Genomic DNA, 72,089 nt, shown 5'->3' with positions numbered 1-72,089 from the left:
ACATTTTAGATTAAATGCAAATTTTGGTTTAAATGCGATTTTGGATTAAATTGAAATTTTACATTAAATGTAAATTTCAGATTAAATACAATATGCTAGCATTTTTTTTATCTTGGTTTATTTAATTATTACTGTTTTTTTTATTTTTGCTTTTCTGAGAGAAATCATTTTCTATAAAATATAATACTTAACATATAGTATAACTTTCACTGCTATGTAATTAATTATAATTTTTACTTTGGCGCTGGAAACATCGTCCTTAGATATGATAATAATAGTCAGTAGTGTCTGTGGATCATTTAAGATGTTTGTGGATTCCACATAATTTTTGTATCAAATTACAATGCCAGAGAATAATTTAATTAACATTTATTATTTTGAAACATATAATTATCCGATATACAAAGGACCAACCATGTTCAGATACCAAAGATAAGGGTTGAATTCACATCTGGATTACAATAATCCAGGAAAATCATTATCTACTTAATGCAATTTAACAATTATGGTTATTTTCTGCTATTAATTATAATTATAAGTCAGAATTATATTATTATATTATTTATTATATAAGAAATCATAAAGAAAGAATCAGTTTTAAGTCAAAATCATAAAAGTGTGGAAAATCATATTTGAATGTAAAAATTCAATTTCAAAAGAATGCAACATTGATAAATTATACAGAAATTATTCGAAGTTTGAGAAGAAATGAAACATTTATAATTTTTATTCAAAACTATCAGATGTCATTATATTGTAGCGTACGGATAATCAATAGATTATTTTTATCATCCAAATGCTTAAAATGCTTTCCTTAAAAAAATCCTTGATCCTGAATTAAATGCCTGTTTTTATCATGAAAAAGGAACAAAAGTGCACTCAGATAGCCAATCATTAAAATATAATTATTTCCACACCATAACAGATCTTTCATATGTTCTTAAATCTTTATATATTTATTGTTGATTTAAGATTATGAGTATGAGACTATTTTCAATAAATCTAATGTATATAAGCTTATTATAATGAGCTATAAATTATTTTCACAAAATACTGGATGAACATGTGATATAATTCCTGCCTACAAAATATTTACTTTTTAGAATATTGCAAAATTTTTACCACTGTATTGTCGTGTTCTTAATTTTTTAATACGACTTATAGAGTACCTACAGCATAAATAGTGGCTTTATAAACAATTATTACGAATATGTTGTCCCATGCGTATTTTATTCCATGAATTCAAATCAGTCATTACTATTCAATGTCAATTTTGGAGTTACATAAAGGAAGAGTATTTGCAATACCGGTTGAAAACATTAATATATTTTATTCAAAACTTTATAAACGATATTACAATATATCAAAGAACAATATGCCAAATACAAACAATTATTTGAAATAGTATTTTATAATCAAGGAAGGATATTGTGACAATCTTGAATTTATTAACATTTGTTACAGCATTTTAGAAACTTTGTAAAGTTTTAAAAAATTATTTTGTTTTATTTGTGCTAAAACATATATTACTTACGCTTTCTAATTTTAATACATTTTTGTAAAACATTTCAACAATAGATAATTATTTTTCTATAATAGTGCTTTTTAATGATTCGGTTTATTTATTATCTGATATTCTTATTCACTCATTTTTAAAAGAATACTAACGTTAACAAACCTTTGCCAACCTAATGCTGATTAAAGAGCAATAGTAAATTAATCTAAAGTAGGAAACCATCAATTAAAGCAATAAAAAAATATCAAAAATACTAGAAAAGTATGTTTGCGAGGCATTTATTTTTTTCTTAACAAAATGATGTGTCTAAATAACGCAAATAACAATACAACAATCATAAAAAAAAGTTCATCTACAAGTTCAGTTTATTTAATTAACGCTTACATTTAATTAAAAAAAATGAAATTCCGTGTTCAAATGGTGACATGATAAACATGGAAATATTTAAATTATGAGATTCATTTTGTATTTTGAAGGAAAAAATAGATTTGACGTTGAAAACGTGATGTCACCATGCGACAATGAATGACGGCGTCTGCAGAATTTTATTTCCATATTTTCTGTAAAAATCATTTAAAATTCAGAGTAATTAATTCTGTGCAGTTACATTTTTATGATCTGCCAGAATATTATTATTATTATTATTATTTTAGTATTATAAGGCATTTGCAATTGTACTTATCATTCCAAAACTTCGAATAAACACCACAATAACATAATCCTTAATTCTTCATTAATACATTCCGAGAAATTGCCTAGTATTATAAAGTATTGTATTGTTTTTACCATTAAATATTAAATTGCTTTTACCATTACAAACATAACAATAATTTAATTCTTCAGAACATTAAATGATAATTCGTTTATTCTTTATTTTAAATTTATTTTTATTTTAAATATATAATCATTTATTTTTATTTTAAATATATAATCATTTATTTTTATTTTAAATATATTCGTTTATTTTATTATTATGCCACATGTGTCATTTTTTTCCCTTTATAAATGAAAATGATTCATTATAGTTTCATATACTTCAGATGTGAAAATAGATTTCAAATCTTAAGTTAATAATTTACTATAAATTAAATTAATATTTAAATATATTATAAGCTTCACATCTTAAGTTAAGAATCACTAGGAAGTAACCTTTAAAAGTAATCAATTCATCAATAGAAGATTCTTTTAGAGTCATTCTGACTAACTCTAAGGAAAAAGCAACAGAAAAAAAATTTAATTATAGATTTTAAGTGGAAAAATATATGAATATGAATTTATATATATATGAATTTTGCCCGAAAGAGCAACATTATGCCTAGACATTTACAAAAGATTGTACTTTATTAATATTAGTTTTGTTTTTTACTTTCATTCTTAAATTTCTGAAAAAATATAAAAATAATGTTTTTTTTTACTAAGAAAAAGGTTTAATGAATAACAGTTATCCATTTATATGTAAATTTCCATTTTTTACATTAAAAAATAACCATAGATATTTCTTTAAAGTCAAAACTTCGAAAATCATTTATAATTCATCAGGGAAAACAAGCAGCAAGTTTCAATTAACAAATTTAGCTACTGAATGAATTATTACTCTGTATAAAACAGAAAATTTTGAATATTATCTAGCGATAAAATGTTTCCAAATATCTTCTTAATATTTTTAATCCGCTCTGTAGCAATCTTATGGACTAGAAATAATTCTTTTTATAGTTTCCTCGATATATTTTCTCTCTCGACTCGTTATTTGATGGTAGCATTTTAAATATTTCGTATACGTATTAGATTTATAATTACTATTAGTTATATAATAAATCAAAACAGTATCATATGAATAACCAAAGATAGATACATTTAAAATTAACTAAAACAAAGACATTTTTTTAAAAATCATTTACTGCAAAACAAATAAAAATCAGTAAATATTAAATAAGAAGAACTAAACTTTCATTTTGAAAAACAAATTTTAGAATGAGAAAAATAAATTCATATGCATATCAGCTTGACAGTTTTCAATTTTAGAGATGTTTTAGCAGGGAAGCTGATTTTTCATTTCGTTATGATATTTCAACAAACAAAAATTTAATTTTTCACTAAGGACTTTGTCTTTCGGTCAGATTTAAAAGTAGCTAATATTAATAAAATAAAATGATCTGGAAAGAACTTTGATTTAGTTTGATACATTTCATTCTTTGCTGTAATAAAAATGATGAAATTATTTTTTTATATAATGTAGAATCAGCATCAAAATATTATTTTAGGGTTATGGAATATTATTTATTATAATGGCGTAATTCATAATATTACGTGTATAAAATGAATTTTCAGTAACAGTAATATTATGAAACTGAAATAGTACTCATAATAATAATTTTGCTATTTTGCTGCTGAATGAGAAATAGCACTCTTAGTAAGGATTTGAAATTTTTCAAGACAACCGTTGTTAATTTTTGTTGCTATTTAAAAATTTTTAATCATCCATGTTGATAAATTATATTACTGATAAAAATTATTTTTCAATGCATTGTATGAATTTAGAAATGCAGAATATTTTATATTCCATTATAAATAGTCCTGAAATGTATAACTATTTTATTTCTGAAGAAATGAATGTAAATTAATAGTATTACTTTAAGATTAAGAGATTAAAATTTTGTTTGTTCATAATTTCAAAACAAATAGAAATAGAAAAACAAAATTTCCATTTTTCGGGATAAATTTTGATAAAAATTTTGAAAATTGTTCAATAAAATAGATGCTAAATCAAAAAAGTTGAAGTTAATTTCCATTTAAAATGACCTATACGAAATTTGTATTACTGAATACTTCAATAATTATACTTAATTTTGCTAGTTCATTTTCATTATTGGATTTTATATTATTTCGTTATGAAAGTATTCCTGAATAAATGTCTGTTGTTGGTTTTCCTTGTATGTACAACATGTTGCTAAAATCCTGCGCAAGAAAAGGCAATACAATCTGTTAAGTTTAATGAAATGTTTTGTTTCTTATGATATCGTTAAATATTTCAGTATAATATGTGTTTAATAGCTCTAAAATTTGAAATATAAATTTTATCTTTTATAGGCCAGCATAATTATCGTATTTGGAAATATTTATTGAAATTTAGGCCCCGATTTTTTTTTTTTATTCTAGAAATGATTATCTTACGAAATCTATTATTTATGCATAATTAATTGCTTTTATCCAAAACTATAAAATTTCTTTTAATATGGAAATTACGTGACCGTAAGAAATAAATACCTTTAGTTATTTTGAACAAGACAATTTTTGTAAATTATTATTATCGAATTATAAATTATAAAACTTTAAAGCAATTTCATTTTTATTCACGTGATCACTAGATATTTTAAAATTTGATGATATCCAAAAAAAATAATTTTATTCTTCGATTCCGTTTCAAATATAATAATAATAATTTATGACAACCATTTTCTTTTACTAGACACAGTTTTAATTAAAATTATATAAGGAAATGAATGTGTTTTCTCGTTCATTTTATCAAAATCCTTTTATTCAAAACACTACGCCAGGATTAAACATATCACGTCAACTGGCTTTATGTTAACCTCATGAATTGACAAATTTCAATCCTAATTTTCGCAGAGAGTTCGAGAAAGAGATATAAGTTAAAAGTATTTCAAGCATAGACATTTATTTTTTTAGTTTTAACTCTTTCATATTTATAAAATTCAATAAATTTATCGATTCAGGAAACTGTATTTCATCCCTTAGAATGAAAAAAAAAAACTATAGTGACTTGGTGCCTCTTAAATAAAAAAATTAAAGCGAGCATGACTGGCTATATAAATATCATTGAAAAGATAATAGAAGCTTATCTTTTAATATAAACATTTCATGGTCCTTTCAATTTCTTAAAAAAAGGCAAAGAAGTCTTCCCTTCAATTCAGACCATTCTTCCGTTCGAAACTTCAAAGTTTGAAATGAAAACGGACTTTTCCACCTTCTAGTCACATTTTCATTTTATTTTATGTTATTTAAACTTTAGGAAATTTATTCAAAGAAGACATAGTAAGAAAGAAACTGTATTTTGAATCCGCGATCAAAACAAAGCACTTCGACGGAAGAAAGTCGCGAAGAAGCCAAAAAGGTTGGCGGCAAATGAAGAGGAATTCCCTCTGACAAAAACAGAATGTGAAACCGTTTATTTTCTTTTTATCGGGTGGTTTCTTTTAGAAGAAAGAAATTGAATCCCTTGAAATTGAAATCATTTCCATTGGAATTTAAAAATAGTTGAAACTGGAATACCATTATTTTCAATGAATTCCACACATAGAGTCCTTAAATTTATTTGCTCTGTATTCTCAGTTCTCGGATAGCTGGCTATCTGCTACTTAATTTGAAAGCCAGGTGTGATAAATGGTTAAATTTGAAGTGAATGCAGGCTTTCAGAAAACCAATTGAGCTATTTCTCCATTAATTATTTTTATAGATAGATAGTGTCTTCAATGCATTTGGACTAGATTTTAGACGTAATCTGAAAGGAGATTTAGCTAAGCATAAAAAAGAAAATAAATTGGACCAAAATGTGAAATTCAAAAACAAATAATATGCAAAAAAGAATCGTTAAATTCTTGTAGAATTAATTGCTTATTTATTTTCTTAATTATGATTGTAGATATCCTTTTTTTATTTTCATTATTTATTTGTTTATTTTTGTCAGTAAGACATTCTAAATCAAATGTTTAATTGTCAGAGTTATTGCTAGAACATCAAACTTTTAATTTTACAACATTATTCAAGATATGACACAGTCGGTAGAAAACTTTCATTTGGTTCCATTGGTAAAGGTTTATTTACAAATATTAATTGTTCTCTAATACTTCAAATCATATTTTGGAAAATAACGAATATGTTACATTAAACTTTTATTAGTGATTTATTCTTTTATTTGCAAAGTAATGCTTTGTAAACTTTTGTGGACATCTAATCATTTATTTCCTTAATTTTATCGTTTCTGCAGTAAAAATATTTCAAAATTGTCAAAACTTTTATTGCGTAATAATATCTGATATAATTGAATATTGGAAAGTTTTAATTGTTCTTTTTCAAAATTAAAATCACTGTCAGAGATGAAAATACAGTTAAAATATTTTAATCATCTCTCAGAGACGACAAAAATGAAATTATCAGTTATTTAATGCTTCAAAACCAAGTATTATATTTTCCGAAAAAACACTTCATTTCGGTTATTCTTTAGAGATAAAATGGCTCTCTAAGTTTAAATCTAAATCACATTCACATTTCCTTTGAATTACCTCTAAGGATTTGATACGTAGTCAATGGGTTCCGGATTAACTCAATTTTCTGCAAAACTTCCAAATTCAACGATCTGTATTAATTCTGCGATCGTTTTAATATAAATTACATGGTCCAACAACTAATTAAATGTTTTAATTACCGGCTTGTAACAAAACATATGAATGGTTCTTCCTTTTATGTCTTCAATAGTTGTCCTGTTTAAATTTTTAATTCATATAAGTCTACCCACTTCTATTTATATGAGTTAGAAATTTTATTTAGAAGTTGATCAGAAATATGATGCGTTTTCTCTAATTTTAATAAATTAAAAATATTTTCAAATTCGTTTTACAGTAATAATTCTTATTTTGTAGTGAAACTCAACTCGTTTTCATTTTCACCGAAATATTTTCTTATTTTTTCGTCTTCTATTGATAGTAAAAGTATTAAGATTTGGCTTCTCTAATTGAATAACTGTCCTTATGAAAGAAAGATTACTAACTTTTTACATGTTTTATAATAATTGGAAATTTGATTTCAATTTCAAATCTAAGCAACGATAAAAATTTATACTTATTACATTTTTTAAACTATTGATTTTTTTTTTTTGTAATTTAATTGGATTTATATTGTTTTTCTAGATGACACTTACTAGTTATGATCTGACTTTTTAATAAATTTCTTGAATTGATGATGTTTTGTGGTATTTGCAATATTTTAATTTCAAGATAGGCGATAATAATAAATTTCGATAAATTACATTGTTAACACGTTTGCTATTTCTATAATATAATTGAAAATATAAACATATGTTATCGGCTTGTAAAATTACGTTTTTGCTTTTGTATTTTACAGCACTAAATTTTTAATTATTTAATAATTAAATAAAGAATCTTTGAGACATTGAAAAAAATATATATATACATTATTCCATTAAAAACACTAATGATGAATTATTGCATTTATTTTCTTTATATATTTTCTGATAATATTTTGAATCTACTATTGGGTTAGATAAAGATCAATTATTACCAGTTTCATACCAAATCTTAAATCTCTAAAATAAAAGAGTGATAAAAATAAATATTTTTAAAGCAGAATTTAATATCAAAAGATGAAATATAACTGTAAACTGAAATGAAAGCTTTGAGTTTTCTCTCCAACATGTTCCTGCATACTCTCAAATAAAATGTTAATCCTCCTCTCCGTTTCTTTAAAATATGGATATGATTCAAGGCTGCAAAAAGCCATGTATCTTTATTTATTGGAACCCCCTATGGGAATTTGAACTTTTTCTTCAGTTTATGGCAAGTAGAAAACGAAATTGATTATGAATTATTGATGCTTTATTCGATTGACTGTTACCAAGTTTTTGCATTTTTAACTTGTCGCGTTTTCATATATGACAAAATGCAAAAAATAGATTGCCAACCCTTCAACAGATTTTATTTAAAATAAGATAAGAACATACAATTTAGATGCTTAAAATTTACACCAGGTTTGATTTATTTGATCCACATTTTTAAATTATCACATTTTAATGCATACGAAATTATATTTGGAGAAACTACACTTTCATGATCAGTATCTTAATCTTTATGCCACCAGGTTAAGTAGCCAAATTTCTCATTAAAACAATTCTTCAGGCAAAAATGGGAAAAAAATCACTTCAAAGCAATGATATCTTTCTTTATACGAATTTTCAGCCACAATCAATCTAATTAAGTCGGTATGTCTTATTCCAATTTTCCATGAAAAGAGACCAATGAAGAGTGCATACAGCATTCTTAAGCATGGCTTTCGACAGCTGAAAAGAAATAGGAAATACTAGATTTGAAAAGACTTAATTATCTTATTTGGCTCTCCAGTTTTCAACAAAAGACTTCAACACCAACAACTGGGCAAATTTGAAATCTCTTTCTCAGAAGAAAAAATGAAATACTGGACATAGAAAAGGATCTTTAAGAGATATCCTGCTCTCGGGAGCGTTTCTATCTAATGGACTCTTCTAGTCCTAAGGGAGACACTTCTGTGCTCAAAGAGTGTTCTGATTTCATTTATCAATGTTTTGAAATAAAGCACTAAAGGAATAGAAAATCCTGTTGTACCATAGGTTTCCGATTTCCTGAGGGAATTGCCAGAGTGGTGTATTTAGTTGGATTGATTTAATTGCTTTTGGTTTGATTGAATGCTTAGGAAAAGAAAATATTCGGAATGGTATATAGGAAGAAAATACACATGGTTATTTTTAAATGAAAATAATTTAGTTGGTTGCTATGTAAAAAAGAAAAATTGACCATTGTATTTCGTGTTACAAATTCATATTTTATATCATATTCTTTTACAAATTACCAATAAGGATTCTAAATCACTTACCAGTCGTAACTGTAAGTAAATTACTATCAGTAACATTACCAGATAGCCTATTTAATTTAAAACTATCAATTAAAATTCGCATTTTTACTCAATTAAAGTGTCTAAAAAAGTAAAAAAATGAAACCTTACCTACTATTGAAAATTTTGATTTCAAGAATTCTGTTTTGTTTTATTTAAAATCCAAAAGCAATAATGAGAAAAAAAACCTTTATGTGAAAGAAAGATAAATTACTGAATATTATTAAATATGCAAAATAGTAAATAATGAAGTTTCTTATTAATTTTTATGCTTTTATAACATTTAATTACCGTTTCTCCTTGTTTTAACCATCATCCTATTGTCAACCGTTTCCCCTTGTTTTAATCAGAATTCTTGTAAATTCTACTCCGTATTCAAAGCAAAAAGAACATTTAGGAGGTCCTTATAGCATTGTGAGTTTATGCTGTCTTTTGGAAATGAAAATTATTAGTTCCGTTAAAGTTTGAACAAAGCAATATGATTTGTAAATCACTCTAAGTTTCCAGAATGTGTATAATTGTCTTCAGAAACACCTTAACTCATTAAAGTTAAAGAAATGTGTACATCATATCGGCACTTCATAAGTTAAACTATAGGAAAGCAAACTGCTTTATATCTATATATATTAAGATCTTTTGAAGCAGGAAAACGAATTGTTCCCATAGTTTATATTGTGCTCCATCGGTTCGTACAATGTTTATAAAACAACTCCGATTAAAATGAACCAAAATTACTAACAAAAGTATAATTATGTTCAAGATCATCTTCAATGATGTCATATAACGATATTCAAATATAAACTTCTTATTGAGTTTTTTTAAGGACCTCTACTGCTTTCTTCTTCATCATATTAATATTGTTATGGAAATAGTCAGATGAATTCAGGGAAAAGAAATTCAACAAGCTGTGTAAAGAATAATAAAGCTTAATTTTAAGACAAATACAAAGCATAAGTATAGCAAAAGCACAGTTGAGGCATACATAAAAGGCAACACTTGCAGAAATCAACAAATAGCAAATACACAATATCGCTGAGAGTGCAATTAGAGAGCTCACTCCGCACTCCAAAGAGAAGATTATTTCTTCGCGTTATCCTTTATAGTTTCATAACATATAAAATGTTCCAGGAGTGTCTTCGGATGTGGTACTAAAGATATCTCCATAATTGTAGAATTCTCTAAAAATTTTGTATTGGATTCTCTTTGTCGTCGAAAACATCAAATAATTACGAAGGTCAAGGAGCAATTTGGAATCCGCAATTTTGCTTAAGTATAAAAATATTTATAAATCTATCTTCTTATGAAATTATTGCGTAAAGAACAATATTACAAATTTGTAGCTATATATTAATGAGAAGTCTACATTTATAATGAAATGTTTCAGCGGTTTAGTCGACAAAACATTTGTTGTTGCAAGACTAATTCTAATCGTTTTCATTTTCCACTCTCATGCTCTTCGCTTCGAATTCATGATTGATCTATGATTTAATTATTCGTGTACGTGTCAATCATCTCAGTAATATATATATATATATATATATATATATATATATATATATATATATATATATATATATATATACACACATATATATATATATATATATATATATATATATATATATATATATATATATATATATATACACATATATATATATATATATTGTTTGAGTTTAGCAAATTTTTAGTTTATTTTCTTATTTTCATGTTACCCACATATTAGTGACGCTGCGACGCTCACTGTCGCTTCTGCCAAGCTCTCTCAATTTCGAATCCACATCTTGAAAGAAAAGTAAGGCAGAAATTGCCACTTTCATTAGCAAATGAGAAGGAAATTAATTGGTATGATCCCAAATATAATTAGTTAACTACGTTTATTTGACATTCACTAAGGACGACACATTACAGACAAGAAAAATATAATTTAATACAAGAACAACATCATCGAAAGCCTAAAATCAATCCTCTCCTCTTCCCTTCAGTTCGCTTGATGTTTCTCATTTACCTCAGCGCCCTCACACGTATTTTGTTATTTTACATTTTTAAAAAACTATGCTTTAAAAGATGCTTCCCAACGGGCCAGAATTTACAAATCTCACGAATATTAGAAATCTCATGAAATTACAAATCACTACAAATCTCACTTAGTACGCTCAATGCAATGGGGCGTGACTGTGAATACAAGGTTTCCGTCGAATACATGTACATGATGTGGTTGTTTGAAACATATTATTGAATTAAACTCTCAAAATTTAAGTGAGCGTAATTTGACATTTCATGTGCTCACTGAAAATAATGTTAGCTCCTCAGATCTTGGAGAGAAATTTGTAATTTTGTCATTGTTGATTATTTTTATTAATGCGTCAACAATAAAAGTAATTTTATGCAATTAAAAAATTGCATTCACGACAGCTTTATCAAAAATTTGCACATATTTTTGAATGAGAGAAGAATGATACCCAGTAAAATTATTTTTTGATCGTCTGATGAGGGTGAACTCACTTTTAAATTATAAGATGTAAGAGATGTAATTGATCTCAAATATATTATATTATTCCGAAAACTATGAATTTAACAACAATAGAATATTTATTATATCAGCAAGGTGAAGAAATATTATATTATTTTATAATGACTTTTGCCACATGATATTTCGTAACTGCTTCCGTGTCAAAAAAAAATCGTAGTCCATAAAAACCATAATTATTCTGCAAAAAATTTAACCAAATAATTAAAAATATTCTAAATAATCGATCTGAAATTATTTATTAAATGATTGCACATAGAAAGACTAATTTCTGTCGACCAAAACACAAATTAAAGAAAATAGCACCATTGCGTAAAAGGCTGAACAAGACAGCCATTATAATCTAATTACATCTGTGCGTATTGTAAGATAAATAATCGATCCTCTTGAACAAGGACAAGTGGAGTTTTAAAGTCGAATTCTAACTCGAGAAACATAATTACGCCTTTCGTGTGAATAAGTAGATGAGGTAAATAATGAAGTAAGCGGAGGCGAGATTAATTTTCTTCTGGAATGTAAATGGGAGGCTCTTGTAAAATGGTCCCCGACGAAATCAAATGCATAAATCAAAAGTCTCGAATATTCAGAAACGAACTCATTTACAAGAGAGAAGAATAGTTAATAACTCACATTACATGGAACTTGAAAGATTTCAATTAAGTATAATGGATTATGATCAGTATGGTAAGTTTTATAAGGGAAAAATACTTTTTCGAGTTTTACGCAATCCCTCATTCTGAAAAGAGTTAATTAAAATATTTATAATTGAAATATTTTCTGTAATATTTAAGTTAGAATTTCAATATTGCATCGACAATTGGAAATAAATGGCACCAAGGAAGTATGTACTAAATTAAATAACTTTGATAAAATTATTAAAAGGATATGTTGTGTAGCAATATAATTTGTATGTAAAAAATGAAAGCAAATAAACAACTTTTGTTTTCTCAGCAACGATATATAACATAAAGAAAGCATTGCAATCTTCTAAAAATTCTAAATAGGAATTGTGAAAATTGTCTACATTCTGACAATCTTAATCTGAAAAAAAATATTTTTTGGGAATTATTTCTGAAGCGTCTTCTTTTGAACTCCACACCGTTTTAAGTAGCACATATTGAAACTGGGGATGCACCAGCTTTCAATCAAATTTTGAATGAAATCCATTCATAGGAAATCTGTTTGTCTGGTCTTCGTTATAAGGAGGAAAACGATAATATAAAACGAAAAACTCTCGATAGATAAACTCAAATAAACAAATTTATTATCTAAAAAATAAGTCCTATCAAAATGGAACTAAATCAGTCAAGAGGATGATCATTTATCAGTTCGTACTTAATGTACCGACGTAAAAATTATAATTAGATTATGCAACGATTTGGATAAATGAGATTTAGTACATAATTTTAGTATCTAAAATGAAAATGCGTGACCAATTTTGAATTAAATCAAGCAAATGTTGCAGTTTGTTTATCAAGACTTTTATAATGCTAAAAGCGAAAATGAAATTTGATATTTTGCCTTTTAAATAAAATTGTAGTTCTCTTAGAAATCTTGATTTCAATCATTCGACGAAAAGCATTTACTAGGTTTTCAAATATTAATAATTACTTCTGAAACTTAATTTAAATTCTTTAAACATATTACGATACAATCTGCACTGATTCATAGATGCATCCAATATTGCTGAATATAATTTAGCAATACTGGAGAATCAAAATAATCTTTACGTTTAGCAAATAAAGAATAAGGGATTAAATATTATAATTTTCCAATAATTAATTTTTCCATATTTTTCCATTAGATAACTATGCAATGACTGCAATGGTTTTATTATACTTTATGCCATACTTTCACAAAAATATTAAATCGCGGTCATAAATAAAATAAAATGCTTTATGCATAAATGAAAGAAAATGCTTTAATATTTTTTAAGTATGGGAATAAAAAAAACAAAAAAAAATATGTATTTGTGAAAGTTAATCATTATTAATTTTAGATAATAAACTAAGTAATTTCTGAAATACTGCGAATTTAACTTTGTCTTAATACAACGAATGTGTAAGTAAAAATAAAGAAGTCAGTTAAATGTAATCAATATTTTGGCCTATTTTTCGGCAACGCATTCCTTTAATTCAACAAACATAAGATAAAGATTTTCTTTAAAGCAGAAAATTTTGAACAATAATTCTTTGATATAAATTAGTTAATGTTCAAAAAATAAATTTATTTCATTTCAATTTAATTCAACTTCTGTACTACCAAAAAATATAATATTGCAACACTTTTTATTCCTGATATTATGAAAACCTTCTGCAATTCATTAATTTCTAGAAAATAACGAAAATATGACTTTTGTTTAATATTTTTCCATATTATTCAAAATTATGATAATTGTATAAAATCGCAAACAATGTAAGAGTATTACAGGAATGTCTGTGCTACTTTTGTTACTAAACAATAAAGTTCTAATGTTCATTATCCATATATTAATAACATTAATATTAAGGAATATTTAATTTAAAATTTAACTCAGTTTAATTGAACTCTTGTATTATCCAAAAGATTCAGAAAATATAATATTACAATATTTTTTTTATCCCTGATATTATGAAAACCCTTTGAAATTCATTAATTTCTAGAAAATAAAGAAATCATTGCTCAATATTGTTCCATATTGTTCAACATTCTAACTATCACATAAGATCATAAAAACATCGTAACAATATTGCATAAACATCTGTGCTACTTTTGTAATGGACTAGAAAGTTTTGATGGCCATTATTCATATATGCATGAATTTACGTCTAATAATATTTACATTCATGTTGCATTATCATGTATGATAAAGTGAGATAGACCATATGTTGTATAGATTCTAATGAAGGTACAATGATGTTTTATTTAATAATCTAAAACATCTTTTGTAAACGAAGTCTATTGTAACTACCTAAACTTTTTGTAACTATTGCAAGAGAGGAATACATTAATTTATTTTCGAACTTATATAAAGTTATCTGAACACTTTAAGGGGAATATTTATTAATACGTATGCTAATCTAAACAATTACTAAATCTAATAAATTTGTAACAGGATAGATCATACAAACTATTTAAAATATTCTTATGAAACTATTATCAGCGGAAAGAGAGACAGCAAAGAAATAAATCGAATTCCATGATTTCAAAATGTGTTCGATAAAAAAAAACTTTTGAAAATTAAATTTTTATTTAAATTTACTTAAAAAATATATATAAATAAAAAATATATTTCCTAATATTTTAACATTTAATTATTATGAATATTATAGAATCTTTAAAATTATGATTATTATAGAATCCATTTTTTCTAAAATCCATTATTAATCGGTGTTATTTGTAGTAGGTGTAGGAATAACTGTAACAAATTCTGGGAAAAGGTTATATTTTTAAATTATTTGCGATTCCATGATTGTAATTATTTATTTTTATAGCTTAATTATACATTCATTATAGGCAGTAAAAACACATTCAACATTTTTTTTTTTTTTCATTTTAGAACTAGAAATATTATTATTATTATTTTTTTCAAATCCACTCGACTGTTTTAAATAACTCCGGATATGAGGCAAGTTGTAACAGATATGGAGTATTTATGAAATAAAAATGTTTCAAATATTTTTTTTTCCCTTTACCATTATTTAATTAATTAAAGTTCATAAGACATTTTCTAATTATTATAAATTAGCTTAATAATAATAATAAATTGTATGAAGTAATTTACAGTAAGATAAATAAAAAAAAATCCTTAAATAATAGCCGTTTTATCGTTAGTTTATATTAAATGTGTAGTTAGGGCAAACAAATGATAGACCACTTCCTATCAGACACATTTTCTACTATATTTTTTTTAATAAGCACTAATTCCACTTTTCTTCGGCAGAATTAGGCTTCTGTTTGTCTTTTTGCAATATCTTGATTAGGGACTGTTGTGTTCATGATTTCCAATCCGATTTCCACTGAAACTCCACCACGCAAGCGTATTTGATGTACGGTAAATCTGTCCGAACTTATCCCCTCCCTTTCTTGATATGGCACCGAAAGGAAGAAGGACGTGCCGAATCAAGTGTTATCCTCGTCATCTGTTTGTTGCTCAAAATTACGTGGTCTTTCCCGAAATAACTCTAATATTACTTTGTAAAGATATAATGATATGATATGATATAATATATTATGATATAATGTATCATCAGCATTGATGTACGCATCTGCAAAGGTGGTGGGAGATGATTTTTCATTTTCTATATCTGTTGATTCAAAATTCACTTGTACAGCATTTTCTGCTTTGCTTTCTAACTTGGGTTTTCCCCTAAAATCTTTCCTTTTTCTCTTCTTGCTTTCATTTCTTATTGATTATGCTGCCATTTGCTTTTTTCATTTTCCTCCATGTTTGCATTCTAGGAAATTTTATACACTTTTATTATTTTTTATTATTTAGTAAGTAAGACCCTTTCAGATATGAATCCTGAGTCAAAGATCTTCCCCTTCTTCTCCTTAATGACACATGATAATATTTATACCTGAAAATCTCAGCACATGAATCAAACCCAAGTGAAGATTAATCTCGTAAATCGTAATACGTTACAATCTGCCTTGAGATTCTAATTACAACTTGTTTCATTGCATAGTTTAGTAAATATTTGCTAAATTATAAAAAAAATATTGTTATTAAAATAATTTAAATCAGTTTGTTGAAGCTTAATACAAAAAGAAAATAAATAAGTAAAAATATTTTTTCAAAAATACTTATTTTAAATAAAAATTTACGAAATAATTTTTCTCCATTTACTAGGTAAAACTGAGTATATTTTTACAATCCGATTCAACTGTCCTGAGTTCATAGGACTCATTATAAGAATCATGTTTAGCTAAAATACTGATTAAAAATTTTAAGACTTCGAAAATGCTTACACATTTCAACTTCCGTCTGTTACAACCAGCACTTCTTTCCTCTACTTTAATAAATGTCTATTAAATTTATAGATTAATTGATAAACTAATCGGAATACTAGTTCGGATATTATTAAAATCTAGTAGTCTTCGACGACCAGCTATGTCGCAGGAGGTATCGGTTATATTTCATTTTAATTAGATTGCTTAGGCGTAAATTTAATTCCATGATTGTCAGGCATTAAATCAGTGGTATTTTAATTGGTCTTACATATGATCTGTCTATTATATGCAGGAACTTTTTCAAATTACGAGCAAAATTTTTACTCTTCTATTTTCATATTATTATTAAAAGAGTAAAAGCCTGATTCATCTATCTTCTAAATTTAACAATACTGCCGCTTCAATAAATACATTAATATTAAATTGAATCATTTCATAGTTTTCAACAATGGGAGAAAATCGTGCGACCAAATATTTAGTGTTGTTGTTTATGCTATAGACAAGCTCGCTGACGAAGTCAACGACTTTAAGCCAAGGGAGCGTCTTTTGTTTTTAGTAGCGCCAACTAGGGCCAAGAGTACGTCTTAGCTACTCACGCATCACATTCGCTTGCACAACCCCTTTTTACAGGGGGGGGGGGGCACATTCACACGTCTCACAGATAGAACAAATGAAGAACAACCACGCCCGAACCGGGACTCGAACCCAAGACGGCCAGATCATTGGGAAGACACTCTACCCCTCTGCCAGCAAGCCGGCAAAAATTTAGTGAAACAATGAAATAGATTTGAATTCATTCAACTGGTTCGCAGGAGATATTGGTTATATTTAATTGCAATTAGATTGTTTTGGCGCAATTTCCCTCCATGATTGCCAGGAAACAATACAAATATTGTTTTCATATTTATTTGAAAATATGTTTAAAATTTAATTAAATCTATTCTAAGGAATTTTACAACTAAGAATGAAACTAAATTGGCATTCCCGGGAAAATATATTTTGGATTATAAAACGATATAAAATCATTTCTGTGCGCGAACGTATATTTTCGGAAGTTATCGCAATAAAACCAAAAATATAACTTAATTATTAATCAATTAAGCTTTTAGTTAAATCCCAATAAAAAATTCCACCGAAGTGCACATTTTCATCCCCTAAAGCATATCTGGGCAAAATTTGGTAGCTCTAAGTCAAACTCTCAACAAAGACAAACATGCATACGTGCTTTTATCTTTATTATATATATTCGTTTATTATAAGTAGAGACATATTATCATCGAAAATTCGCATGTGGTTCGCAAAAAAAAAACAGTTATATAATTCCATCTTTACAAGCATGTAAAATTTTGAGTCGAAGTTTTTACAAGATGTTTAAGATTAAACAACCTGCCATAAAGATTGAATAATATTCAAAATAATATATTAAATGATGCTTTTGTATTAATCTTTTGTTATTAAAATGTAATCGCTTAATTCAAGGTTTTTTCAGTTAAAATTACTGATTTTTTAATTATTTAGAAAATAATTAAAAAGAAAACGTCTGCTTTGAATAATTCCTTCGATTTGTCCCTTTAATATCCGTTTATAAAATCTAATTTAATGGAAAATTCCCTGACATTTGAACTTCTTTCAGACATATTTATTGAAAGAAAAATAAATAAATGTAGTCTAGACAATATTTTCTTCAAACAATGTTCAGACAATTAGAGAAAAACTGATAAACAGGCAAATGGATATAAGACTATATATAATCATAAATTCATTTATTGTTGAATACTTTATTCGAAGCATCAAATACAATACTTCAGATTATAAAAAAAATTTTTTTTTTAACTTCTAATCGATAAATTTCCACTTAATTACTCTAATATTTCCAGCATAATTACTTGAGTATAAGAGTCTATTTTAATTAACTTTCTTTATAAGACATGAAACACGAATACATATATTTTTACTAAGTGATAAAAGGGAAAGACTCGTGATTAATGAAGATTGGAAGTAGTGATTAATGTAGAATGGAAGCCTAAGAAACAAGTATAATTCCAATTTTAGTAGAAAAAATTCTAAACCTTTATTTTATATTAGCGATATTATTGGTCCGGTGGTGTTCGAGTCCAAGAAGTTCAATATCGGATAACTACGATTTCTTTCAAAAAATATTTTTTTTCCCTTTACCATTATTTAATTAATTAAAGTTCATAAGACATTTTCTAATTATTATAAATTAGCTTAATAATAATAATAAATTGTATGAAGTAATTTACAGTAAGATAAATAAAAAAAAATCCTTAAATAATAGCCGTTTTATCGTTAGTTTATATTAAATGTGTAGTTAGGGCAAACAAATGATAGACCACTTCCTATCAGACACATTTTCTACTATATTTTTTTTAATAAGCACTAATTCCACTTTTCTTCGGCAGAATTAGGCTTCTGTTTGTCTTTTTGCAATATCTTGATTAGGGACTGTTGTGTTCATGATTTCCAATCCGATTTCCACTGAAACTCCACCACGCAAGCGTATTTGATGTACGGTAAATCTGTCCGAACTTATCCCCTCCCTTTCTTGATATGGCACCGAAAGGAAGAAGGACGTGCCGAATCAAGTGTTATCCTCGTCATCTGTTTGTTGCTCAAAATTACGTGGTCTTTCCCGAAATAACTCTAATATTACTTTGTAAAGATATAATGATATGATATGATATAATATATTATGATATAATGTATCATCAGCATTGATGTACGCATCTGCAAAGGTGGTGGGAGATGATTTTTCATTTTCTATATCTGTTGATTCAAAATTCACTTGTACAGCATTTTCTGCTTTGCTTTCTAACTTGGGTTTTCCCCTAAAATCTTTCCTTTTTCTCTTCTTGCTTTCATTTCTTATTGATTATGCTGCCATTTGCTTTTTTCATTTTCCTCCATGTTTGCATTCTAGGAAATTTTATACACTTTTATTATTTTTTATTATTTAGTAAGTAAGACCCTTTCAGATATGAATCCTGAGTCAAAGATCTTCCCCTTCTTCTCCTTAATGACACATGATAATATTTATACCTGAAAATCTCAGCACATGAATCAAACCCAAGTGAAGATTAATCTCGTAAATCGTAATACGTTACAATCTGCCTTGAGATTCTAATTACAACTTGTTTCATTGCATAGTTTAGTAAATATTTGCTAAATTATAAAAAAAATATTGTTATTAAAATAATTTAAATCAGTTTGTTGAAGCTTAATACAAAAAGAAAATAAATAAGTAAAAATATTTTTTCAAAAATACTTATTTTAAATAAAAATTTACGAAATAATTTTTCTCCATTTACTAGGTAAAACTGAGTATATTTTTACAATCCGATTCAACTGTCCTGAGTTCATAGGACTCATTATAAGAATCATGTTTAGCTAAAATACTGATTAAAAATTTTAAGACTTCGAAAATGCTTACACATTTCAACTTCCGTCTGTTACAACCAGCACTTCTTTCCTCTACTTTAATAAATGTCTATTAAATTTATAGATTAATTGATAAACTAATCGGAATACTAGTTCGGATATTATTAAAATCTAGTAGTCTTCGACGACCAGCTATGTCGCAGGAGGTATCGGTTATATTTCATTTTAATTAGATTGCTTAGGCGTAAATTTAATTCCATGATTGTCAGGCATTAAATCAGTGGTATTTTAATTGGTCTTACATATGATCTGTCTATTATATGCAGGAACTTTTTCAAATTACGAGCAAAATTTTTACTCTTCTATTTTCATATTATTATTAAAAGAGTAAAAGCCTGATTCATCTATCTTCTAAATTTAACAATACTGCCGCTTCAATAAATACATTAATATTAAATTGAATCATTTCATAGTTTTCAACAATGGGAGAAAATCGTGCGACCAAATATTTAGTGTTGTTGTTTATGCTATAGACAAGCTCGCTGACGAAGTCAACGACTTTAAGCCAAGGGAGCGTCTTTTGTTTTTAGTAGCGCCAACTAGGGCCAAGAGTACGTCTTAGCTACTCACGCATCACATTCGCTTGCACAACCCCTTTTTACAGGGGGGGGGGCACATTCACACGTCTCACAGATAGAACAAATGAAGAACAACCACGCCCGAACCGGGACTCGAACCCAAGACGGCCAGATCATTGGGAAGACACTCTACCCCTCTGCCAGCAAGCCGGCAAAAATTTAGTGAAACAATGAAATAGATTTGAATTCATTCAACTGGTTCGCAGGAGATATTGGTTATATTTAATTGCAATTAGATTGTTTTGGCGCAATTTCCCTCCATGATTGCCAGGAAACAATACAAATATTGTTTTCATATTTATTTGAAAATATGTTTAAAATTTAATTAAATCTATTCTAAGGAATTTTACAACTAAGAATGAAACTAAATTGGCATTCCCGGGAAAATATATTTTGGATTATAAAACGATATAAAATCATTTCTGTGCGCGAACGTATATTTTCGGAAGTTATCGCAATAAAACCAAAAATATAACTTAATTATTAATCAATTAAGCTTTTAGTTAAATCCCAATAAAAAATTCCACCGAAGTGCACATTTTCATCCCCTAAAGCATATCTGGGCAAAATTTGGTAGCTCTAAGTCAAACTCTCAACAAAGACAAACATGCATACATGCTTTTATCTTTATTATATATATTCGTTTATTATAAGTAGAGACATATTATCATCGAAAATTCGCATGTGGTTCGCAAAAAAAAAACAGTTATATAATTCCATCTTTACAAGCATGTAAAATTTTGAGTCGAAGTTTTTACAAGATGTTTAAGATTAAACAACCTGCCATAAAGATTGAATAATATTCAAAATAATATATTAAATGATGCTTTTGTATTAATCTTTTGTTATTAAAATGTAATCGCTTAATTCAAGGTTTTTTCAGTTAAAATTACTGATTTTTTAATTATTTAGAAAATAATTAAAAAGAAAACGTCTGCTTTGAATAATTCCTTCGATTTGTCCCTTTAATATCCGTTTATAAAATCTAATTTAATGGAAAATTCCCTGACATTTGAACTTCTTTCAGACATATTTATCGAAAGAAAAATAAATAAATGTAGTCTAGACAATATTTTCTTCAAACAATGTTCAGACAATTAGAGAAAAACTGATAAACAGGCAAATGGATATAAGACTATATATAATCATAAATTCATTTATTGTTGAATACTTTATTCGAAGCATCGAATATAATACTTCAGATTATAAAAAATCTTTTTTTTTGCTTCTAATCGATAAATTTCCACTTAATTACTCTAATATTTTCAGCATAATTACTTGAGTATAAGAGTCTATTTTAATTAACTTTCTTTATAAGGCATGAAACACGAATACATATATTTTTACTAAGTGATAAGAGGGCACGACTCGTGATTAATGAAGATTGGAAGCCTAAGAAACAAGTATAATTCCAATTTTAGTAGAAAAAATTCTAAACCTTTATTTTATATTAGCGATATTATTGGTCCGGTGGTGTTCGAGTCCAAGAAGTTCAATATCGGATAACTACGATTTCTTTCATAAAAAAAAAAGAATCATGCAAGTAAAAAAATGCAGCTGATTAGTATTTAAAGAATAGTACTTGCAGAAATTCATAACACAAACAGTCAGAAAACAATGATAGCACTTGCAGAAATTCATAACACAACACAAGCAGTCAAAAAACAATAATAGTAACAATATCAATGAAGCTAGAGTTCTCGCATCATAATCAATACACCAAAAAGAGAATGCAATTTTAATATCGCGTCTGCTTTTATAATCTTCATGAAAGGAAATAATTTTTTCTTTTGATAGATCTTCGGACTCAATTCCTGAAAGAGATATCATGACATGACTTGTATTTACAGAGAGTACATTTTTGTCGCCAAATTCACTAAATTCCTTGCCAAATGGTCGACAAATTTCCGCTAATGTCGAGTAAACTTTAACCTGCCATTGATTTAGCATGCATTAAGAATATATGTAAATGTTTCTTGTTTACTATGTGACTCTCAGTTCAGGGAAACCATATTTGAGGTTAGTAACAATCACTTAAGAAACTTAAACTAAAAGAAACTATACGTTTCAGTCCAAATACAATTAAAACAGTGTAATGATTATAAAAATGTCTCTTTAATAGATTATAAATATTAATTATAATGATAAAAATCAAAAATATTTGATAATCTTCATTCTTTTCATCTTGGACGTTTTTGTATATATTATTATAATTAGAACGCTATACGTTAATGCGATTAATGTTCCCTAATTAAAATTGCTGATTTTCAAATTATTTGAATGGTTTTATTGAAGTAATAATATAAAAACCGAAAAAATAATCAGTTTATTTGGAACTACTTACATACAAATCTAAATTCAGCTATTTTGTATCTAAATGTAAAATGTTACATATATCTCTTTCCATCTCATGTAGTAGATTAAAACCAGCGATTCTCAACCTGTGAGGCGCGCCCCCCTAGGGAGGCATGAGCAAACTAGAAGGGGGGCGCGAGATTATCGAAGAAAAAGTATTTTAAAAAAATTGATTAACTGACTGAAAGGAAAGCACACATAAACATAGAAAGCAAAATACATTTCGGCATATTTAAGAAATTATTAAAGTAAAACAACTTACTAAATCAAAACTTACTTAATGAAAACATACTAAATTAAAAACAAATTTAATAATTATTAGTGACTTTCTTGGGCCCGTCTTGCAGAGCAAAGTTTTTCGAAGGAAGGCTTAATATTAGAAATAGCCACTCTCAATTCTGTTTCTGTATTTTGTCTTCAAAGACGCCACAGCAGAAAATCCAGTTTCACAAAGGTAGGATGTTGAATGGTAATAGAATGTGAAATGTCCTTGTTTTTAGTGCAGAAAAATCATCCTTACTCCTGCCCAAAATTTAAATAGTGATTTATTACTAAATTGTCTTTTAGTTTCGCCTCTTGTCGTGAAGTCTATGAAGTTTTCTTCCTCCTCAGTTGAGAGTCCTTCGGGTCTTATGAAATGGATCCCTAATCCACTCGTAACTTGCTATCAGTTTGTCATCAGCATGAAAATACTTTTTTAAAATTCTTTGCCAGCATGGCTAATTGATTTTCAATGGGTACAAAAACAACTTTTACATGTTCTTCTTCAGCCTTATAAGTTTTAGTACAATCATTCCCATTTGCAAACATTATTAGGTTTTTTGCTTTAAATTTCAGTTCCACAATTCCAATTTTCTACAAAAAGCATTAACTTTATAACTCGTATCCAACATATGTGTATTTGCTTCTTGGAGTTGAAGATTCAAGTTATTTAATTTCTCGAATATGTCGACCAAGTACCTATATTTCATCAGAAATAAACCATCGCAAAAAATGTGTGCACCGAGGCGATTTTTGTTTTACAACTGCTTGTATACCTTGGAATCTTCCGGACATTTAACGAGTACCATCGGTGCATATTCCGACGCAATTTTTCCCTTCTATGTTTGCCTCGTTCATAAAATCATTTAAAATAGCAAATAATGCGAGTTCGGATGTTTTGAGTTCTATTGGCTTGCAGAAAAGTAGTTCTACTACTGACATATCACAAATTCGAACATAGGCAATTAAATGAGCATTTTTATTACTATCTGTTGCTTCGTCAAGCTGTATGGAAAACAATTTGTCACGCAACTTCGAGAAAAGCTGACATTGTACATGTTCAGCTATATCGCCAATTCGACAAACAACAGTATCATTTGAAAGAGGTATGGACTACAATTATTTTGAAAAATTATCTCCAAATATAGTTTCTACAATCTCAATTGCTGCTGGCAAAATAAGCTCTACACCAATGGTGTGAAGCTTTTTACATCTGGCTATTTTATATGAACTTTGTAAGATGCAATTAAAGCTTTTTTATTCACAGGCAAAGTTTCTTTAAAAAATGATTTTTGCTTTCTATATGATTTTAATTTTAATTCGAAGAATTCTCTGGGTTTGTTGCGTTTAAGTTTATTAGGTCTTAGGCCAACTGTGCTGTCTTAGGCCAACATTTTTAAGCAAATGATACTCAGGGCCTTTCTTCTTCATTTACTTCAGTACTGGTAAACACAAAATTTAAGTATTCTTGAGAATATTTCCTTGATTTTATTTTCGGAATCACACTCGTCTGCGGACTTGTTGATGCTTGACTATCGTCTAATGCTTACTTACTTCCGCTTAAAAATGTATTCATGAGTCTGCATAAATCTGCTGCTGTGAATATTTAATATGGTGAATTGCAATTAACACGAAACCATATATAACATACACATTCACGATAGATTCGATAGCGATAGAAGGATCGACTCGAATGAGACTGGCTGGAATTGAAAATTGCATTATCGTACATTTTCCTTCTTCCTAAGAGAAAACATTTGCTCCGCGCATGCTCGAGACGGCATCGGTCGTGTGGATTCCCTTCCACAAACATTACTTATTTTTTTTTTCTCTTTTGTTTAGTCATTTAGTAAATTTTATTTCTTTAATTATTCGAAAAAAATGTATTCCTAGCTCACCCCGCCTAGGTTAACTTTCAAAAACGAATTTTTCTACTTTCATATTTTTTTAACGTTATCTCCCTGTTTGACGTTCATTTCAAATATAATATTTAAATTTTATCCGCTTTCCTTCGCTTAATCTGTTAACCGCCCGCTTGTCCAAATTGCAAGATGTGGTTTCTCGCCAACGTTGGCGGCTCACTTTTACTCTTGTTTTAGCAGTTAGTTAAAAATAATTTAAAAACAGAATCCAAAATACTCAATTTATATTATTGTTGTATACATTTTATTGTAAGCGAGGAGCGCGATGAAAATTATGATTGAAAATTGGGCCACGAATACTGAAAGGTTGAGAAACGCTGGATTAAAACAATTCTTTAAACAACCCAGGAATCGTAATAAAACCAAATTCAGTACGAACTATTGCTAAAAACACTGCCGTCAACTTTGAAAACTGTAAACATGTTTTGCAATTATTAATTTATGTTTTTTTTTCGAATAATTATGATGGCCATACTTTATTAAGAGAAAAACAGCTATCTAATTCTGTAAAATAACGCGTAATAATATATTTAAAATTCTCACATTTATTAAAGCTCTACGACAAAAATAATATCTTTATTTTGTATAGAAGCTTCCGACATCTAGATAAAAGAACATTTACAATAAAAAGAAATATTAAAATAACGATAGAGGATGATAATATAAAAGAAGCAATCTGACTTTTTCACTTGAACTTTATCAGAAATATCTGTTCTCCTATATTCTGTTTATTAAGTTTTTTCTCACATGGTTAGAGGTGAAATGGCATGCTTGATTGTTGATCATGAAATTTAGGAAAAAATGCATCATTTCGGTACTCATACGATAACACTGAAGGATGAATACTGGACCAGCATTATTGCAGGAATCATGAGACTAGGATTGGAGCATGAGACTGGGAAAAAACGCATCATGTACCAAATTACAAGTTTACAGGAGATAAAAAAAATCAATTTCAGGCTTAGGCAATTCTTTCTCCCTTTTTCCGGTTTCAAGTTACAGGAGACCCTGAAACCGGAAAAAGGGAGAAAGTGAACCTCTGTGAACCTCTTCCAATTTAGAAACATGATCATTTGTAGCAATGTGTTGCATGACTTCAATCTACGAGATATCAATTACAAAATTCGGATACTCGCGAAGGAGAATATTCCGCTAACTATCAAGATTTCAATCATTTATTTAAAGGAAGTCATAAATTCCACTGGAAGCACGAATGCATGACACGAATCACTTTGCTGCAATTAATCAAATAAATAATTATTTTTCAAGTTTCATTTTTTTTTGAAGTAACAAATTTTAACAAGTCAGAGGCTCTTCTCTGGCAGCAATAATTGCAACTTCTTCCTATGCCACCAACTGGCTCATAAAAATCATTAAAATTTTTTCAAATATAATTGTATCAAAGAATCAATACACCGTATAACAGAAATCTTGTCTTTGCTACTGATTTATCATTTGACTCTAATAACCCTTGTATTCACCATTTGAGTTTAACTTACATGCATTGAGTAGCTCTGGCTTTATATTTTACTGTTACGTATGTCATTGGCAATATACTCCAAGCACGTTTAAATAGTTTTTCAGCTTTGAAATTTTGGAATTATTGATTTGGAAAATTGGAAATTACTGAGTTTTGATATGAGAAAATTTTTAATAAATACTGAGTTTTCTATTTTTAGATAAATATTACGTTATCCTTGTTGTTCATGCAGAGTAAAGTGTTTCTACATTCACTATTTTTAGTGAATACATAAAACAAATATCCAAGAAAAAGAAAATATGTATATATGATTGAAATAAGGTGACTAAATTTAACTAGTAAATCCAAAACAAGAAAGATATAGCAATTAACTGAATATTATTTATATCTTCAGGATACTGACATTTCATAATGACATTTTTTTTTCTTTTAGACATTTCATTTTCCAGCTTTTCCATATTATTCCTTTAATATCTTTCATCTTGGGAATTGCAATTTTCAATTGGATTGCTATATAGCATTCAACACTGCTGGTGGATATTCTATTTATTTTTAGGTCTGGGGAGTCGACATTTCTTTGAAATGTATGAATACTAGAAGAACTCGAGACGTCTGAAAAGGCCTGATTTTAATATTTTCCGTCATCTGGCTTTTGTCAAGATTGTTAGTTTTAGAAACCATCTAATAGATAATCTTTTCAATTCCTTTTGACAACTGTACCGTCAACATGTCTTTCAGATCATGAATTGCTGAAGGATTCATACAAAATTAAAATAAACACATAAATGCGACATAATTAATTGAAAATGGTTTCCTCATTCTGCATGTTTTTGTTCAATTGGATATTTATTATGCTATTTATTTAAATATACAGGGTTATTAAAAAGAACTATCCCTATATATGAGACCATAATTATCAAACCATTCACAGGAACAGAACAAAAATTTAGATTCAAGGTATTTTGAGGTCTGATCTCATGAATCACATGAAAAACAACGGTTAAGCTCCAATAGTTATGGTTACAGTGAAAAAATTTCCAACTTTTTAGATAACAGCATCGACTATTTTTTATTGGAATATGCTTTCTATAGCAAATAACAACATAAATAACGTTGCACCGTCACCTTTGGCACGAAATTTACCTGCTTTAGACAGACTAAGAAAAGAAGAGAAAATAACCAATAGCAGCAGAGAAAAAAAAACAGAGAAAAAGCCTTTTATTGTTTTCCCAAATGTTCTATTTGATTAACTTCAATCCTGATGACACTTTACATGTGGCAGATGGTGTCTAGAACCAACGCACGTGCCATAACGAAAGGAATATGTTGAACTTAAAATCACCGTTAGGTATACCATAGTTATTTTGTCTTTCCTTCTAGAGCTGGTAATTTTAGTGTTACTGATATTTACTTACTGTAACCGTTACTGTAACCGTAATTGGGAAAGCTTAACTATTTTGTTTCATATGATTCTTGAGAGCATTCCTCAAAATAATTTAAACAAAAACTTTATTCCGTTCTTATGAACGATATGATAGCTACGTTCTCATATATCTGGATAGCTTTTTTTTATAATCATCTTATATATACTAAATAATATATGTAATGCAATTTCAGCACTGTGTAAATCTACAATTTTATTGTGTTGTTATGAATGAAATAGGTTTTTCTTACTTGTACGAAAAGAATTATTTTCCTTCATAAGCGCTAGATTTTTTTGAAAACCATAAACCACCAGTTGAACCAATTTGAAATACCCTTCAGTAAGGGCAAAAAAACACAATGTTGGACATCAAAAACTTCCATCAGATATCTTATTTCCTATTCCTTTTCAACTTGAAATAGAATTCTTTTCAAATCCCGAGGGACATACTTTAGAGTTCAAAGATCTTCCTGATCTAGTTTATTTTCGCTCTGTAGATGATGTAGTCAGGGATTTAAGAACATTCGACTGTGACGTTGTCTGTACCTCGGGGAATAAGCTAGAGCGATGGATTCAGTCCATTAAATTTCAGCCTTCTTTTGTCAACAATTTTTTTCATCTGAATTTATATTAAGTAAGAACGAAAGATAACTTTAATGAAAAATCTAGTGTTCTAACACTTTGGCAAGAATTAATATCAATATTCACGTAATTTGTTATGTTATATTAATTATATAATTTATTTTGAAATATAAGAAAATTAAATGCCTTGTTAAAATTGCTGTTCAATAGATTTTAAAGATTTAATTATTAATTGATGAAATTCTGGAAATTTTATAAGGGTTGCGCAAATGAAAAGTGGACTAGTTGAAAGAAAAGAATACCTTTATTGGAATCAAAAGAAATTGACATGGGCGTTGTAACACAAATCCCATCGTTTAAGCAGCAGGTCTATACATTTGCTGTAGAAACATGGTGGTTGATTCTTGAGGAAATCCTACACAGTTTTCTTCACTTCTCCTTCCAAATGGAAACGTGTCCTCTGTAATGCTCTCTTAAGTGGCCCAAAGGTATGGAAGTAACAGGATGACAAATTCTTACTGTACGGTGGGTGTTCCAAGAATATCCAATGGAATATTTATAAAGTCGTCTGGGTTTCATGAAAGGTGGACATTGCTATGGGAACGGATCACTTGTCGCGTGAGAAGACCTGACCATTTGCTTTTTATTGCTTTTCGTAGCTTCATCAGAGTACTGCAGTATTGTGCTGAATTGGGTGCTCCTTTGGGGCAGGAAACAATCAAGAATGGTTCATGGCAATCAATGAATCAGAAACCATTTTACCTCGAGCTGTTCCGATCTGAAAGCATTCATGTATAGCGCGACTTTATTTTCGACCAGTTTCCTCTAATACGAGCAGCTTTCACCACTGAACGCCGTATGTTATCTACATCTACTGCTTTTTATATCCATAGCCTATAGCTGCAGTCATTCTGATGCAATCGCAAATGCTCACTTTTCATTTGAGCAACCCTTATATAATAAACTTTAAATCCACATAGTTTTTGATGGTTTAAAATATTATTCAAATCAGAATTTTAAATAATAGGAACATTTTCTCAACTTCGTGAGATAATACAAAAAGCATTAAATTAATAAATACTGTTTTCTAAACATTTTTTGTTAATCACAACATGGATAAAATTTCTGGAATGGTTTAAGTAACTTTAACAATTTCTTCCACTATAAAAAATGATCCTATTTGAATTTTGGAGCTTAATTTTTGTCAATTAAATTTATTATAAGATGAAGAATGGAAAAAAATGAAATATAATTTTGAATGACAGTTCTTTTTTTTTACTAACAGAATTGATTTTGTTACTGTCATGATAAAAAAAAAAGACGAAAGGAAGGGTAGTATAAATAATCATATTTTAAGCTTTCAAAAAATATATTATTAAACAGATATCAATACTAAAAAATGTAAAAAAATTAAGGCATGTTTTTATATTAGATGTGTTTGTTATTTTCCAGAAAGATGAAAATCAATAGAGAGACAAAATTATTATATATTTCTTAATGTGAATAACGTTCAAATAAATCAGTACAAAACAATTAAAAAATGAATGACTCAATTATATAAAAAAAAGATAAGTGTTAAAATTCAAAGTGTCTTAATGTGCAAAGGTTAATAATCAAAAACTAACTAAATTTTGATAAAATATTCATTGATGTAATTGTTGATATTTTTAATTTTATCTCCATTATTAAAAAAAAATTTAAGAAATAAAATTATGATTTTTTTTTTATTATTTAAAATCGCCAAGTTATAAAAAAAAATTAATTACAACGCTAAGAAATATGAGACTAGGTGTGGATTTTATGAAAACATAATTTTTAAGACCCTGATATTTTCGTAAAGCAATAAGATCCTAATATCATTTCGGGAATATGAATATTTCACACACCAAACCAAGATGCTATATTAAATAGTAACTATCAATATCAATATAACATTCAAATGAATTATGAGTCATCAAATAATACATCTTTATGAAATTTCATTTATTTATTCAGCCATTGAAAAAAGCAGTGAATAAAGTCCTTCAAAATTTAGAAAATGTATCTCTAACGCGATAGGCTAAACAAAACAACCATTATAAGCTAATGGAATCTTGGTAACATGAATTGCAGATGACTTCAGGATAAATAATTGATGCAATTAAAATGTGCTGAAGCAAACAAGAGAAAAGAACGAGAGCAACTGGAGAAATAAATTATGCTGTTCATGTAAATAAGTAGATGAGATTACACAAGGAAGTAAACCACGGAGTAATTCAATTTATTTTGATATGTGAAACGTCGAGTTCTGGAAAAAAGTTCCAAATGGAAAGAGATATATAAATCGGAAGTCATAAATGCCCAGAAACTTATCAAATTACACGAACCTAATTTTCGACGATTAATAAAACTTAAGAAATTAAAGATCCAAGTTAAGGCGGAAACAGTTCCTCAACGGAGTGCACATTTGGTATTGACAATTTAGTTCTGTGTAAAACAACTTCTGTTCCAATTTAAAACGCTTGAGAATTTCATTTAAAAATTTTATCTGTTAGTGAAATGCTTTATCTTCAGTTCAAATGACGAAAAAAATATTCAGTAAACTAAAATATATTAAGAACAATAAATAATAATAATCATTGAAGACTTTTTTACTTTTTCGTATAAGAAGTACAGAGAAAATATTTTAATCGATAAAAAAATCGACCTCGATATTTTCATGAATTGCAACGTTTAAGACCTCTCTTAGTTCTAAAAGTGCAATTTTGGAAAATGCCCGTCCTTCCGTCTGTCTGTGACAATGATCACTCGAAAGCGTTGTCAGATAGATAGTTGAAATTTGGTATCGTTCTTTATACAAAATTTGTAGATCTCTATCAGTTTTTGATAAAAATTATTTCAGAGAAAGTCTTTCTGTCCGGCTGTTATACGAAATTCTTATATTTAAGTAATATTTCTCCAATATGTGTCGAATAGTCATCATAGACAATTTAACATTGTATTGAGTCATTTCACTTTGTATGATCCCGTGTGATTTTTATCTATCATGTAATCTTTTAATTATTCTATTTTCAATTGGCATTATGCAACTTTTCCTGCCTTTACCAATTTGGTTTTTAGTGATTAGTGATCTACCCTATCTCCTTTAAAAAATTTGTAATACTAGTCTAAATTATATTTATTCCAATATTCTCTCTAATTACATTATTTATTCATGCAATAGTAAATGTTTACACCGTTTTTTGGTTTTCCAGTCAATTCTTTTATTTTTTACATTTTGGCAATTCACAAAATAAAAAAAAGCCTTAAAAATAGTGAGAGTTTTCATAGAAAAAAAAACAAAAAATCCTTAGCACCAAAACATGGTATCAATTGTTGAATTCTATCGATAATAAAATGCTATTTTATTAGCTTCCTAAAACTTTTTTTCTCTCTGGCTAAATTCAGTTGAAGAAAAGCTGAGACTAAGTAAGGTGTGCGTTTTAATTCTGGTTATTTAGCCATTACTTAAAAAAAATGAAAATAATTAAATATTATTCAATGTATTATAAATCTGGTTAAATTATCCTTATCTTTTACTGCAAATACTAGTAATGAACAATCAAATCTCAGAAATGTACTTTTCCGAAAGGTTCTAGAGTTTTGACTACTATTGCACTGTAATTAAAATTACATGAGTCACACATCATTAATTTTAATTGCATTTTTATATTTCATTAGGGTTTTTATATAAATATAAATAAATCTTTCTTAAAATTCATTTAGTGAGTAAAATAATGAGAAACAAAATTCCATACAAATTTATAATTTTCATCTCAATTTTTGAAATTCCAGTAGCACTTTCTCGTAAATACATACTTAAATATGCATTATTTAGGAAAACATTACATTTCAACATTACAACTAAAATGAATCCTTTGGTAATATGTCTGAAAATGAACTACAGAAGACAATGTTGTACTTCGACTGATTTTCAGTTTTTATTAAATATTGGTTTCGTATGCAAATTTGTAATTATATTGGGAATTTTAATCTTAACTCCGTTTTTATTTGCCTTTATTACATATTTTAAAGGATCAAAACTTTTAGTTTCAACATTTTTTTTTTTTTTTTGTTATTTTCTTAAAAAATTTTACATGGTGATGAATGATATATAATAGTATTGTAGCTATGACTGGTATCATATCTTTGACTTTCACTTATTATAAAAATAACCAAAAAAAGGAATTAAAAGAATTTTATTCCTTTTTTTAACATGATAACATGACCTAACATGATACAACTTGATTAAAGCTCAACTTTTCGTATATAAAAATTATTGGCAAGAATTCGTAGGATTTTCAAAGTCTATTTGTTTTAAAATGCATTCATTCTTCTGTTAATAGATAAATAAGTAAAATTTTTACTTGTTTTACTTTGAATGCAACAGACAATTTAGTGATATGTTGATATTCCAACCAGATTCCATTTCGGTTTTGTGTCAGCTATTACATAATATTTTCTTTTTGTTGGAAGTGTAATCTTGTTTTAATTAACTGCACATTTTATCGATGAAATATCTTGTCAAAATTTAGTGTCCATAAATTTATTATTAATATTGCTAAGATATTTCACCTGCGCAATAAATCGTTCCAAATTAATAATTGGGCAACTTATTACACTAAAAAGCTTTACTTCCCATTTTATTAAAAAAGACATGATACCATTTTCATGTTTTTTTAAATCAATTATTCAAAACTATTTCCTATAGTATGAAAAAGAATCTTATAATAGACAGCTTAATAAAAACATTCTTTGAATTATTTCAATCGTGTTTTTCTGAATATTTGAGATAATAATCAAACATTGGCTAACTGTAATATTCATTGATATTGTATATCAATTTCATTTCCCTGAACGCAGAGCATAATGGATCTTTCATCAGTTAATACAATATTTTATTCTGACAATACCAATTCCATTTCATTGTTTTCCAGACAAAGAAATAATATTTATAAATTAATCTATGTTATTTCGTCAGAGAATTGAAAACATTTCTCATTTCTAAATGATATTTATTTTTTAACTAGAAGAATTGAATTGAAATGCTCGGAAAAATATTTTATTTCACATTCTGCTAATGGATTGACTAAATATTTTGAAAAGACTGTCAGACATCCATTTTTTTACCTGAAATAGTTTGCTAAATATATGAAAATGAAACAAAAAATCCTTAATAAATTCAAGTAAAAGTAAAAATAAATTCAAGTCAAAGCTTGCTTAACACGATATTCTATCGTATAACACCCCATTTATACTAGCCCTAAACTATCAGTTGTGAAATGGCTTTTTAATAAGGTTGCCAACACGTTACTGCACGAATGGTGGCAAATTTAAATCTTGCTTTAATTTTGGGACACCTTTTGTAACGTTTGTCTAGCTCATCTTTTTATTGTGGTTGAAATCTTCTTTAATGAGCTCTATGAATTTATCACCAATATGGTAAACCAAATAAACAAGCTGTATATATTTTTTAATAACTCTATCTGTAGTATTGTTTTCCTTGATAGTCATCTTGAATTTTGAATTTGGCGATTTCTGTTGGTATCCTCCTTACTGAAATGAAGGTTAAGTTTAGTTTAGTTATATTAACGTCCCGTTTTAAAGCAACACTAGGGTTATTTTGGGACAAACCTCGTAATTTTGAACAACGGTCAGATGACGAGGACGCTGCCTGAGATGGCACCCCCCCCCCCTCTCCACACCACGCCATACGAGCGGGAGGACGTTTGGCTTGGACGTTTAACGTGCACCAGACCCGCTTACACGACGGTTCTTCGGTGGAATCGGGTCTCGAACCTGAAACCCTCCGGTTCCGAAGCCGAGACATTACCACCAGGCCACTTTGGCCTACTGAAGTGAAGGATACGTTAAACAAGATTTCAGCCCGTAATTCTAATTTTTTTTTCGTTATTAATGAAATACACATCTGCAATGAGTCAATAAATAATAAATATTGCTGTGTAAGTAAGCAAGAGTGTGTCTGCAGAAATTCATTTCAAAAATCATAATGAAAGTGTTAGAGCCTTTTTCTTTATTATGCAACTAATTAAGATTTAACTAACATGTATTGACTAGCATTATTGATTATATAATATAATTAACTTTAAATGAACTCTGCTAATATTATATATATATATACATGTGTGTGTGTGTGTGTGTGTGTGTGTGTAACTCATAAAATTTATCATATTCATAAAATTTAGGATTTTTGCTTATCTTATAAACTTAGTGATTATTTACTCAAGAAATGTATAAAACAATTTAATTAGCATAAATTTTCAAGAAAAATTATATGAATAATTTTTTTTTCACTTTTTAACAATTATAAAGCATATAATGATGAAAAGAAGTAATGATTAGATTTTAACTTATTTTTTCCAATTTTAATTACAATATTTAATAATTAAAAATACAGTGAAATTTTTAACATAAATTTACAAAAATATTAGCTCTTGAGAAGGATTTTGTCACCACTTTAAAACTCAAATACTTATGCCGACAACCACTGCGCATAGGCAGAATCCGCAGAGAAATGCTCAAAACAATACGCTGTAAGAATAATATTAACTTTTCGGTAAGCATTATATGACAAAAAAAGTAATTAGCTAGTATCTTTGATGCTTGAATTCAAATTTTGAATTCATTAATGATTCAATTTATGATATAAAAAAATCTGTTCAAAAAAGGCAGCAAATATTTCTTAAATTATAAAATTAATAAAACAAAGCTGTCGTTGATAATTGTTTGGCTTTTTAATGATAAGAATACTATATTCTACTTTCCTATAATAAGGATAATTATTTCAATATAATATCTTAGTATTTAATATCATGATAAGTGACTTCAAAGCACTTGAATCTAACATATCCTGAATTACAGAAAAATTGTCCTTATGCAAGAAATATCCAAGACTATTCAAGACTCCTGTTTTATAAAATTGGTGCTATCGGAAGTTCTAGTCCATTTTTTTCCAAGTTACGTAGAAAAAAAATGCTTTCTTTATATCATATTGTAGGGTTTACGAATGTCGAAAGACATATGCAAAGATCATTTTAAGTAATATTAGAATATAAGAAATGAAATCTGATTTATAGACAAAGATTTTTACATAGAATTACAAAGAAATGTTATCAAAATAAAACAAATTAGTTTTAAAAATATAGTAAGAATGTATCATTAATCAACAAAAGATAGAGGCTCATTTTTATTTCTTTTAAACTTAAATATATTAAAAAAAATTGGCACATTATTAAAATTGAAATAATAATTTAAAGCTGGAAATGGCACTAATTTTCAAAAAAAAGCCTAAATTTAAATGTAGACTCTAAGATAAATAAAATTAAAATTCATCATCTTTAAACACTGGACAAAAATAGTAAATTTCGGAAGGACTTGAAAATTATTGTGTTTGATAATTTTTTTATAATATTGATTTAATCAGCATAGTTTTCTTTCTTTTGTCATTCTCATTTAAAATCATACACAATCTCATAAAAAATATTAATATTCCTCTATGGAGATGTTTCTAGAAATCTTTGAGAAAAAAGAAAGCCTATTGGATGAAAGTAATACACAAAATTGATAGGATGATAAAGTAGGGAATAACGATAAATATATGAAACACATCCAGAATATGCATCCCTTTCCAAATTAGGATATCGAGGCACTTTATAAATGTGCATTTGCTAGCTATTGAACCCACCATTCTTGGAAAACAACATTACTTGTTTATCTTTATGAATATGTAAGTATATTGAAAGTTTATTGTTCCATTTATCATAATGCTTTTTGCTAACACATTAATTTTTCATAAACCGGCTAATTGATTGAGTGGTTTTGCTATATGTTTATTTTTTATTGGTTTGCGAAAAGCTTTTAAAGGCTTTATGTCGGTAGTTTATGTTTGTTGACAAAATAAAGATTTCGAAACAACACACAAGATATTTTTTTAAAATCTAAATGAAGATCTCGTGGAAATTCCCATTGTCTTAATGCATATTCATAAAGTAATGATAAAGTTTATGACAAATGTTGCTTAATATTTATTGTTTCACATAATTTAGCATTGGAAGCACAATTAAATTCGATAAAATTCATGAAATAGATATTAAGCAATATAATAAATTGTTTTTGATATAATTATATTTTCTATTTTCTTACAAAAATAGAAATCATTATTCAGTATTTCGTGTTTCTTTTCAAAAAAGAAATTTCCTTAAGCTCATCTTACCAACCAATCAAGGGATTATTTCTCTTTCTTAGTAAGATTAGTAAGATGATTTCTTTTGGATATATTATAGGGAAAAAATTGAATTATTTAAAAAATTACAGCAATTTTTAATGTTTAATAAGATTAAAATTCCGTGATAATTGAAACATGTTCAACCTTAGGGATAGTATATTTTATATTATAAAAATAATACCGAGGATAACAGAATAGGTTAGCATATTTTTCTAACCATTAGACAAACATCTGTTTAGGGTAGTGTTAAAAGAAGTAATTCTAAGATTGAAAAAACCCCACTAATCTAAGCAAATGATTATCTGATTTTCCAGGATGTGTTAGACGTTGAAAAGTTTTTTGGGAATGATTGAAGAGAAACATTCACAGGAAAAACAGTTGATTCAAAGGTCAATAACCAAAAGAATTTCTAAAATGTAAATCAATAAAGGAATTTAAATCCTTTAGATCCTATACAGTCTTTAACGTCATCATTTACCCATATAAACTTGGCAAACAACATAGAATTTTTTTCAAGATTTAAAACATTTACAAGTAACTCCAAATAAATAGTCATTTTTTTCAATATGCAATTAAAACTTTTATTAAGAATTTATCTTTTGAAAATACGATAGAAATTTCACTGATACATTCTACTACTAACCGAATGATGGTATTGGGAATACGGAATTTATAATTTTAATGATTCATTGACGCAGACTTTTAGTAATCATTAAATAAAATAAATTTCGTTCTTGTACAATATTCTATTTTGCACAACAACTGGTTAAAACTCGAAAGCAGCTCATTTTGCATCTTCTTGATAATCTTAATAATAAATAAACATATAATCTTTATATATAACACTAACGTTCATAGCATAGAAATCGCTATTATTGCTTGTTATCGAAAAGTAACAGTCAAATGGTAATATACTACAGTGTGAATTTCAGAGTACTTCATTGAATTCAAAGCTTTGCTTAGCTAAGTAATGTAGATCAGTTCAATAGAATTAAGGTCTCGTTTTAAAGCAATGCCAGAGCTAATTTGGGACCAAACTCCTAATTCTGAACGGCAATCAGATGATGAGGGCGAAACCTGAGCTAGCATTCCCTTCTTCTAATTTCCGTACCTCCCGCTGGAGTGGTGCAGAAATTAGAAAAACGTTTCCCTGACGTATTAGGGCTCACCAATCTCTCTACACGATGGTTCTTAGGTGGAATCGGATCTCAAACTTGAGATCCTGCGGTTGAGAAACCAAAGCCCCAAAAATTACGTAAAAGCAAATTATTATTAGAAATGCCCCAGCTAGGAATTGCTTTGTCACCAAACAATCCATTCAATCAGAGGAAAGAACATGTAAAAGAAATCAACGCTTCAAATAATTAATTTAATCGAGCTTGAAAATCGGTCACTAGAAACTTAATAACTATAACTTATCCATGGAAATCAACGGCAATATCTTTAAGAAAAAAATATATTACAAAAATAGTCTTTATATTTTCTTAAGACTCAAATAATGGCATTTTTAATGATATCAATTTCATTACCTTACACTATTTCCCTTATTTTTAACGATACGTTATTTCAATTTGACACACAATGTTTTTTTTAAATTTATAGCAGAATAAAATATTATCCATCAAAACTTTTAATTGCGTGCATTTGCTATTTATTAACTTCGAAGAAATATTCTTATTTACACTTATAATTAAATACTTATTTACACTATTAATTAAAATATACACTTTTTAATTTGCAATATATTGATTCAATTGCTTTTATATTTGTTAGTTGTATTATATATCAAGATGAATTTTTAAGAATGCATTTTGTATTAATACCTCAAAAGTCTAAAATTTTGATAATCTGGGCAAGCAAGCTAGTCGTCAAAGGCAGCTGGTAATAATTAAGCATATATCGGCTTCCCTGGAATTCTTTTTTTCTAAAATGACAATTTGCCATCTCGGTGTTACAATGCTATAATACTTAACTTATCTGACTGGCATGGCATGTCTGGAATCGTGAAAAATAATTGTGGGTCAAAAATTGCCCTCTAAATGCTTCACATAAAAGAAGACTGACAAGATTTTATATTTATTCACTTTAAAATTTCAAATGTACAGATTTAATTTAGATTTTTACTGTGCAAAATAAAATGTAAATAATCTCTAATAAAAATTTGGATATCAAGGAATGTGGTATAATAAATTACTGTAAAATTTATTAAATATTGTGAATTGCAATTAAATTAAGGCTAATTTGTTTGTAGTTCTCACTTATATTTAATTTCAATTATTATTTGTTTATTAGTTTTATCATTATTTAATTTTATTTGATTATTATATATTTGCTTACTTAACATGTAGCATCCTTATCAATACTATAACGGCACTTACATAAACACTGCTCGTTTGTAACTTTTTAAAACAAAAGCAGCACTATGCTAATTAGTTACACTCTTATATCTAACTAGCGTAACAAAATTAATTCGCCAAATTAAAAGCCTTTCCTTGTTATCTCTTCCAACATGGATTCTTGAAATACTAATTAAATTCATGATACACGGCTATATCTTCTGCTCCTAGCTTTCTATCGACTGCAATGCAAAACTGAAACAACATTTCTTTCATATAACTGTACCACGGGAACTGTAACCAACCCCACAGCAAGAATGCAGTCTTGAGCTGTGAGATAACACTCTTCTCTGTTTATCCAATTTGGCTTTCTCAACAACATCTGCATACAACTGTTAGCTTTAACTTTTCTCTTGTTTTGTTATTCGTAATACTCTGTTTCCTCTTGACTAAGAAAGAGATATCTCAAGCATTCCCGCTGATTAGTTTGAAAATATTTCTGTTTCTCAATCTTTAAAAAATAAGAATAGCATTTATTTTCTCAATATATGCATGCACTATCTGAATAGATGAATTGAAGAAAAATGCACAAATACTTGAGATGCATGTTTTTTTGACAACTATTTGATTTCATAAAGAAAACAAGCGTTTGTAACAAAAAGGAGTTTAGTTTAGTTATTTTAACGTCCCGTTTAAAAGCAATACTAGGAGTATTTTGGGACGGACCTCGTAATTTTGAACCGCGGTCCGATGATGAGGAAGACACCTGAATTCGCAAACTCCTCTTCAAACTTCCACACCACGCTACGTCGGCGGGAGGGCGATCGGCTCCGAAAAATTTAACATGCACCAGACCCGCTTATACGACGGTTCTTCTGTGGAATCGGATCCCGATTACCACCAGTCCACCGCGGTGCTTAACATGTAAAGTCTATAATAAAGATGAAACAAAATGCTTAATATGTAACGCTTTGATTCAAGCAATATTCAAAATATTTCAAGAAGACAAACAAGAAAAGCAATGCTGCATTCCATAGAAATATCAACTTACTACCATCAGAAAGCTTAAGATAATCTGATGCTAATATTCATGTTCAAATAGTGTGGTATGATGGTAATATGTTTGCATAAAAACAGAAATCAAAACATCATCGTCTCTTATTTCAAAGATTTTTTAAGCTATCCAGAATTATTTATTTTTATTTATTTTGCTAAACTCAGGCGCATGTAGCGATGCCCTTAGGCTATTTTACAGATATCCGATAGCTTTTGATTCTAGTTCGAGAATTCTGAGTTAGGAGAGGAACATTGAAAACATTTGACTTACGCAGATTTTAATTGGATCGGATAATCGGTGGAATGCATTCATGAAAAATCGGCATCTTCTAATTTAAAATGGTAGGATTTTTATTCCAGCCATGGAGATCTAATAAGTGGAGCATTTTAAGTTAATTAATAACTTAAATGTTTTAATCATTTAAGTTTTTAACTGTTTTCCAAAAGTAAATATTTTACCATATAGTATTTAAATGTAAATATTTAACCATATTGAACGAAGGAACGTTTTATTAATTTTTGGTCCCTCTTTTTTTTAGTACATTTCATATTTTATATACTAATTTACAGAAATACAATACTTTCCCTATTAATTAGATTATTTTTTAATTAATTGTTTTTTTCAATTTCATTTACTTGTTTGATTTTTTTTTAAATCCAGAAGATTTTTTATTCTTACATTTCATTTGTTTCATACAGGATCTGAAAGCAAGTAAATGAAAAAAGTATATGGAGATAAATACAATTGATTAAATGCATTGATTTCTCGAAAATTTATTTTTAACATTGAACATTCCCACTTTACACTAATTCCTCAGAATTTCAGAATGTAACTAATAAAAATATTAATTGATATTATAATTCGAATTCTTTTTTCACAGTGCTATGTTTCAAAGAAAATTTGAATTGTGATCATATGAATTTCAATAAAGATTCGGGATTATACTATATCTTCAATCTATAAAAATTAGCATAGGAATATAGCTTTTGTGCAACTATTTTTCAGAAGGCGTTAATTCAATATTATATGTAAAAAAGGAGCTAGTTGACAAATATAATTTTATTAATGTGTTTTTTCTGTAAAAAAAAAAAAAAAAACTATTGTAATAGGATCTTTTATTTTCAAGTGGGTCGGCGTCCTGACCTAGAGATAGCACTTCTTCCCCGTAATCCGGGCTCGAGTCCTGGTTCAGGCATGGTTGTTCCTCTTGTTACGGTAGGTGCGTGAATAAGCCCCCACCCCCCTGTAAATAGGAGTTGTGCAAACGGGCGTGTAGCATGAATGAATTCCGCCCCGTAAAATGGGCTGTGACGCGTGAGTAGCTAAGACGTACTCTTGGCCCCAGATGGCGTTATTGAAAAACAAGAGACGCTATCTCGGCTTAAAATCGCCGACTTCGTTAGCGGGCACGTCTATGACAAGCCTATAATTCTTTTTAATTGTTTATTGCTTATTTTTTATTGTTTAATTTGATTGCCTCTAATTGTTTTTGTTTCCATGGCGTAAGAAACAAAAACAACATTTTCTAGCGTGAAATATCCAAAAACATATAAAATTTTATTTTAACTTTTAGTTGTTGCATAACAAGTTTTTGACAAATGTTACTGTATTTCCTCTTTTTAAGTCATTTTAAATAAAATTATTTGGATTTAAAATCGAATATGGGTATTGTCACCGAAGCACTATATTATGGTTAAAAAATACACTGTTTTTTTTCAGATAAATAAAAGACATTAATTTGGTTTGATAGACATACTTTTTCAAAAATTTTTCCACTGGAAAATAACTATGCCATTTAATTTTTATCAATTTTTAAAAGTATTTGCCCACGGTTTTATCGTACATGCATGGAAGAAACAGTCATACAAATATATTTATAATCAAAATATCTTTGAAAAATTAAATGACAGTGACAATTATTTATCACATTCATTATCTTAAAACAAATATTATATGTAAAGTTGTTTAATTTTGAAAGACTAATAATATTTGCAAAATATTCGAATGAATAATAATATGTTCCTTTTTATAGCATTTTAAAGAAAGAAATTTTAATAGTTAGAAGTCAACAGTGTTTCATTTTTTATTATTCATAAAATATTTTAGAAACTCAATAATGACATTTTAGGCGAAGGGAAAATAATTAATAATCTAAAACATTTCCTTGAACATTTCCCCGAGGAATTTTTAAATTCTTAATATATTGTGAAAAAAACCTTTCACAGAAATATATATTTAGAAAAACTAAAATATTTCCGTAGCTTTAAGATTTTGTTTTTCTTTTTGATCGAAAAAAGTTCCAATAACTTCTGGTTTTTGTAACAAAAAGCAAAAACAAAATGAAAGATGTTGTAATTACATTGGACTACAAGTCTCACAGAATTAAAATTCTAGGCTAACTATGATAAGATTTTTTATTATTATTATTCTGTGTACCTCTTGTTATTGTAAGATAATTTTAACAAACTTTTTTCAATTAAGCAGCCCATAAAAATCTATCTTTCATTTTTTTAACGAATGAAAAAGTTGGCTCTTTGCGAAGAAAATAAAATCCATGAAGCAAATTTAATTAAAGGAAAAGAAATTATCTAGATGGTTGAAAGATAATCGCATGGCTCCTTTTCGGTCGTTATCACCTTTTTTAATTTAAGCGCTTTTAAGGCTAGAATATCGTAAATAATGTTATAAAATATTCATTTCTTTGGAAACTAAAATAGTTATTTTCGGACCATTATAGTTGAAAACTTGGCAGCATCACTTTCTTTAAACTTCATTTGTTTGAAAAGAAGAATATTGAATTACGTTGCCATTATTTTTAAAAATATTTAAAAATTGTTCTTTCATTCAATTGAGGATTTATTGGATATTTTTATTTGTACCTACGTCCATCAGTTACGAATAAAACTTTTTTAAACTTATGATTTCTCTTTTTTTATGATTATTTACGAAAACTATAATGTAATTTCTTGGATAAACAAAATGCTTAGTGCTTGCATAAAATATTTTATACAAGTTTTATTGCACATATGCATATGATATCTCGATTAAGGAGTGTAATATAGTAATTTATATAATTAGAAGAGTTGAATACTTTATTTATCATTTTCTTAAACCGAGAAAAACAGTTTCATAAAATAATTTTCTCGCACCATTGGAAATTATACTAACATTTTTTTATAGATTATTCTCAAAGTATATTTCTGTTTTATTGTAATAAAAATTGTAATCTGATAGAAACGTAGATTTTTGAAGACAGTTTATCATAAGTTTTAAGAATGAATTATTTCATGATTGTTGAGGAACACAAAATACACTTAAATAAAGAATGCAATTTCAAATGCATTTTTATACTTATTCATGGGAATTCACATTACAGGTTGTTTCCATAAATCTATTTATTGAGCAACTCTAAAAATTTAATATGTTCAATTATACCACAAGTGTATGAAAGAAACAATTATGCATGAAGTCTGACAAATAATAGTGCGTTTTCTTGTTTTGTGTTGCGTTGTAAAGCTTTTTCTTTTCTTACAAAAGTCCGAAATGACATTTAAATGTCAATTGCATGAGGCAGAAGTCATCGTACTATTAAAATTAAGGTTGGATTATGAGAGGGAGAATTGATTCTATTGAGACTGTCAAAACTTATTGCATTTATATATAGACTAAAAATTGTCTTTGAAAAGGGAGACAGTATTTAAAATATTAAGATCAGCTTCAACAAATGAAAGCATACCTGATTATGAACAGTTTATTTGAAGTAAAGGTACATTCTTCTCAGTACATATTTTATGAATTTTATATTAATATTAAAAATGCCTATAAAAAATCCATTTTTCAATCAAAATGTAAACAAATATTTATTTCATAAATAGGGATACAAAATGAAAAAAGAAAGTGAATTAAGCAATTTTCTCCCAAACTTTAGTAAAAGCATTAACGAACATACAAAATAAATCAAACCTTTATATGATTACGACACGTTATGAACACTTTTCACTCTTTCAAACTATTCATTTTAGTATTTTTCATTGATAATTGCATATTAAGTGGAATCAGTTTCTACCAAATACGAAGCTATTATTCATTCAATAAAGTACAGGAGATTCGGTTTAGTAATTCATAAAAATATTAATTTACGGGCTACTTAAAATAAATTTGAGATCATGTAATGTATTGCACAGAAGCTTAGTAATAATATATTCAAAAATTATGGAAATGAGTTAAATAAGTCGCAACTGCAAATACTGCAATTTGAATAAAAAGTTATTTTGATCCCGATAATTCTTGATGTAAACAAGATATTAAGAAAACAAATTTTATAAAGTTTCCACATTTTATTATTTCCAATACAATTATTCCTATGAGCGAAATTTTTCAATGAAATATTTAAGCGTATAAAAATTTTATATCTTGAAAAGCATCAAAATAAAAAAATAAATAAATCTTAGAGCGAAATATATTTTAATTTGTCTTCTCTTGAGAATCTTTTGTGGAGACAATTCGAAAAAGAAATATGTATGAATATTTAAGTATTCTTGCATATAAATTTATATAAATAATAGTTTTATATGAATAATTATATATACATAATAATTTTTCTAGTATAGTATAATTTTTTTCCGTATAAGCATAATTCGGATATACTCATGTGTCGAAATAAAATTTAATGCTGGGATTCTATGCGCATTTCGAAAAAAAAAATGAAAATTTGTTTCGATTTCATTTGTAACTGAACATGAATTTGAATATTTAGAAAAGACTAGTTTCTTTCAATTTGCTATGTTTTACTCAACTAGATGATGTTCATAATATTACAAATACTTTTTAGAGTTATGTTTATAGAAATATTCTATTAATATTCTAAATAAAAATACTGAAAAATAAAGGATATCATATAGACTGTTTCTTTAAGAAAACAACTTCCACTTGTTGAATACATAAATAATGGGTACATATCTATAATGGTACGATCCAGTCCAGCCTTAGCATCCGCCGACGTCTTGGCATAAGGGTAGCGCGTCTTCCCCGTGATCTGGGCATCCTGGGTTCGAGTCCCGGTTTGGGCATGATTGTTCTTCCGTTGTTCTATCTGGGAGATGTGTAAATGTGCCCTCCTGTAAAAAGGGGTTGTGCAAGCGAATGAGTGATGCGTGAGTAGCAAAGTCGTACTCTTGGCCCTAGTTGGCGATATTATAAAAACCAGAGACACTCCCGCACCGGCTTAAATCGCTGTATTCGTAGCAGCGGGTTTGTCCATGGCAATTGCCATAAGAAACAGCAACAAAAACACGCCTTAGCATCCAGGTTTTATATAGATTAATTGAGCGTCATATTAACGGAGTTACTGGAGTAAGTTACTCAAGAGAAAACTTCCAACCTTGGTCAGTAGCCATACTATGTCACAAAGGTAGCCATGGCTGCTCTTCTTTATGTCTGTTTCTCCAATACTGGACGGGACTGGGACGTTTTTACCTCCAAAAAATCGATTTTCCAATTTTAGCCCTAAAAAATAGAGTAAATTGTGCTGATTCCGGCAATGTATAACATGTGAAGTTTTGAAATACAGAAAGCTCATAAATTAAATTTAAAAAAATGTAAACAAAGGTGCCACGCCCCTTTTTAAAGGGACTGTATTTGATAACAACGAAAAAAATGCCATTATTTTGGGTTTTTTTTTAATTTTAACATTTCCATAAAGGATACGAATTACTCAACAAAGTAACTTCGAAGTTTACAAGCTGCGTGAACTTCTATTTTGTTTACATCGTGCTTGTTCTTTTGTTTTGGCTTTCGTTTGTTTCTGATATTCTTACGTTGCTTCGCCTTTATTGTTTTCATCAAATTACATTCATATTTCTAGTTGTTTTTCAAATAACATAAGTAATAAGGATGCCTAGACGTAAGCAGTTTGGAAAGCGGAAATTACACCCTAATCAGTTTTCTGAAAATAAACAGAATGTGATGCCTACTGATTGCGAGTTGTTGAATGCAAGTGCGTCGAAAAGAAAATTGAATAGCAGTGAAACAGCGTTCTGTTTCTACGAGAAATGTTCGCTATGTGAAATATCTAGGGGATGGTGATTCTAAAGGATACCAAAAAATTAGTGATTCTAAAGTGTATGGGGAGGAAATAATGGTCGAGAAATTGGAGTGCATTGGTCATGTCCAGAAAAGAATGGGAGCAAGGTTAAAAACCTTAAAAAATAAGCTCAAATCAACTAAGTTAGCAGATGGAAAGAAAATTGCAGGACGTGGTCGACTTACAGATGCAGAAATTCTGCTAATTCAGAAATATTATGGACTAGCAATAAGAAGGAATGCTTCCAAGTCAGTGACTGAAATGTCCAAATCAATTTGGGCAATTTATTTCCACAAGATTTCAACCAATGCCAAGTCCCAACACGGTTTGTGTCCTTTGGGCTCTGACAGTTGGTGCGGATATAACAGGAGTTTAATAACTGGTGATAAGTATGTTCATAAGCATTCTCTTCCAGAATCTGTTTTGCTGGCTATTAAGAAGGTTTTCAGGGAGTTAACTGACAAAAATCTTCTGTCTAAATGCCTCCATGGGCAAACTCAAAATCCCAATGAGAGTTTCAACAATTGTGTATGGGAAAGAATTCCCAAAAACACATTTGTAATGATTAATACTTTGAAGATAGGAGTTATGGATGCTGTGCTGTGTTTTAATGATGGTGTTTCTAGCTGAATTGAAGTCCTTAAACACTTGGGTATTGCACCTGGAAGAAATACATGTGAGGCCTTGAAAAAAATCGACATTTTACGCATTAAAGAAGCTGAAATTATGCACCAAAAAGTTAGTAAAGAAGCTAGAACACTTAAAAGACATAAAAAAAGGGTATCTGAAGCTCAAGAAATGCTACAGCAAGATGAGTATGGGCCAGGAAAGTTTTAACAATGAAAATATTTTAATTTACAAGTAAATATAAGGTTTTTTGCTGATTTCTCAAAACATCTTTTTTCCAAATTGAGGTACGCTTAGAAAAAATTTCTTGCATTACACATACATCAAATTTTCTAATATGATATATATAACCATTAGGCATATGTTAAACCTTGTTTTATAAATTTTTGAGCAGTAATATTAATTTTAGGTGATATTTCTATAAAAAATTATCACGTATTTTTGAGATTTTCCTGATATGTGATAGTAAATATTTTTTTAAAAATAATTTTTTGAATACATTAAAATGAAAATGAGTTCACTGCAATCATAGAACTTTTGTTTACATATTATAACAATTTTGGAATGATTTTAGACAGAAATGTGTTATACGAGCGTACCAATGTGTATATATGTATGTAAACATTTCCGTATCACATCTCATTTTCGACATGTTATGAAAATAAAAATACTTTAAGAAATAATTATTTTTGAGTTATTTTATAATTACATCATTATACTCTTTCAACTTGTACAATATATTAATTTAGTTTAAATTTTTATTTGGAAAAAATCTTCTTTGTTTTATTCTAAAATATTGCCAGTTTTCGCTGTCGAGAACGTCCCAGTTCCCTTTAAACTGATTGTCAAGACTTTCAAAGAATATGAGTTAATCTAATTGTTTAAATCACTATAAAGACATACAGTCCTGCAAACTGTTAGACAATACAAATTGAGTAATCTAAACAATCCTCTAACATATCTCGAATTTGCAAATTTAAGTTCCTTTTATTGCATGGTACTGAATCACCAGTTCAGGTAACTAAGTTAATCAGGTTTCTTTTATAGGTATTCCCTACAGTAAATATTAAAACAAATAGGCATCCATACACATAGTACGATGCAGTATATCGTCATCTAAACCACATATGTAATTTTTCTTTTTCCAAATAATTTTCTTTGATAATGCAGGAAAGTCCATTATAATATTTAATTCATGTCAAAATCACCAAAATGTTTCCCCTTCTTAACATCTGTCAAAGGTATATGTAAAAAGTGATGACAAATATAAAAGTTATTTATTTATTATAAGAGTTCTAAAATTTTACTCGGCAATGTTTTGAGCTTTCCATGAAATTGTATTCAAAGGAATGAAAATATTCCAATATATTTACAAGCTTGTATGCGATATTAGCTTACGGAGAAAAAATTCAAGAAATTCCTTAGATTTTTAGACTTAACTCTTGTCATAGTTATGAATCCTTTTGACCCGACAAAATATCATTAATAAGCGCTTTTGAAGATATATTTTTTCATAAAAAGTAAATTCATAAAAGTAATTGGAATTAAAAGTGAAAAGTTGAAGACCTTTTATTAAGAATATGAAAGAAAGGCAAAAAAATTAGTGTTAGAAATGGAGATGAATACAATTGCATAAAGATTATTTCCTCAAACAACTCATAAAATTTAAGTTTCAAATAATTTCATTTTGAAATTTCCATTTTAGAAAGTCACTTTAAAATACATTATTTGAGGATATTAATTTATATTCTTATATTTTAACCCTTTGCACTTTGAAAAGTAAATCGATGCATAATTATTCACTTAATACAAAGATTTGTTTATCGCTCTGAAAGATAAAGAAACATAATTGCGCAAAATTGAATTTCTTTGCAAAATGAATCTGCATCTTTTTACCATTTTCTAGGAGTTTTCAACAATCAAAATTGGAAAAAAAAATAAAACGTCAAAATGATGCACCGTCTTGAATAGTGAGTTTCAGGTATTACCCGAGTGCAAAGAGTTTATACCAAATAAATATATGAATGAGTGTTAATAGCAGATATAGCAAAATTAAAATATAGAACCGTAATTCACTTCCAGCAAAATGAAAATATTTTTAAGGAGCATTTAATTGAAACAAAATTTCTGAAAAAAAAAAGATCTTTATACTGTTGAGTTAAAAATAATATATTTAAGTTATTGCTCAGTCTGCCATAATAAATGCACAAAAATATCTTGGTATTTCAAAATGTTTAAAGAAATGCACTTCACCAGGTCATTCAGAAGTAAATAGAAAATATCACAATTTAACGGAAACTTTGCTAGACCGTCAAAACAAAGGCTTTTTTTTTCAGCAACTTCTTTTCATATAGAATGAATATCATTAATATAAATGAGTTTGTTCAGGATCCAATAGTTTTTCATTTGGGAAAGCTAGAAAGCGTGGAATTTATTTTTGCTTTCCGTTTCATGATATCCATTAATTACTTCAAATGTTTTTTTTCTTTAGTTATTTTATTTTTCAAGGACAAATTATGTTGATCCATTCAAAATGAGGTGGCACTGAGATTAAAATCTAAACTGAGAAACAGAGGATATCTGATGCAAATGTGAACGATGTTACTTTTAAAGTTTGGTTCTAATAAATTATAACTTAAAAATAAAGAAGACTTGAATAGAAAGACGTAGTTGTCATGCCTTTTAAAATTTTGGAGAAGATATAAGAGCTGAATTCAATGAACTTCAAAACATTCCAGTAAAAGTATTATATAAATTGTTGAATACAAGGTTTCTTTCAAAAACTTTTATCTAACGAAGCAATATTTTTAGAAATCGATATTTAAAAAAAATGTTTATAAATAAATCAAAATTTATCTTCCCGAATGTATATTTCTGTAAATTTTATTTTATAATTTTTTATTTCAATTTTATTTGTCCAGTACGTTTTTCTAAATATTAGAAATATTTATAATTAAAAAAAATCCAACACAAAATATTATTTTCAAAGAAGTGGCAATTTACCACTAATTGCAAATAATAAAGACAGATAACCAGTAATATTCTCTATAATTAGAAATAAATCATACATTTCATTTAAAATAGAGTATCGGTAAAAAAAAAAAATCTACTTTCAAATAATCTTTTTCTAATGAAATCAAATATTATAAATCTTAATATACCTACAAATATATTTTCACTTGAAATATTTTCTAAATATTTATATTTTTAACAAAGTAATTATTTAAGCAGTTTTCAGAAATTAAAATAGTATATTTTTAGTGATCAAAATATATATTTATTCAATAGGGAATTTCGCTTAATTAAGAGAAATATAATAGCTAGATCTTCTTTTGCAAAAAATAAAAAATAATAATCTTTTCCTGATACGGATTGCTTCAAAACATTTTCATGAAAGAAATGAACACACTGATTAGAAAACGAAGTTTGTTCACTCAAAATATCATTCTCATTTCAACTGATTGTATAGTTGAAAATGAAGCCAGGAGTCTTCCAGTAATAGAGCTTCAGGTAAAAAATACAAATTTATAGAAAGATAAATAGCTAATTTTTTTTTCATTTTTTTAAATCCGAAAAAATAAGTATTGTATCCGTAAATATATACTCCTCCACCGCAATCTGTAATGTTTAGAGGGATTGAAAATATCCCAACCCTAAAGATCTGAGTCATTATCAGATGCAAATTCCCAATTTCTGTTTTGACATCTAGCAACTGACCCAAGTTATTTTTATGCTTAAATTTACTGATTTATCAGCATATGGATAAAACTAATCATGGATAAAAATCAGTTATGAGAGTTTATTTTTTATGTTAAATTATAGCAAAATAATGTAATTTTTATTATTTTATATTTTTGCTGATTCATGATATTCCCACTTCAGATAAAATCTATTGTTAATATTTTCTTTCAGTTTTATTCTTGTTTTGTATTTGACATTTTTTTTCTGTGTGAAAACAATATTTATTTCGAAAGGATTTCACTGATTAGTTTTTATTATAATGTTCGTGTACATTATGAATAGAAAAATCCTTAATGTGCAATGCAAATAATATATATTTTTTTAAAATTTCTTTAGCAATCTTCTAAAGTATATTAGCTTTTCTATTACAACCTTCATTAGTTAATTCGAGACGAGAGCTATTGTGAAGAATTCAGTAACCCATCATAAATAACCATTTCTTTTAGTTAAAAAAAAAGCCTAATATTTCATTTCAGCTACACTACAATGTCCACAAATCAATGTTCTCTAAAAATCCTTAATTGCATCGTTGTCATTTACGATTAAAAATAAAGACTTTATTTGAAGCTTGCCCATTATTGTTAAATCAGGAAATGAAAGAGACTGGATCGATTCCTTTTTTTCATCCTGAAAAGTTACCTTTAGTTTCTAATCAGGAAAATTACGTATGATTGCTAGATTCCTGGAAACACTTCGTAATTTTAATGATAGGTCTAGACAGGACATGCAATTAGTAAAAATCCATCTCTTTGGATACCTATGTTGCTTTATCTCTTTGATTAGGTTCAAAGAGTTTTAGAAATTACAGAAATGAACTTTCTGAATAGTGATTACGCCCATATTTTGTATTTAAAATTAGATTTCCTAAGAAAGAATATTTTTGTATTTACTGCAGTCTAGAATAATTTTGTACTATACTTCCTCTTTTTTTGCCTACAGTTCACTAAGAGTAAAACGAGATATTATTCTCTCGACAAACTATTCAGAATAGAAATTTATTAAATGTGGAAATACGAACTATAAAAAGTATTAAATAAAATTTTAAAAGCAAAGAATGATACTTAAATTGGAACATTATATTGTTATTAAAATTCCACATTCTGTTATTCACACAAAGAAAATACAAATTCCCAACACACAAATCAACCTAATCTTGAAAACACTTTTATGTCTCTGAGACCTTACAAAGAAAGAAAACTATAGTATAACCATTCGAAAATAACACATTTTAATCTATTTGCAAGATAAAAAAAGAATCTTAAAATTTTCACAAACATTCGAATATCTTAATATTAGATTAACAAGAACAAAATTTGTATGAAAGGAGACACTGAAAAATTTCAGAAAATATTCCCAATGCACAGATGTAACGTAATCCTGGAAAATCTGTCATGTCTGTGAGACTTTACAAAAATAATAATATAATGATTCGAAAATAACACATACTAATGCGTTTGCAAGATGAAAAAGGATCTTGAAATTTTTTTAAAATATTAGATTATTCTAATATTATATTAACAAGAACAAAACTTGAATGTATAGAGACACTGAAAAAGTTCAGAAAAAGGCCATTGCTTTTTTTGAGAAATTCGCATTTGAAAATCAGCCAACAAAACTGAGCTGAACGGTTATTTCTGCAGTAATCAGAACATTTGCCAACTTAACAGAACAGTTATTTCTAGAGTAACATAGCGAAGATGAATGGCTACAGAGACATCAGATATTTTTCACTTCTCTTGTAATTGTTACTAATGACTTAACATGGGCTAGTGATGTTCAGAATCTTATCTCATCTTATTTAGAATTTAAAAAATGAACAAAAAAACAATACATTTTTGTATTTAAAGGGGCTATTAAAACTTAGGCGCTTCATCACTATATCACTAGACTTACTGACGCTGCTTCAGTATTTTCTACAAATAACATACACATCATTTACTCCCATTTAATAAAAATTCATTAAAAAACATAACTCCTTTCGTTACCATATCTCATAGATATTCTGAGACCTAATATAAAAATGCAATTTTTCTTAGAAATTACAAATCTATGCCACGTTTGTAATTGAAATGCGTTATTATTTATATAAAATCTTAGTGGAAGAGTCTGAACACATACATTTTCCATAAAAGCATTTTTAATGTTTACTTATTTACAGAAGGAAATGGAAAATGGAGTTATAGATCAATTGTAAAAAACACTATAAGCAAAATCTAAAAAAGAAAATACTTCATACAAATATAAATATTAATTGCATTTGGAGATAAATGCCAAGAAGGACTCTTGTCATTTAAAATGACAAAATATAACTCTAGAAACAGATAAAGAAAAATGGATAAGCTAAATAAGGAAGTACGGAATTTAAATGAAAAATAAACAGGAAAAACAACAAATTTGAATATAACTGAAAATGTAAAATGTATTGAAAATTTGCTATCAAGAAGAAAATATGTTTTCATTAAAAAATAAGAAACTTTAGCTCATTTTCAAAAATACGACGAGTGTTTTATTATTTTAAGTTTATGTTTCTGATTCCGGAAGGATTTTGAGAAAAACAATTTTAATTTTGACACCACAAAGTACTGTCTAGTGTTAGAAATGTCAGCATGAAATAGGAACAATAACTTCAACACAGCTTTAAAATTTAATTAATAATATTGAAATTAAGGATAGAAAAATATACAAATATAAATCGTTTAAAAGTATACTTTTGCTAACAAGAAATACTTCATTTTTGTTTATCATAAATTTCAAAAATTTTCTCGCTAATTAATCCTATACAAAATTCTTCCAGCCCCCCCCCCATCCAAAATTTTAATGATCAATTGCCAAATTTTTGCTCTGCCTTTTTGGTGATGAAAGTTTAAATGGAATCATGCAAACATTGCAATTCGATGAGGATTGAAATTTCACAAAACGAAAAATAAAAAGTGATAATTATTACTGGAATAAAAAAGTGATTCTAGAATTTAATTTATTTTGTCAACTGATTTGCAGAATTTCTAAGGGGAAGAAAGAAAGATTTAATTAATTCAAATAAATTAATAATTTTGAAAATTGTGTTCAAAAAATTTAATTATTTTGAATGAATATTTTTCAATTTACAATACATAGAAAATGAAAGCATATGATACAAAATAGTTATTGCATTGTTATATGTACTTCCAATAACCACAGTTTTACTTTCCCATATGCGAAGTGTAGAAAAAGGCATCAAAAGCAATGAATTCGAGAATTTGACCAGTGTTTTTGGAGACTCAAAACTAAATTTTTAGAATTATGTATTTATATGTCAACATTATAACTTACAAAAATTTTAATCTAGTTGGCTGCATTTTGTATGAGATCTTTACTCCAAAGTTTAAGATTTTTCAAAAGTCTGGAGAAATGCACAGTAAGTTTGCCTGTTGTATACAAGTGAACACGACAACAGAGAAAATGTAAAAAATCAAGTAGACAGTATTAGGTACTGGGATCTAAGGTTCAGAATCTTTTCAAAGTTTGAATAAAATTTGCCGAAATATTGATCGTCTATCTCTCTGTACTTTGGCAATCATGTAAATACGATAAATCAAAAATACAAAGATTTAGATAAATTAGATGTGATATGTTATCTTTATAATGCAGTATTTTTTGGTCAATATTTGGTTCCAATAATCAAAAATGATATCCAAAATTCATATTTAGTTTGTTTGTTTTTTTTTATTTTATTATGAATCATAAAAATATTATATGCGATACATTGAAAATAAAAATTTCAGGATCGCGGGTTTTATTTCAAGGTCCACAATTTTATTCGAGTGAAAGAAAATAACACATTTGTTTGAATATATACATGAGAGTTTCGGAGAGACGCCATCCATTGTTTTGGATCATTATTTCAATTTTGTAAGCTTGTCATTCTTAAATGATCAAATTCCATCTCCCAACGGATAATTTATTCACAATGTTTCCTATACATTTTGCACCAATAGTTCCGTTTAAGTTTGTGTACATTATAAACTAATCTCCAACTTCTTTATTCTCTTTATTCTGAGATTGCATACAAAAATTATTAATACATTTATCTTCATTTTAAGAAAATAGAAAATGTGACATTGCATCAAAGGCAAAATTTTCTTTTTGAAATTTATGTACTATCATATTACAGTTTTAAAAAATAATATTTTTAAAAAATCATTTTTGTATTTCATAATAAAGAAAACATTAAATAAATATATAGATTTTATTCTTGATAAGAGTATAGTTTTATTCATAGAAACAATAAAATGAATGTAGAATTACTGAGATTTTGTTATTAGTATCACAACGTAACCAGCAATAATTACACAACCAACAGTCTATACATTAATTTATTTCTGTTGTTCAAATATCAAAACATTCATTTAAAATTTTTCAAATATATTATCCAATATATTTTAAAAGGTGTAATTTTTGCTGGTACGTTGTGATACTAATAAAAAAATTTAGAAGTCATCCTCACGGATCCGTCTATCAATCCTATATTTAAGCGATCGTATCCTCATCTATTTTCTCTCTCAAAGAACTAAACAAAAAATGAAACTCTTCTTACTATTCCGATAGATGGCGTTGATCGTTATAGCATAAATTGTTTCTTAAATAATCAGGAAAGCAACATATGGAGGATTAAATTTGCAAGGAGGAAAAAAACACGATAAGCAGCTTTAGAAAAATCAGGTTAATTATTTAATAACAGTAAACCTAAAAGAAAATAAAAGCTAATAAGATTTAAATAGCCAGAAGAGAGAAAAAGAAAAAAATATGAAAACATGAATAAACTAAATAAAATGGCGGTACTAAATTAGAATTTTTATAAAGTTATGTCTTTATTTTTCTTTATTTCAGGCATATTATTTTTTTTCCTTAAGAAAGGCAAGCTAAAATTTAAAGATTTTATCATCACAACTGATTACATGGAAAAGAAACAATATAGTTATACCCAATTAATGAATGATTGTTCATATCGGTAAAAAAGAACAGTAAATAAATATTATAATGTAAAGTATTTAAACAAAATAATCTCTACTTTATTCGTTTATCGCAAATCTAGTAATTTTAATTTGACATGCTTTTTTACTTTCATAATTGATTGGTGAATTGTAATTATTTTTTCCGTTGTGATTTTGCTATTTATTTACAGTGGAACCTCAGACAATGAGCATAATCCATTCTTGAATCTTATTCATTATGCGAAACTAGTTTTTCCATACATATCTATAAAAAATTCGAGAATACTTTCAATTCCAAAAAAAAAGTTAACACATTTAATTTAAAGTTACTTAATAAATTTATAATAAATTAATTTAATATTTATGATTCATGCTTTTATAGTATGTATTTATTCATAATACATGTCTTTGGTTTCATAATACATGTATTTTCAAAGTTTGGTGACAATGAGGAACAATGATATTGTTACCGTGAAAGACCGAAATCAGAGAATGTCGACATTCACCGGTGAATGTCTCGACATTCACCGGTGAATGTCGACAAACACCAAATACGTCGGTGAAAGATCTAATATTTCATTACATTCATGTACATTCGGACCCTCACCGGTGTATGTCGACAATCACAGATATGCTCTGGTGGAGGTCGAAAAGAGAGGAGCCGACTGGCTGTTTCGCTCCAAATCCGAACGAATACAAGTCCCTGATGCTGACCGTGGTCGTACAGATAACCGAAATGTGTTAGCGGTTGTTGTTGGAATAGAAGACTCCGACTTCTATAAACTTACGAATGAAAATGGTACCCTCAAGCAGCTTTACACACGTAATCAGTTCGAAATTTGTAAAGAAAAGCTTCTTTCCATAGATAAGATTTCTTTTCAAGAAATTTCGCTGAGAGAAGCAACTGCAGCTAATTCGAGAAGCGGTGGGTAAGGCTATACACGCTGTCATTGCAGAAGGAAGTGTTCCACAAATAAATGCAGTTGTAAAAGCAAGGGCCTCTTGTGCAATTCAAAGTGTTATAATAGTTTAAGTTGTTGCAATAAATAAGATTTGATTCACATAATTTAGTAAGTTTATTATTATTATTATTTTATTTTCTCATTTAGAACGTACTGTATAATTAAGTAAGTTTTTTACTTCTATTATTTATTTCTATTGTTTTAAGTTCTTAGTTATTCCTCTCAGAAAGATAGGCGAAAAATTTATCGCGACTGAATTACGGAGAAAAAAATATAAATCTCGGACATGTTCAACATTCACCATTAGTGCATGGTGAATGTCGACATTCACCGGTGAAAGTCAGAAATAAGGGTATTTAGCAAATATTTCGGACATACACCAAGCGACTATGTGTTTGTCGACATTCACCGGTGAATGTTGACATTCTCCAGATTTCGGTGTTTCACCGTAACAATATCATTAAATGAATTCCTAACGCACATAGTTACTGCCTTATAAAAGATGATGCTTCTCAACATATGATGCAATAATTTCCCATGCTTTCAGGATTTCCCTAATTTCATTGGAAGATTGTTTACCATTTGTATCATTTGTTTATTCCTCGCCTATCCAAATCTCATCCGCGACTTTCTACTGTGACACAGAATCTAGTTCTATAAACTTTCAGTGTTGAAATTAAGTTAAATGGATCCTTTAAAATTTTTTTATAGGAAACAAGATCATGTTTTTCATTCTTTTGGAAATCATTCTGGAAAATTTTCAAAATTATAAAAAATAATTAAATATGACCATGAGCTCTTGTATATGTATATTTTTTTTCTTTCTCGAAATTGCCTAAAAGATACTTTAGTTCTTATTATTATCAAAGTTCTCCGTCATTTTATGCATTGTTAAATATATCGGAGGCTCCTTCTAAAGTCATTATTAAATATTATAGAGACTGCTTTTTCGATAATATTTTATTTTCCATGAATCTGAATGCAGAAAATGACTTTAATTATGTATAGAGTGACTTTACTCAAAATCAACATTTCCAAAGAAGCAATTATATAATTACAGTTAAATTATTGTAATAATTGTCAAAAATATAGAAAATTATCTTTAAGATATTTAATAATGTTAACTATTTAAAGGAATTTTACTATAAAAATGTTTTACAAAATATTCTTAGTACAGAAATGTAATGTTATAAGGAATTTTTAATTGTTTATTTATGATCATTTTAATTAAAATATTTAAATATGAGACAAATATAGATTTACAATGCTAATGCTTATATATAAAGATATTCTTAAATATTTTTTTTAATTTAAAATTTTGATTCAAATATACGATATTCTTTTTAATATTTTAATATTTTTTTTCAATATTGTTTTTGAAGTCTAATCAATAGCACGGTTTTTCTATAGACCTTAATAGAAAATGATTTATTTCATTTCTTCTACTACATGTGAAATATAAAAATAAAATAATCCGCAAACAATTTCGAAGAAAATCTTTGAGTTCTGTAGAAAATTTATCTTCATGTGAGTCCAAAAAGAATATAATAAATAAATTCCGCGTTGCAGATTTCCTCTGACAGTGATTGATTATCCTTAATGAATTCTTACCTTGTCAGCATATTTTCTCAGTTCGTTAAACATTCCAAATTAGTTGTCTTGAGTCATTAACCTCCGTGTAAGAGGTTATGAAAATGCCATCTAACTTATAATGATTTCTAGGATCAGCGTTTAATGTCATGGAATGACGATATTGATAGCAATCTCGATAAATAATGGAAGTGAAAATATATGCGTGCCTGTTTTTTGGCGCTCTATAAGCAAATCGTGACCTCAGATATGAATCTTTGAAACTTAATTAGAATTTTAATTAAGTGAAATTTCTTCGTAGTTTTATAATAAATTCAAAAAATATTATTAAGGTAAAACTGAATTTTACACCTTTTTGAAATTTAAAAAAAAGGTTAAATTTTAATACATTTCAACAACGTCGTATTACTTCCCGCTCATTTCAACTATTTTTATATGTTTAATACTTAATTTACAATGTTTATTTTTAACACTGCAATGAAGCAAAGCTGCTCTTATTGCTAAAAATATTTAATTTCATTACTTAAAATTAATTTAATAATTACAATTTACTTGCTGTTAAAATAAGACAAATGTGAAATAGAATCGAGAAAATATTTACTAAGAAAAGTATTTTCAAAGATTATATTGGTTATGCGTCTGAAACTAATTCATTATATATATATATATATATATATACAGCATTTATAGCTAAGGGTTTTATAGGAAATGTAAGCAGCATTTAAGATAATTTAGTATTCAAATGCTGTGTACACTCTCATATTTGAGAATTCAAACTGAATTTTGAAATACATAACAGTTATGTATGTGCATAGTTTTCTATTTTTAATCCCTCAATAATTTATTTTCATTAAATATAATTTTAGAAATGCATTGTTATAAAAATTAATGCTGGCTTCTAAATACTTTTTTAAAATTATAATTACTTTTTAAATGATATTAAGTATTGTGTTATATCTTTTAATAAAGTTCAAATATAAAATTAAACTAACATTTATAACTTTTAAGGAGTTAATCAAATTTTGAACAAAACTCATAATTTGGTTATATTTATAAGCCGTGATTTAGAAATAATATGTAGACAAATTTGGATACTTAATTGCGCAAATTAAAATAAATATATTTCGGCAATTACAACAAATACATTAAAGACACATTTAGATCTTACTACTGATTTCAGTTAAATAGTGCATTAAAACAACATTTTTTCTTTAAAAATATGAAAAATATGTAGAATTAAAGAACTCAAAACATACTTCAATATTTTTACTGAATTTAAATGCAATTATTGCAAGATAAAAAAAAAATGCTAACCGATGCAGATAAAAAAAGATTAAATAGTGATTCGATGGAAAACATGGTGTACCATTGGTCAAATATTGTTAAATTTGATTGCATTAAATTCGATAGGCCCACTGTATCTCAGACTCCCAATTTGGAAAAGCAATCAAATATTGAAATTTCGCAACTAAATTTCAAAATTTTACACTTTTCTGAAGTTATCAGTTTCTGATGCATTTGTAAACGGAAATACAGTTTTAGACGTATAACTTTTGGAAAATAATTAAAACTGGCGAATTTAAAATCAGTGAAGGGATTAAAGCCGCCATTACATATAGGGTAGGATGTAAATCTAACTAAAACTGTGTTTCCAATATCTGGAATATATATTAATTATCGCTTTGGAGAAAGGATATTGCAAATATAACAATTTCTGATTAAACTTTCCTCAAAAGTTATAGTTTAAAGACACGGGGTTTTGTCCAGGGGTTATTGTTTTGATGAAATATTAATGATTTTTGCTTCATTTTATATTTGCAAACATGGAAGAATTATTGGAATGAATAGGACCATTTTCGAAATCAGGATTGCTTCAACTAAATAACTATAATATTTATTTCGACAGAAGTTGAAACACAATGGAGATTAACAATTTGTTTGGAAAATTCAGAAGATACTTAATTGAATGTGAATCGTTTAGTATTCTTTAAAACAAAACAAATAAAAAATGCATATTAAACTATTTGTCGAGTATTTTATGGAGACAAATTCTTTTGAAGTCATGGTTACGAAAGGCATTCGATGGGTGCATGGTGAAAGAAACTGACTAGCTGGATAATGGAAAATGGCACTTTATTCCACAAGAAAATACTATAATCAGATAACAAAAACATAACAGTAATGGACACAAAGAACAGCACTTGTAAAATTTATCAGTAGACAAGCAGGCTGTAAATTGCTACATAGTTAACAGCAACAAAACAATAGTGTCAACTCACTGTGTGATCAACATTCTGAAGAGGAATTCATTCTCACGTGAGCGATTGCCTTGACTCTATATGGGATTCTCTAGATAGGTCTCATTTCCTAAAAGTGATAGAGAAATGATTATTGCATTTTTCAGTTCCTTAATTTCTATCACTAGATTCACCTCGACAGTCAGGGATCATTGACCTGGCTCTCATTCAACATTTATTAAAAAATATTTGTAGATCCTTGTGGTAACCCTGTCTTTGTATCGCAACCTAATGAAGAAACGTTCAAATACAAGTAGGGATTGCAATACCGGACCAAAATTTCAATACCGGTATTCGGTATTTTCTAGATCTTAATACCGGGATACCGGTTTTAATACCGGTATTAGAAATTATAGGAAAAGAAAGAAAACACAGCTGTTTCTTTGTTTTATTTGCCAGTTTTATTAGAGAGTGTAAATATCACAAAAATAATTTGTAACTTATAAATTATAACAGTATATAAAGAATCACAAAAAAGTAAAGGAACAAAACAATATATAAAGAACATAAAAAAGTGTAAATATCACTATACAGTCAGTGGTACTATTTCCAATTTTTTAAATGTGATCTTAAAAAACATAATGCATCAATTATACTGTCATTAAGCCTGAAAAGTAACTTTGTGAAAAAATTACCAACTGACTGTCAAAAACGCTCTTTCGGCATCTATGCTAGTTGGTAGTTGATTGCTACGCTTACGTTGTCATTATCTTCATTGTCAATATCACTCTCACTCTTACTCTCTTCAAAGTTGGAATCCGAAGTTTCTGTATACACAGTATTTGGATTCTTCCGTTCTTTACTTTTTTGGTATAATACATCTATTATTCCTAATTGAATTCCATGAGCATAGCGCAATTGCTGATTTGCACCAATAAACGTTCCAACTTTTTTCATAACTGTTACTACATCAGTCGCTATGGATACAATATCTTCTTTCAGGGATAATCAATGTTTCGCTAATTTAGATTTAAGCAATTAATTAAGCCATTAATTAGCTAATTAATTTCGCCGGTTAGGGAGACATAAAAACAAAAACGTATATACTATTTTGTTATGTTGGCGATCCTTGAACAATTTTAAAAATTTCTAGTAAATACCGAAAAACCGGTATTTAAACTTGTGAATACCGGTATTACAAAATTGCATAAATGGCTCAAAATACCGGGATTCGGTATCCCGGTATACCGGTATTGCAATCCCTAAATACAAGGAATGATCCTAACTATATAAGGAATGAAGAAATTCAGAGAAGAAAAACATACGAGAATCAAATAATTTCTCAATTAACAATTAAGTCTACATTTTCTATGTTATTAAAACCTGTTTGGAAAACATATTTTGCAATAAAGTTTCGACTTAAATTGTAGAGCACATTTTTCAACAAATAAGATGCAAATTTGTTTGCAAGAATATCTTTCTTCGCTGGACTATGTTTGCAACAAAGCGGCAGCATTGTGAGAATTGACGAACCTTTCAGGGCTAGTTATATATCCATTATTTTTTGATAATTAAGAGAGCACTAGCAATTACAATTAAAGTTAGTTACAAAATAAATTGCAGTCATAAAATAATCTGTAACTTGAAAGTAAGTTAATGAAGAGTAACAGGTCCATTTAATGCCAAGAGTTGTTCTAAGAGTTCAGTAGTTATTTCAGACAGGAGTATTTCCAAAAATTCAGTATTTAATAGTAATAATAATTCAAATTAATAATTCTGAAAGTTATATTTTGATAGAAATGCGTAATTTTTAATGACGTCATATTCCCATGAAAAACTTAATAACAAATATAATTTGACTCTAAACTATCTGATATTTTTATGTGGTTTTTTCATCTAGTTTTCGTTCGGGAACTTGAACAATAGATGTAAATTGGATTGGTACTATAGATACACATTACATAATTATGAATTAAGTTAGTTCAAAAATTATTTTAATCAAAATTTTTATGATGGAGCTACATTAACATGTGCTAAAATATATAACCACATGAAGTTACTCACAAAATACAAATAACATAAAAAAACTTAGAATTCTCTTAAAAAAATATTGTAAAATATGCATCGTATTTCTGATGAAATTTTGACATGCTTTTTTAAGATTATTTCTTTTAAAAATTACATTTTTTTTATCAAAGGAAAGTATATGGGAATTCTATAAACCAAAACCATATAAACCAACAGATGCGAAAGAATTTAGTTATTTTCAAATAGTGCAAATTCATATCTTAAACAAAAAAGATGCGTTCAGTTTCAAATATTTTTTTATTTACATAATGTGGGATAAAAATTATATAAATTGGAAAAAGGAAATAGTATTATAAATTATGGAAAATATGTTAATAGTAATATAAATTATAAAACAGAAATTATATATATTTCCATATATTTTCATCTGATTTCTAATTTTTTATAAAAAATTATATATATATTGTTAGAAAAGCCATTAAAAGAAAAATATTCAAAAAGTATTTATCTTAACACTATTGACGAAACCATTTTGAAATTTTAATGCAGATAGAACAATTCGCCATTCAGAATATTTGAAAAAGACTGTATTTTTTTTTTAATTTTCGAACTTCAATAAAAAATAATAAAAAAATAAAAAAACAAAAAACAATTTTATATTTCACTAAGTTGCTCTCGAGTGTTCTTTCACTAGAAAAAAAATGTTTTAACTAATGCAAGAAAAATTTTAGAAACTATTATTCATTTTTTAAATAATTAAAAAGTTTTTTAAGGTTTTAAAAAAGTCTCAGTACATTAAACAATAAAACAATTTCTTGTACTCTTAAATTACTCTATTCAGATACAGAAATTTTTATACTGAACATTTTGTTCTGAAATAATCTAATAATATTTATTCTCTAAAATCTAGAGTATTTCCTAAATTCTTAATATTTTTTTCATCCTTAAAATATTTAATAAATATCTTTAAATTAAAATAAAAACAACGATACTGAACAAAAGTGCAAAAAAATGAAAGTTTGATTGAAAACTTCTTTTGGGAAAAAAACAGGAATAAAATTAGGATTTTATTTTAATTCTGATAATAAGATACTGGAAATTAATATATTTAAACATGGAATAAAATATTTATTTCAATATTATTATCTTATATTTTAATCGTCCTATATATGCTCTGTTCTTCGAGTACTTGACTCTTTCAAATGTGGACCAATCTTATGACACCATTTCGCTAATAAACTGATAAGTAAATGATTAATCTACGTAATATATAATTGAATCTATTTATCCTTAATCTATGTGAATTAATAAAATAAATAACCAGCCAATGTAGTTGCCTTTGGCGACAAACTGACTGGCTGAAGACATTTGTCAACATTTAAAAGCAACTTCATATCCATGATAATTCGAATTGCTAGAAACTAAATATGATTTACTTTAATTGTTTTACGTATGCAATTGTACACGTGAAATTTTCTAATTGATACTAGTTCCACGAAGTTAAGGCTCTATTAAAAATGTAAATGCCATTCCTTCCAATAAATGTGTAGGTATTGTAACTTCTAAACTGGTCATAAACTCGTCTTCTAAACTGCACATAATATTACACAAAATCCGCCTTCTTTAGGTTCAACAATGGAAAAATCATGGAACCAATTAGTTTATGCAACATTGAAAATGGTTTTAACTTCAGAGCAACAATGTAATCTAGTTTTGAAAATTAAAGGAAAAAAATTTTTAAAAAATTGTCAAAATTCAGTGAAAATTTGCATGGCTATTAAATTGGTATCGACATGGAGAAAGACATTTTTTTAGTTTTGAAAAGGTGTAACATTTCTTTTTTGGGATAATATTTCCAGAAATTATGAAGGAAGAAAACTCCGAAATCCAACTTAATTTTTAATTAATTAAAATTCTTCTTGAAATTTCAACAAAAATCTCTCCCATTTGCGCTCCGGGTCAAAGTTTTTATATGTGCCAAAATTAGTAGTTACAGATCAAACTGTCTGACCCGTACATCGCCAACTTACATACAATATTTATCTGTATTACTACAAAAGATTGTGACTTCAACTTCAATTAAAAATGAATTTAAATACTCCTAAAATTGAAAAATTCAAATATTTATTTTCAAAATATTTTGATATATTGGAATTAAATGATGAACTTATTATGATATTAGACGTTAAAATCATGAGAATACATATCCGAATAATGATTTATTGAATGCTCATTCTTTTTCCACAGTAAAATATATTTTTAACAGTGCATATAAATTTTTGATATCGTTTACACAAGACTTTTACTGTTATTTAACTAACGGAATTCGAACAAAATTTAATAGCAAATTAGACGATAAAATATGCGAAGGCATAAAATTTATCATGAGAATAGACATTAAAGGATGTTTTCATTTGCCGTTTACAAATGTTAACAGGCATTTGGGTATCAAATAAACAATTGTTCAAAAATATGAGAACACTAAAAGGAAACTTTTTTTAAAGAATTCGACCATTACTCTAGCCATCGCATAATGATATATAATCAATGTCGTTCAAATTTAGAAAGTAAAAGATATATTTAAAAACTCTGCCATTTTAAAATAAAGCGAAGTATTCGTTTGATCAGACCATTTAAAATAATTTTGATAGTAATTTCACAAATATATCACTAATTCAAAAAAGACAACAAATCTAAGAAATGAACTTTTTCGAATACAGAAAATTTTGCTTTTAATAAAAAAAATGTATATTAGAGAGTAGCGTGAAGTGAAAATAACAAATGGATGTTTTAATGTGTCTTATAAAATTTGTATTTTGAGACCTTTTTGAAACATGATTCAAATAATGTTTTATAAGTAATAATGTAGCAGAATTAAATTCCTGTTATTGAGATATGAAATCAGCAAATCTCTTGGATTGAAGTTGCTTATGCGTTCAAAACGAATTGATTTTAAAATATTTATTTAATATACGAAATTTGTTTAGAAATTATTTCAGAATATAAGCTAGCGTACAAAGGGTGTTCAAATGAAAAGGTACGAAACGACACTGTGGGTATAAAGGAAGACTTTATTCAGAGTATACACCATTGACCTGAGCACAACGATCCCATTGATAAAAGAGCCGAAGGACTCCTTGTTCCCAGAATTCATATGGCCGTGACGAGACCCAGTCCTTCGCATCGTACTTGAGTTCGCAGTCCAAGTCGAAGCTCTTCCTTATCAGATGTTTTTTCAGGGGACCAAACACATGAAAATCGCAGGGTGACTTGTCCGGGCTGTAGAGTGAATGGTCGATCTGCTCCCACTTGAAGTTGGCCAGTTCCGCGTGTGTGACCCTGGAGACGTGTGGACGCGTGTTATCATAGAGCAGAACCACATCCTGCATGAGTAGCCCCGGTCTTGTGTTCTTGGTGGACCTGCGTAGTCTTCGGAGTGTCTCACTGTACACAATCGGAGTTTATGGTTCTTCTGTGCTCGAGGTATTCAACAAGTAGCGTCATTTGGCAGGCGCTATTTATTAGAGCCTCTTGCAGTCACCCGCAGATGCTCCGATCTACGCCGAAGACTCCAATCGAATCTCTAGATGTTTCACTACGTTCTCACATAGCGGCATACCCCATGTAGCAATTGTTATAATACTTTTTTTGTTTTGTTTTTAACATATTTATTCTTCTGAACAATGGGAAAACGTTATGTATTTGTGAAAATTAGACAAACATTTTTTGAAGTTTAAAACTCATATTAGATGGCAATTTATTATTATTTTTTTTCTTTTTTATTGAATTCATTTTTCACTTTGTAAATGGAAACTCAAGGGTTTGTTTAAAATTAGTCATGATCAATATATAACCTTTATTATAGCATTACAGTATCGATTTCCCTTATAACTTCGACAATATATCATCGCAAATAACACATTATAGAAATACCTTCAAGGAAATATATCTACATAGGACCATTAATCCAGGTTTGATGCTAGGTAGAAACCCATAAATCCAGAAGGACGCTCTCTAAGCAATTGCATTACGTTTCACAAATTTTCCATCAAGTTAATCCGCGGTGTCATCTCGCATCTGTGCGTAATCAACGACAGGCCGTCTAGTCATCGAAAATTCATCGTCATAATTTCAAATTAAGGAATCTAAAGCGATAGTTAGGGAACTATTTGGCAATGCTATGATCGATGCATTTCCAGCATTGGGGATTGCATATAATAGTTAAATAGTAAAATTTTACCTTATTATTCCAATATATTTTCGACAATATCAAGGCACTGTGAAGAAATTCACTATTTAAGATTGTCAGTAAGTTAGTCTCATCAAGAAGCGCACCTCTAAATTATGAAATACAGATTCCAAATAATGTTAAACTAAAAACAGTTGTTCGGTAATAATTCGTTTAGCAAAGTAAAGAATGTTCATAACGCATTAAAAGAACTTAAGACATTCATGGAGAGACGAATATATGTATAGGGAGATAAAAAAAAACATACTTTATTTTATTAATTATACTTGCACTAAATATTTGTACCATTAACTACTAGGAATACTTTTGGCCTGAATATTATAATAATAAATTTTATATAATTATGTGAAGAAATAATTAAACATTTTAGCAGAATTTGTATATTAAGAAAAAAGAGTTGCATTCTTTTTGAACATTATCATTCATAATTTTAATTGACGTCTCATATTTCAAGTTCCTTTATTTAAATAACTTCATATAGTTTTCATTATTCGGCCATTAGGTTTCACAAGGATATTAAGCTTATGCTATAAATTAATTGCTATTTAAATTAATTGTTCTGTCTAAGCAATTTTATTTCAATTAAATTACCTAAACATAGATTCATATCCATAATTTCAAAAAAAAAAAAAATCGTCAGACATGAATGCTATTTTTACAGGTCTTACATGCGTTCTGTTCATAGTATACATTAAATTTATTAATGGTGATAAATTCCATGTTGTTAAAAAAGTTAAATCCCAAGTCATTAAAAAAATTACATAAATTTCTGAATCAAATATTGATGAAAATTGCAGGGTTATTTTTCATTACAATCGAAGAATCTCACAATTTAGCTCTTCAAGCTAGTGTTAATCCTCATTGTTAGTAGTAAACTTCAACTTCAATTCTTCCACAATTTTTATTATTCAAATCCAATGCTACCTAATGAAGTTTCGAGTATGACAGAGAACATTCCCTGTATTATCATTTTACTACATTTAATAATGTCTGTCTCTTATCAGTTTGATAACGGAATAAATTGAAAATTTTAGGTTTCCAGAATCCTGCATTAGCTTTGAATGCATCATAATTTCAGATCGAGATGCCAAAGTAGCAATTTATTACATTATATATATATATATATATATATATATATATATATATATATATATATATATATATATATATATATATATATATATATATATATATATATATATATATATATATATATATATATATATATATATCATTGTTTACTACAAACGAATACAAGAATCTTTATTCATAAGGCCTAGGCCTCCTTCGTCATGCAAAATAGCTTGGAATGACATAGGAATCGAATCATACAAATGCTGGTTACGGTTTGAAGGAATACATTTTTCATGTAGACAAAACTCGCAGAATTTTCACATCTGCGAGAAATGCTAACGGTTTTATATCGATTCTAAAGTAGACTGGAAGCTCTATAGTAGCCCATAATGATTTAATTATATTGGGGGCAGGAGACTGTGAGGGTCAAGACAGATGTTTCAGTTCATCTTCGTGTTCACCAAACATGATTGGACAAATCCCTCTCATGAATATAAACATTTCATTGTGTAAAATGTAACAAACTTGTAGAAACAAAGTATCCTGTAGGGAACATAGCTTACATCATATAATACTGCTACTCAGCTAAAATTTATCTGTAATTCTCCAAAGTGACCCTTTCTTTAAGAGTTATCATTGGGCCAACAGAAAACCACGACATAGCTGCCAATGAAACCATCTCCATGCCTGACAGTTGGAAGGACAAAATCACGATCATGCGCTTGTGCGAGTGTCCTTCAATAATGTACCTGTCCTGTTGCTGAAATAAGAGTGCAAAAAGATTCCTCTGACCTTCCAGCTGTATTCCATTTATCAGTTCACATATTTTTGTTTTCATTGCACCACGTTTGGCATTAATATCTGAGACAAGCAGCTTGCGAAATGCTATTCTGCCTTAAATGTGATGTGTTTATAATGAAATTACTAATACTGAAAAATCCATATGCTGATTGTGCCCTCCGGTTATTTTGGTTGCAGTTTTCTTTTTAGACATTGCAGTCCGCTTCGTCTCTTTCAGCTTCTCCTGCCGTACACTGTTTTGTTCTGTCAATCTTGTCCTCTTGCAAGACTGTCATAGGCTTTAGTCATTGTCCTTGTACACGCTGTCATAGACTTTAGACACCTTATGTTTAAAAACAGCTAACATGTTTCGGTCATTTTTCTAGTTAAACGAGCTACTGAAATTCGACAATTTTGAAATGAATGTCTATTAAATCTGACATACTTTTGGCAAAAAAATTCAAGGCAACTTTACTAAAGCTATTGTCTTCTATTCATGAAATGTACTTTTTATTTGCAATTTATTTACAACTAATAATTATTATTAAAATGTATTTTATTAAAAAAAGGGATTTAGATGACCCCTACAAAACATCCTTTCATAAATTGTTTTCTTTTTATTGTTTATATGCCTGTCTTCTCATTAAGAAAGTGCTTTTAAAAAAACTGAATGCGAATAAAATAATTCTTTTTCAGAAATTCAACAATAATGAAACAATGTAATAATTTTGGAATGAAAAAAATTATTTTTAATGTTTCAACAAAAACGGAATTGACGCTCAATTTTTATTAGTTTTATTAAAACAAAAAACGATACAAATACTTGACAAATATACATTCACGCTTCAAACGCTAATCACATTTCAAATGCTAATGGCTGCTAATTTTAGTAAATTTCATAAAATTTAGTATCATTTCTAGCGTTCAATAATTCATATTGCTAATTTTATACATTATCTATAAATTCACTGTAATGCACCTTGATGTTTTTGAAGTTATAAATTGAAATGCAGATAAAAGGTTTATCATACCATTTTTGAATAAAGGATTTTGATAAATAACTTTCCAAAAATCTCATATTTAAATGACATATTTATATAACTTGAGAAAATAAATTCATTTAGAAAAATCTGTAAATATTAAATAAATCTATAATATCAACACTTAGAACAAAAATGAATGATCTGAATTTACAAAGTTAATATTATTTATTTCAAATTAATATTCTCATTTACATCTTTTATAAAACAATTAATATTTATTCTAGTCTAAATTAATCTAATTCTAGCTTTTATGTGCTTATACATATTTGAGGATATTAACTAACAATATTTTATATACCTTCAGATTCAGACTCATTAATCATTCGTAAACTATTAATCGTATGTGCCAGTAGTTTTAAGTGAATGCTGTCTAAAGTATTTGATCGAAATGAAAATATTTGAGTGAGAAGTAAATTCACATTCACGTGCATTGCCAGTTAAAACATATTAAATATGGGATCTATTTTTAAAACATATTAAGTATGGGATCTATTTTTAAAACATATTAAATATGGGTTCTATTTTTAAAACATATAAAATAAGGGATCTATTTTTAAAAGAAGTAAACAAAGATTTTAATTTCAGATTTTTCGAATGGCACTTAAAGTCAAATAGGTTTTGGGAAATGAAATACAATCAAACCTTTTTTGGGACCTTTCAATTTTAACTCACATTTTGGTTGATATTCGTTCAGTTCTCTCTTTATCAGAAATTCTGTTAGTAACTTGTTTGTGATCACTTTAATTCAATTAAAATAAATTTTCGATGATTTGCCCCAATTCATGGAATTAGCTGTACTGAGAATTCTAATAACATTTAGTGGTTCTTGGAATTGACATTGCAATTGAGAAACTCAATTACATTTATATATTATATAAATTATAAATTATATTTATATTTATAATTATAAATTATATTTTTTGGTATATATTGTCTCCTATAGGAATGAAGTGAATCAATTCCATTTGTCGGAAGAAAGACTTATTTGAATAATGCAAGCAATGTTTTGTCATGTTACCAACAATTTTGCTTCTACCATATCGAACTAAAAATGAAAAAAAAATCTTTCTTGCGTCTCTAAGAACATCTACTCGAATTTAACTGATTAAATTAAATGAAGTAAAACTTCAAAACAACAAGTTGTAAATTAAGTGCTTTTTTTTTTATTTAACGAATCCATTTGTATATTAATTAAGATTTTATTAACTTCTAGAATTAATTGTATTTAGATTTAAATTAAATAAATAGTGTTTTTTTAATTAATATGCTCTTTGCGAAATATGCTATAAGAATAGTTGATTTTCAATAAAAATATACTTAATAAATATATGTTCATATTTCAATGGAGAAAAGCATTTCTTGGAGAGATATTGAATTTAAATTCATCAAAACAATCTTAAAATGCTTGTACAATCTTTATAAATAAGATAAATAGTAGAAATATTTAAATTAAATTGTTCAATTAAAAAGTAATACTTCAAAGTATGACTACAATTGTACTAAAATAATGATGTATAAAATCAGGTTAAATGTAACTTATAGGTCACTGCATGTCTATGAACATATAAAATTCATGGAAATTCATGAAAACATTTACAATTTAATATAAATAAAAATATAACATTTCAAAATGTGAAAAAAATGATGTTAGAATAGCCTTAATGAATAAAATGAAATTCCAAAAGATTTTTTGTTGTGTATTGAAATTGATATGTTTTCGACTGATAAATGACCGTCTAGGGAACTGAATCACTGCTGCAGATAGAAAAATAAAATTATGTCAAATATATATAGATATATATATATATATATAATCATCAATATGATAAAAAAAGGTTACTGAATAAATGTTGAAGTTTCTTGAGTCCAAACACGGTGTACTCGTTAGACGGAAAGAAAATGATAAGAATTCATTATGCAAAGTAAAAAAAAGCAAAGCGATTACTTCTTTACAAAATGCATCCAAATGTATTAAACTGGATTTTTGTATTATAATACTGATTCTAGTTACTGAATGTACACACACACACACACACACATATATATATATATATGTAATATTATTTGTTGTGAAGCATGATGCAGTGTGAAGACAATGAAGATATTTTTAATTTCGTAACGTCGTTTTATTTCATTTTGAAGAAGCAAGCATATGTACAAGCGACGAGCACACAGATCGACACAGAAAGGAAAGATGGAAAAAGCTCTTGGACATTTTATCCCTGGTCTTATATAACCTATGATTTTGATAGGGAAAATATTTCTTTACAGTGCTAATGTATTATGAGATTTCGATAGGGATTTTCATTACACGGGTGGACAAGGTAGGGGAAAC

The sequence above is a fragment of the Argiope bruennichi genome, chromosome 3 (assembly GCF_947563725.1).
Source record: "Argiope bruennichi chromosome 3, qqArgBrue1.1, whole genome shotgun sequence".
Taxonomy (NCBI): domain Eukaryota; kingdom Metazoa; phylum Arthropoda; class Arachnida; order Araneae; family Araneidae; genus Argiope; species Argiope bruennichi.
The sequence above is the reverse complement of the archived record's forward strand: the minus strand, read 5'-3'. Positions refer to the sequence as shown.